This window comes from Polypterus senegalus, chromosome 1 (assembly GCF_016835505.1).
Source record: "Polypterus senegalus isolate Bchr_013 chromosome 1, ASM1683550v1, whole genome shotgun sequence".
Taxonomy (NCBI): domain Eukaryota; kingdom Metazoa; phylum Chordata; class Cladistia; order Polypteriformes; family Polypteridae; genus Polypterus; species Polypterus senegalus.
The window spans coordinates 89,102,871-89,171,257 of NC_053154.1; the positions used below are offsets into that span (position 1 = coordinate 89,102,871).

The window sequence follows — 68,387 nt, forward strand, 5'->3', positions numbered from 1 at the left end:
CATTCTTAACACAATTCTCTCAAGTGTTTTTGCACCCTTAGTGGTGGAGATTGGTAGTGCAGCTGCCTTGCAGTAAGGAGATCATGGGTTTGCGTTTTGGGTCCTCTCTACATGGAAAGTGCTATATAAATGTAAAAACTTATTGTTAAATTACCAAAGGTTGCACAGCTTTTTGCTAATGTAAAAAAAAAAAAAATAGGTGTTTCCAACATACTGGGCAGCAAGACAAGGTCATTGAAACAGTCCGTGGAGACAAGATGGATCTCGGGCTTATGAACCATGCATGACTTAATGTCTTAATGGAAGCAATGTGTTTCTGCAGGCAGGAGCAGGGTGCAGACAGGGTTTGCTAATGCAGTATTACATTTGCGAGGTGACACTGAAATTTGGGATCTTATACTGTCAAATTTCTTGATAAAGAAATTCATACAGTCTCCACTGCTAATGTCTATTTATTTTGCACTGTAGCTCTGAATTCCCATTTGTTGGATTAGCCACTGTTTTAAACAGTTCACGAGGACAATTACTATTGTTACCACTTAATGTAGAATAGTAGTCTGAGTGGACTATAAAGAGAGGTTTTTTTGTACTTTAACACTTTCTGTCCATGTAGTTTAGAAGACCTTTGTTGCTCTCCATCTATGCTTCAGTTTTTGACACTTAAATTTGAGTTTGAGTATTCTCATTAAACCAGGGTGAGTTTCTATACACTCTAATCACTTTTGTTTTAATGAGAGGTACTGTATCTAAGGCATTTTTTTAAAGTCTCATTATAATTTATTAGCTGATCCAAATTGTTTTCTCGAAATATCAACAAATTTTGATGAGTTAATTTAAATGTTGAACTGCCCTTGTTTTAATTTGTAAGTATACTGGTAAGGGCAGAAGCAAAACATAATTAAGTAGTGTTCAGAAATAATTTAAAGGTTTAATATTTAAATTTTGAATCTCCACTCCATAGTCAAAACCATACATTAGATCCAATTATTACTTATTTGTCAGGGCATTGACAAGCTGGCAAAACTCAACTGAATTTAACAAATAAGTAAAGCATCTGCTGAAAGTGACAGTTTCCACATCAGTGAGTGTATTTAAATCTCCCATCAACACTACATGATTGTAATTTATGGCTAAACCAGATAAAAGGCTGCCAAATTGAGTCATGCATATTGAATATGACCCTGGTGGTCTGTAGACTAATGCTACAGTTGTGCTGGAATCTTGTTTTAATATCTAATACAAGTGCCTCAAAGGATATAAATGTGTCTAGGTGTGTAGAGGCAGTTAGCAGTTTGTCACATATAGTTATCCCAAGGACACTTCTTTGACCAGTAACTCTTGATTTAACATGAAGGAATGCTTCTGGTAAGGCAGAAGACTCAGATTTACTAAGCTAGGTTTCATTGAGAAAACACAAATCAGGGTTTGTACTTTATATAATTTACCAATGCAGCAAGTATTTACTAAGCAGTCTTTTAAATTGCAAGAATGTTTCTGTACTGGTTTTATATTTGTTTTAATTTGAATTAAATGACTAAAACTGGTACCACTAGTGAAGGATCTGATTTTAACTCTTGGTATAATTATATTTCAGTTGCAGCTTATCAAAAGAGGTCTAAAGTGTTGCCTATGTAACTCTTTAAATCTTTGTTAAAGGAAATTTGTTTAGCTCATTGCCGGAATTTCAAAAAGTTCTGTGCATTTTATGCACAGTAAAATTCCCCGAATTTTCATTCATACACATCTTGGGAAACTAAAGGTCTCACCCTGATTTATTTATTTTTTGGCACATTTAAATGCATTTTTTGTTTGCCATTTTACATTTAAATGTCTAAATTCATGATTTATTTTCTTCTTTTTACTGAAAGTTGAAGGTAACATTTTGTTTATCTGAAGAACATTGCTTAACTAGGTGAAAACACTAGTTTGCTTAACAAGGCCATGTGAAAAGCTGTTATTATCAGCATGTCATTCCCATAAAACATATCTAATAATAAAACAATGTACAGTATGTGTAAAATCATCATAAGAAATCAGAAGATGTATCAAGTCTATTATATAGAATGTAAAAGTGTATACTTTATTTTCTGATGGAGAATTTCAATGATAAAAAAGCCACAATGCTTTCTGAGAAACCGAGTTTCAGAGAAATCAGTTGTTTCACTATGACATGCAAAGTAACAATTAGATCAAAAGCAGTTTTGAGATGTGAAAACAGTGAAACATTAGCCCAGTGCTGCCAAGCCTAATTGAGTCATAAGCTGAACAGTAAGCCATGAACTGCATCGCACATGTTATGAAAGTACTACGATGTGGTAAGGTTTCACAAAGTCACTGCAGCAGCACATCACTTCTCCGAATGTCACACTGCTGCTACTAGTGTGGTTGTCAACTTTACATTGATACATCAATAAGTAAGATAAAGTAAATATAAAGCCTCCACCAAGTACTAGTATTTCACTAAAGTGAATCTTACTTGGAAAAAGAAAATCACACAGTTTTTTGGTTTGTTTTGCTTTAATTACAATGTATATTACATGGTCTTCGTAATCCTTATGCTTCTTTTTGTTTCTAACCTAATTTAGCGGTGTTGATATATTAAGCTTAAGTATTACAAACCCTCACTTGCTGACTTTGTGCACAAACACATGCTAAGCAGAAATCAAAGGAGTGCTTGTACTGAGCAGTAGTTCTTTATACATCCATTCGTAGATTTTCTGAACCCAACCGTTGTAGTTTAACAGTTGTGTTTGGCTGTCTTGCTTGTTTTAATCATAATGAATTTTATCCAAGGCTGGTTCAGACAAGTCCATTAAACGACATGCTAATACATACCACTGCACACTCTCACAAAGGGCAAATTCAGAGTAAAAGCTGACCTAAATCACTCTTTGACACAGCCAGTCCTAGCAGTATCAGATGCAGGGCACGAATGACATCCTAGAGAGAATACTAGACCAATCCTGGGCTCAGTTGTAGAGAGTCTTTGAAGAAGTTTGGAAGTGTTAAGAAAAAAAACAATAGGACTTGGAGGACAGTGTATGCCAGCAGAAGCATGTGATGTAAATGTCACACAACCAAAGCTCTGGTGGAGTAGGAAAATTGAGTCTGTGAAGTCTACTTCACTGCAGTGTCTGTTCTGTAAGAGACCAAACCTGGAGAAGGACTAGTTCATTACAAGGTCCACTTACACACGTGTACAGTCATCATCACACAAAGCCCATTTGGATTCTCCATAACATTAACCCTAACATGCTCATCAGGATCTGAAAGTTAAACCAGACATTGCATAGAAAAACCCCAACTGACAAAAGGAGACTGCAAACTCCGCACAGATGGTGATCAAGCACAAGTTTCCTACCTCTGGACATATGTAAAAGATGCTATACCTTGTCTTAATGTTCTATCACCATCCCAACATGGAAGAATTACAATGCTGTAAATAGTATATCACTTACTTAACTAGACATATGTATGCTCATAATTCAACTGTCCTTATGCTCTGTTTATTGTGTCCATATTGTCTGCCTATCTCTTTTTTTTCCCCAGCTCTTGGAGTTTTTTTTTTTGTTTTTTCTGTCCACCCTGGCCATCGGACCTTACTCTTATTCTATATTAATGTTGACTTATGTTTATTTTTTATTGTGTCTTCTATTTTTCTATTCAGTTTGTAAAGCACTTTGAGCTACATTTTTTTTGTATGAATATGTGCTATATAAATAAATGTTGATTGATTGATTAATTGACATTAGATCTGTGAGGCAGTGGTACTAACTGTTGACCCATCAGGCTCCAGTTAAAAGGGTTATTTATACCTGGTGCTCTGTTTTGATGGTAAAATGCATTCAATTTTATAGAAGAAACTTCCATCTGCAGATATCTGGCTTCCTTGTGTTGACAAAGCTCTCTGAGATGCTCATTAACACTGTAAAGGTGTCATTAGTTCATAGAGTACTAGGAAAGTATGCCAAATTTAAATCCACAACAGAAAGGCTATCCAGTGGATTCAGAAAGTATGCAGACCTCTACGCTTTCTGTACATTTTATTTATTTAAATGATACACTGCACTACAAGATGAAGATCAGCTTTTGTCTACAGAAAGAAGAAATCTTTCATGGGGTGTACTTAACTTTTCATGTGACTGTGTGTATACTGTGACCATCGCAGTCCTCTCAATGAGGCACTTTTAGGTTGTGGATTGGCTCTTAAGACGCTGATTTCTACACTATCATTCCCAGTACTAAATGAGAGAGTTTCTACTAGAAGAATGGCATCTTATTCCCCCACTGTAGAATCTGTGCCAAATCTGAGATGGTTCTGGAATACATAGGAGTTTCCATTATTTTGTCAGCAACCAATATACTGTATGAACATGAGCCACAGACATGTTGTTAATGCCTGGGAGGCAACGAGAAGCAAAGATCCTCAAAGAACAATCTTCAAAGTCATCACACGCAAATGCACAGACTCCGGGACTGTTTCTATGTTTATTATGTTTCAGTATGAAATTTGTTTACTCTTTACATTTTTTTAAGAAAATGAAAAAAAATGTTGTGAAATAAATAATGTAAATACAGTAACTCAAAGGGGAAAAGTTCACTGTTTTGCAACATGTCTAGAATTTTGCTCATTTATTTTGATTCATTTTATTCAAATGTAATTTTGGTTCAGGTACCTAAACAGTAAATAGCCTAAATAAAGAATGATCTTTTGCATTGCCTTGCTGCTTGCTAAACGGTTTAAATAGAATTTATCAAGATGAAGTGTAATGTTTGCCAAGAGGTTCTGCAAATCTAATTATCAAATCAGAACACTACCATCTCCACACCATTTTGAAACCTGCTGTGTCCAGGTTGGGCTCATGGAGGAGTGAAGCTTATCCCATCGGTCTCCGGTCTAAAGTAAGAATAAACCCTGAACAGGGCACCAAATGCACCAAATTGAATTGTAAGTATGCAGTGTAGATATCAAAAGTGAATAAGAACAACATCTAAAAATGTAAAGATGAGTCAAGATTACCAATAACTGGGAAAGCATTTCAAAACAACAGCAAACTACCATGGCCAGCGTAATGAAGCAAAATGAAATGTTCCTTTTTTCTTGGGTTGTTCAAATGGTGTGTCCTGATAAACGTTACTAAAACAGGCAGTAAACTGGCTAAGTCTGTAGCAAAATGTGCTTATGGAGACTGAAACAGGTTGTGGTTAACTGTGGAAAATTCCCATGACTATGCTTAAGGGAAATGAAGTTACATTTTGCGTGATGTTTCTTGAGCAGGTCTGCTGTTTGATTGGAACGTCCTAAGGGTCTGGCAGGCAAGTTGGATTTTTTTTTTTTTCCTCTTTTTTTTTTTGGTAATACAGTGGTATTGTCTCTTAACCTGTTCCCTCACACACTTCCAGTGACTTGGCTTAAGTTCTCAGCCTGGTCACTTTTTACATAGAATTTGCAGGTTCTCCAAGGGTTGAGGCCCTTTTTCAACATGTCCTCAGGGTTTGATCACAGATCCCAAATGTTCAGTGAGTATTTCCTGGGACAGACTGCTGTCCCATCTGGGCTTGGGTTCGCTGTGGACGAGAGTTTTCTGTTTGTCTGTACAAATAGAGTAAAACAGCACATGGCCACTTCCAGAAACTACTTTGTGTTTGACAATTATCTCATTCATTTGGAGAAATTGCTAATACTGTGCACATTGTTCATTTTGGACAACTAAAGACATTTTCATGACTGCAAGAATACAATATTTTGAATGTATTGAATTTAGTTTTTTTTTTTTTTATTATAATTCTTTTTCCTCCACTACTGTTTTTAAAATGGAGTTTGTGCAATATGTTGTCATTAGCATCTTTGGGGAGGGCTTAATTGTAATCTTCTCCTGTATCCCATCCATTTTCTTATTATTTGATCACAGGGTTCTGAGAAGTGACAGTTAATTCCATTAACATGGGGAAACAAAGCAAGAACCAACTTTTGAAGAGATACCAGTCCATTCCAGTACTGTGTGCCAGTTTAGAATTGAAAAAGCGGGCATGTCTTTGTGGTGTGGTAGTAAAGTAGAATACCCAGAAAAAAAACAATCTATAGAGACTCCAAGAGAACATGAAGGTTTCACACAGACAGTGACAATTTCCAGGTACCAACTTGCTTTTAAACAATGCATTACTTCATTCTTTATTTCAGTTGCTTTATTAAAAAGTAATTCTTGAAAGTTGACTATTCTGTGCTTTAATAATAAGCCCCTCCGGTGTCTGTAAACATTGTTGTGAGGTGAACATCTGTGAAAGCGCAGCCTAAGTGTAAACTCAGCTTTCATTTGATTTCAGCAATAATACAGCTGTGGAACTGTGGCTATAAATCAGGGGCACGTCGGCACGGGGCTCACCCTGGAGATGGACACGAAGGGCACAAGGCAAGGCGAGAGCACTCTGCTGGTGACTATGGTTTGTTCTTGTTTTACAGTTTATGATAAACCAGATGGTCTTTCTTTTTAGTGTGTTTAAGAGAAAGGTTACTCATTTTTATTAAAAGTGAGCAGAGGGAGCTCCAGGCTATCCAAACTGATGATATGGTAAACCACCTAGAATCCCACTTAGTAAGGTACAGTTTATGATGTGTTGATTTAGATTTTTCAGTTATCCGTCCTTCTGTTTAAATAAAGCACTGTAGGACTTTTATTAATTACATTTAGTAACACTGGACTTCTGATGTCCAGCATGTCTCATCTAACATAAGACGACTTCTTACCGTTTATTTGTCTGAAATTTGAACTCAGCCAAGCAGTTAGAAGCTACAAGTATTTCAATTTGCAACATTCAGTGAAAGAAAATGTGAAACAATGGAGGTGGAGGTGAGTGATGGACTAATGGCGTTTAGGCGGAGCAATGGAAAATGTAAGTTAGATTGTTTGCTGCTTATATTGATTGTCTGCTCTGTATGGTGTTAGTCTTCATCATGACTTTTACATATGCCTCCTTCAGTTTAAAGCAAAAAAAAAAAAGTTATTTTAACATTTCAAATTTATGAAGGCACATCATTGTTTAAAGTTTATGAGAAATTAAAAAATCATGTTTTTTTTGTCAATTGGTAATAAATACATCAAGATGGCACAGGGGTTACTGCTTCTTCTTCCTAAGAATCCAGAATCGTGAGTTTCAATTCTTGGAGTGACTTGTATTTGGTGTGACTGGTAGTAGGAGACCAGTTTGGAATGGCAGGAATCATTAGGGTACCAACCCAGTAATCCCTGTTCATTTCATACAAATGAAAACAAAAGGGTGCACAGTGACACAAAAAAAAAAAAAATGACCCAAACAGGGCTCCCTGCAGTGTCTTAATTCTCATGGCTGTCGCTTGGGAGCTCATTCAGACTAGTCCAGGTCACAAATGAGATGCCACCATCTGGGGCCATCCCTTTTTATGGTGTCTTGACCAGAAGGGACAGGGCTTGCTAAGGGCATCACAGGCGGGGTTGAGAGCCTTCATTGGGCGTTTTCTCGAGGCAGTGTGGGGAAACAAGAACGTAACATGAGTAACAGTGTCCCCTTACCTCAGTGGAGGGTGGAAGAGAATCTTCGGTCACAAATGTGAATGCTATGTCCAGTGTGAGTACGCCCAACCATCCTGCCAGCATGCAGTGCTACTGAGGCAACCTCCACAACCCTGTAATGAATTGAGCACCATTAATAACTGAGGGAAGGATGAAACACAATTCAGAAATCTGATAGTGAAAGGTGCAGACCGATTCAGCAGTGTGTCAAAAACAAGATAGCACCTACACTTGCCAGAGCAAAAGTACAAAAAAAGAAATCTTGTTTATAAAATGATTTTCTAGGTCTTAATGACTGGGTGGCTGCATGCATAAGGGGTGTTACCAGGTGCAGTCTTTCCACCGCTGCATATCTCAGTGAGGCCATACTTGAATTGGATAAGATTCACAGTACAGTATGTGAAGGACAGGTACATATCTACATTTGGAATTAATAGGAAATTAAAAAAAAAAAAAAATCTCTGCAGGCAGAAACTGCCAAGGAGAAAACAGCTGTATACGGCATATAAGACTAATAACTATAAAGTGAATCCTAGGATGTATGAGAACATGAGGGCAACCATTAAGAAGGATATTAGGGAGGCTTCAAGACAGTTGGAGAGGAGTATAGCAGATAAGGTGAAAGAAGACCCTAAGAGATTCTTTCAGCATTATAGTAGTAAAAGATGAGTCAAGGAAGGAGGCCAAATACATCAGGAATAGAGGTCTTCACAAGTAAAGAAGCTGATAATCTCCCAGAGATAAATGGGACTAAAAAGGAGGTTCTGAAGGATTTGGAAATTGCAGAGGGAGAAGTGCTGCTCAGATTAAATAAGATGAAATCAAACAAATCACCAGGCCCAGATAATATTTATCCTCGTGTTCTTAAGGAGGCTAGTGAGTACATATATAAACCCTTGACACATATTTTTAGGAAGTCACTGTGCACTGGAGAGATTCCAAAGGACAGGAAAATGGCAAATATCATCCCATTATATAAAAAGGGTGACAGGGCTGATCCAAGCAACTATAGGCCAGTAAGCTTAACAAGCATCACAGGAAAATTAATGGAAGGAATAATTAAGGATAAAATTGAGCATCACATGTTAAGGACAATAGCTATTCTGAACAGTCAGCATGGGTTCAGAAGAGGGAGGTTGTGTTTTATTAAAATACTGGAATTCTATGAGGAAGTAACAAAAGGATGTGATCAAAGTGGAGCTTATGATATTATTTATCTGGACTTTCAGAAAGCATTTGACAAGGTGCCACATGAGAGGTTGGGCATCAAGTTAAAAGAAGTGGGAGTTCAGGGTGATGTTTTTAGATGGGTGCAGAATTGGCTGAGACACAGGAAGCAGAGGGTGATGGTGCGAGGAACCTCATCAGAACTGGCCGATGTTAAGAGTGGTGCTCCACAGGGGTCAGTGCTAGGGCCGCTGCTATTTTTAATATAAATAAATGATTTGGATAGGAATATAAGTAACATGCTGGTTAAGTTTGCAAATGATAGCAATATAGAGAGTACGTAATGCTGAATGTTGATTGGTGGTTTCAAATTTAGTATATACTTACAGAATACCAGCGCTTCGCAGCGGAGAAGTAGTGTGTTAAAGAAGTTATGAAAAAGAAAAGGAAACATTTTAAAAATAATGTAACATGATTGTCAATGTAATTGTTTTGTGTTATGAGTGTTGCTGTCATCAAGGATTTGATTATCATTATTTCTTTCACCATCTCATTTTCATTGTCAACCGTTGTAAAAATAACAGGTTTCATTCATCGAAGTGTTCACCACCCAAATCAGTACTCGTGAATCTAAGATGTTTAACAGGCAATTCCGGTATTAAGTTGTGGATTTGCCTGCGAATACTTAGTGGCAGCGTGTCTATGAACGTAATTTAAACTTAAGCTTTACACCTTGCTTTCCTATTGATATGTCTACAAAGGCTTGTTCAGATTCAGAGGGTTGTTCCTGTCCTACTGCATCAATAAACAGCTCGTCTTCCTCTTTATCTGAAACATCACACACTGCATTCATGGGTTTACCTTTCCCTGTCCTGCAAACTATGGCGAAGTGCTTCAATTTACCACATTTTTTACACCGTCTTCCTTTAGCTGGACATTGACTTTTTCCACCGTGTGGTCTGTTTCCACAGTAGGTGAACTTATGAATATGCGTGTATGCATCAGTCGCTTCATATTCTATTGCTGCTGTCTCAATTCTGTAATGTGTTTTTTGTTCAGCGCTCTTTGGAGCTCTTGCTTTTTGCCTGCGTACTGCATTCACAGTCAGGAGCCACTAGGAGTACATGCATCGAAGGTTCTCAGCTGTGGTTGTGCTATCTCGTGCGATCTTGCGATGTCCACGGCTTTATTTAATGTTAGCTAAGACCCGGCAATTAAAAGTTTCTCTCGCACTTTCGCTGAGTTTGTGCCAAACACTAGTCCATCCCTGACCATTTCATCTTTGTTTGCATAAGCACAGTCCTTCACCTGCGAATATTTAGCGGCAGCGTGTCTATTGGATTGCCGTTGACGGACGGCCTTATATGGGCAGGCTCTCAATTACGTGGGAGGCGTGAGGATGAGGGACGCAACTCTGCCTCACACGGCGACCGAGCTGCAGGCTATGGCCGTATATATGTACGTAAGTAGGTTCCAGTTATGACCGTAACGCGTAGAATTGAAAACCTGCCTAACTTTTGTAAGTAAGTTGTAAGGAATGAGCCTGCCAAATTTCAGCCTTCTACCTACACGGGAAGTTGGAAAATTAGTGATGAGTGAGTGAGTGAGTGAGTGAGTGAGGGAGTGAGGGCTTTGCCTTTTATTAGTATAGATGTGCGGGTGGCCAGTGGTATTGGTGCTTTAGCAGATGTAACGTTTTGATTTGACAAAGGGCTTGTTACATGCATAGGGTAGATTGAAAGTCAAATTTAAATGCTTGGCCAACATGCCATGCATCCCGCACCATAAAACATAACAGCACAGAATATGGCATGCCAAAAGCCGCCCGCTCCATGGGTACTCCCCACATTTGTGCTGCACCATTTTGTTGGTTTGCTTCACTTCTTATTTGAGTGCTGCTCTTTTTGATGTTGCTAATCTACATTTTATGTTGTTCTTGTGTTTCTTGTTTGTTTTTGTGCTTTTATTTAATTTTTAAAATTTTGTGTTTTGCTTTTTTGGTTTATACTTGTTTTTTGAACCATTTTTGTGTGTTTCGCTTTGATTTGTTCTTTTTAATTTCTTTTCACATAATGCTCTACAGATTTCTCGATCCACTTTTATTTCCATAGTTTTTATTTTTTACCAAATGCACAAAACACATGCAACTTTTTTGAAATACAATGACTTTGACCTGAGTTAGTACCTGTCTCAGTTCCTTTCTTATCTTTTTTTCCTCTCTTGATTTTGTTTTCTTGCTTGCTTTTTGGTTTTGTCCAAGATGTCTTTGTCCCATAGCATTTTATCTTGGTTACGTGCTGGCCACTCTTTGTGTTCAGCTGCTAAACACATCTATGCTTCTCTCATCCTGGACACAGCAGCCGTGTAACATCATTCAGCATGACTGGTTTGGTGGTGGGTCAGTGATGGTCTAGGGAGGCATATCCATGGAGGACTGCACAGACCTCTACAGGTTAGACAACTGCAGCTTGACTGCCATTAGGTGTCAGACCCTATGCTGGCGCAGTGGGTCCTGGGTTCCTCTTGGTGCACAACAATGCCCGTCCTCATGTGGCGAGAGTATGTAGGCAGTTCCTGTAGGATCAAGGGATTGATACCATTGACTGGCCACCACACTTTCCTGACCTAAATCCAATAGAACACCTCTGGGACATTATGTTTTGGTCCATCCAATGCCACCAGGTTGCACCTCAGACTGTCCAGGAGCTCAGTGATGCCCTGGTCCAGATCTGGGAGGAGATCCCCCACAACACCATCTGTCATCTCATTAGAAGCATGCACCGATGTTGTCAGGCATGTATACAAGAACACAGGGCCATACAAAGTGCTGCATGCAATTTTGAGTTGCTGCAATTAAATTTTGGCAAAATGGACTAGCCTGCCACATAATTTTTTCACTCTGATTTTTGGGGCGTCTTTGAATTCAGGGCTCTGTAGGTTGATCATTTTCATTTCCATCAAGCGATGTGGCATCCTTTCGCTCCTAACACATTACCCAGTCTATATCAGTATAGATATCCAGGAGGATTTTTTTTCCCCAATTGAGATCTGATGTTTTTTCTAAGTGTTCCTTTTATCTATCTATCTGTCTATCTGTCTATCTATCTGTCTATCTAATATTTTTTTCGCATTTGAAACGGAAACTACAGGAACTAATCACTTCGTTTGTGGATGCCATTTTTATATCGTCTTTACGAATTGTTATTATTTGTATGAGAGTTATTTTACTGATATTGAAAAGAAGTAAACACAAACACGCTAATCTATGCCATAGAAGTGCGCCCTGCGTTGCCCTCTCCCAGTCCTCTTCTCTGGACTCCAGCGCTGAGCTGTCCGCCAACAGGCGCATTCTGACAGAGAAGTTTTATTTATTCGTCCAAGTGACTGTTGCGGAAACTGCCACATTGTAACTTTTTTTTAAATTGGTAGTACTTGATAGTATAAGAGATGAAGAAAACAGCTTTGTGTCTTTCTACTCTTTTAAAGGCGCCGAGCTATAAACAATGTGAAGACGAGACCGCCTTCAGCGGCGAGGGGTCGTGACAACAATGTGGACGCTGGGAGATGTGGAATGTCGGGCTGTTCTGATGGGTCGACAGCTTCACAGTTTTTGGCAGCTCTTCTTGAACTGTTTGTGACACTTCAAGTGCCCCGTCGGTTCCTTGGACAGTGGAAATCTTTGTGAATGAGTGTAATCGCCGCCATCGAAATGTGACTCTCTTGGTAAATTGCGGTGCACGGCTACTTACTGTCCCTTAAGGTGAGTTCAGGTTGCTAAAACGCCGCAACATTCAAGGTTGCTTTTATGGTGAATTCTTTTAAGAAGATGGAGGGTTTACATCTAAGAAGATGTACCGACTTCTTCATGTGAAGTATTGGACTTCGGAATTGTTTGGACCTTCTGCCCGTTAAGCACGGAAGGGCAGCGTCCACATTTCTCAGAATAATTTTTCCCTTAAATCACAGGCACGTAGTGCAAGGTTGTCAAACAGGTAGTTTACCTGAAAGCACTGCAGTAGTACTCGGTGTATCTTTACTTCTTAAATGTTAATGTTTTACTGTTTAATAATTTATACTCTTCTTATATGTTGTTCAGATTCTTATATCAAAATGTTTTACTACTTAATAACTTATTATAAATACTAGATTTAGTTTTTTTCCTTTGCGCTCAGTGAGCGAAGCCACTGGGTAATCAGGTAGTGTGTATATCCATATATATAAAATATTAGGGGGCTCTACCCCTGCTTGCTTCGCTCATTAACCCCCCTACGTGCTAGTCATTTCCTGGTTCTGCTGTTTGCAAAGAATGGTGCTGTGCACTTGGATAAACACAAATATTAACTCTGTGTTTGATATCTCCATCTTTCGAAACTATTATCGCTGACAGTTCGTCACTTGTTTGTTTATTATCTATGTCAGTGTGATCCTTCGGATTCATATAGAATTCTAGGAAAACTTATTTGTGTTTTTCAGATAAATTTCAAGTAAAGTGCAATACTTTTTGTTTAATGGATTTGTATCCATTATTGGCTGTAGAATTTCTAATAAGTCCAATTGTTTTACTCTCTTGATTCTATGTTGCATCGCTTCTTCGTGATCATAAATATAAACCTGACCAAATTGTGGTTTCTTTGAAATTAAACTTGGAGTAGCTCTGTCATATCACCTACAGTATGTCCATATATTCGATCTCTTTTTGCTGTTCCGTTATTTCACTGAGTAATTTCCATTTGTTACCACTAATGCGACCCTTACTATACTGCTCTGCATGTGTATCACGCCAGTGTTTTTGAACCTCTTTCTGACATTCTACTTTGTCTTCTACTCTGTGTTTTCTTCTTCTACTGTTTGTCTTTTATTTCTGCTTCTGCTTGGACCTGTTAGGTTTTCAATTCATCTCTTGGCACAAAGTCTTGTGTCATGGGACATGAAATGATCTCTCTGAAAATGTTTCGTCTTGCCTCTCTGAAAAAGTCTTATCTCATCCCAAGAATTTTTATATATATATATATATATATATATACACACACTAGGGGGCTTTGTCCCCTGCTCGCGTCGCTGTAATGCTGTGCTCTGTATAATTACGTGTTAATAATTTTACATTGTAGAAAGTGATTAGAAGATGGATAGAGATATATATTTAGTGGGATTTGCTTAGAGTCACTTAGTTTGATAATACAACTAAAGATTCTGACATTGTATAAACTACTTGAACTTATTAAAAAAAAGAGTTTACACAATCAAAAACAGTAAGAAGATTTTGATAATTGTTGGTCACTATTTAGTAACACAGGGCCAACACAGGACTTTTTACTTTTAATAAGTCTTATATAGGAAAGAGAACTTAAAGTGAATTATGCATAAAGGTATGTTTTTATGTACAATTCACAGAAACATTTTTATTTCTTGCAAGGTCTATGCAGTACTTTTTCTGAATTATGTAAAAATAAATAGATAAAAATAAACCTAAATTAGTGTAAGTGTCACTGGGCCAGGTACAATCCACTGTAGCTACAGGGCGTAGCCACAGCGATATGGTGCAAAGCATAAAAAAAACATGCAGCAGTCCCGAGTGTCAGACCATACTTCTCTGTTCTTCTTTTTTTTTTTTTATTCTCCTTTTACGAGAAATATATATATGCTTCAGTTTCTGCATAGATCAACATGGCAGTCAGTGAAACAATGGTGCAAGCCAAATTTCCTCCTCTAGAACAAATAGTGTAAACACATTTACTTTGGCAACAATGGTATTGTGGCCAGAGGAAGCAGACACTTCTTTTATCACCATATTGTGTGTGGATGAGATACTTTGACTGCTGAAGGCCTGTGCACTGGAGCTGGGGAGTCCTCTTCAACCTGAGCCTGGAACAGGGAAGAATCCCGAGGCTTTGGAAAACATCTTGCATCACCCCAGTCCCAAAGGTATCGCGTCCTAGTGAGCTGAATGACTTCCGGCCCGTTGCTGTGACGTCACATGTGATGAAGACCATGGAGCGGCTGCTGCTTCACCACCTGAGGCCACAGGTCCACCACGCCCTCGACCCTCTGCAATTTGCATACCAGGAGAAGGTGGGAGCAGAGGATGCCATCATCTATATGCTACACTGATCTCTCTCCCACTTGGACAGAGGCAGTGGCAACGTAAGAATTATGTTTCTGGACTTCTCTAGCGCCTTCAACACCATCCAACCTCTGCTGCTTCGGCCGGAGTTATACTTCACGTGACGCATGCTGCAACGGACGCTCCTGCTACGCAAGCGTTGTAGTGTTCATACTTGCGCGCGTACTTTACGTAAATCTGGAGGAATCCACCAGGTGGTAGTGCGAGATATTATCACGGTGAGAACATGTTCGGCTTCTCTGTGTTGTGAATTGCCTAGAACACATATTAAATTCCGATGACACCTTACCGCAGTATCTCTGAAAAGGATGTTTATTGATTAAATCCATTAATCCAGGGATGTGCCCATTCCAGCAAGCATTGGGCACAAGTGAGAAACAGTCCCTTGACGAGGCCTCAGCTCATCGCAAGGTGAATACAAGCACACACATACACTAGCGTCATTTAAGCGGCACCAATCCCCAAATCTGCATATCTTTGGAAGGAAACCGGAGCACAGTGCGGAATACAAGCAGGAAATACCAGCAACATAACTCCCTGTGAGACAGCAGTGCTATCGCTCCACCACCGTGACACCCCCATGTGTGTAATTATTAACAGTATTCCTTATTTAAATGAAATTATATGTAAAATGTAACATACACATTTTAATGCATTTCATCATGAAAGTGATATCAAGTATAAATCTAAAGATTCTAAATGTGCAGAGAGTTGGAATATCATACATTTAATTTGTTCTGTGTGGTGATCTATGGCTGCTTTCCGCTGCTGTCAGGTCCAAGAAGCTTGTAGCGATTACAAACTGGGATGATGTTTACGATGGTCTGCATTAATGATAAAGTAAACTACGAGGTTAAAGTGGACAATTCGAGATTAAGGCCGAAATTTCCAGTTTAATCACAAAATACACACTTTCACCGTGTCCTTTATTTTTTTCTCAGTGGCTCAAATATAATGCTATACTGTATATTATGTTGCTAATGTTAAGTTGCAAAAATAAAAAAAATAAAAAGACGGCACAAAAGATGGTATATAAAACTTTTAAAATGTATCGTATCATTATGTTTGGGAATATGCGACCCTTGAATATAAAAGCACCACGAATGCATCTGTATGTCGGCATTTTGCTTCACCACATCGAAGCATTCATCCCGTAGGATCTGCATAGAGGCTTTCTGTCACATGTAGATTGTAACAGAGACACTGACGTCACGTTCTGACTTTTAGCACACTATGCCCCCCGACTTTTTGCTGGTACTGCAACTCGCGCATACGTCGCGTTAATTTCTGAGGACCTGCTCAGAGGACGCGTGGGAACACGTGGCAGCCATGATGCGGGCGCGTACGCGTTCTGAGCGTGAAGTATAAATCAGCTCTTAGGGACAAGCTGACAGAGATGGGAGTAGATTCATACCTGGTGGCATGGATCGTGGACTATCTTACAGACAGACCTCAATATGTGCGTCTTGGGAGCTGCAGGTCTTACATTGTGGTCCGCAACACAGGAGCGCCGCAGGGGACTGTACTTTCTCCGGTCCTGTTCAGCCTATATACATCGGACTTCCAATACGACTCAGAGTCCTGCCACATGCAAACGTTTACAGACAACATCGTAGGCTGCATCAGGAGTGGGCAGGAGGAGGAGTATAGGAAACTTATCAAGGACTTTGTTAAATGGTGTGATTCAAACCACGTACACCTGAACACCAGCACAACCAAGGAGGTGTTGGTGGATTTTAGGAGGCCCAGGCCCCTCATGGACCCCGTGATCATCAGAGGTGACTGTGTGCAGAGGGTACAGACCTATAAATACCTGGGAGTGCAAATGGATGATAAATTGGACTGGACTGCCAATACTGATGCTCTGTGCAAGAGAGGACAGAGCCGACTATACTTCCTTAGAAGACTGGCGTCCTTCAATATCTTCAATGAGATGCTACAGCTGTTCTATCAGATGGTTGTGGCGTGTGCCCTCTTATACGCGGTGTTGTGCTGGGGAGGCTGAATAAAGAAGAGGGACACCTCACGCCTGGGCAAACTTGTTAAGAAGGCAGGCTCTATTGTAGGCACGGAGCTGGACAGTTTGTGTGGCGTACCGGCGGAGCGACGGGCACTGAGCAGGCTCCTGTCAATCATGTAGATTCCACTGCATCCACTGAACAGTATCATCTCCAGGCAGAGGAGCAGCTTCAGCGACAGATTGCTGTTACTGTCCTTCTCCACTGACAGACTGAGGAGATCGTTCCTCCCCCTGCATTTTTATCACTCTTTAATATTGTTTTTTATCAGTATGCTGCTGCTGGAGTATCTAATCTATCTATCTAATCTATCTAAGCAGGTGATAAATAACCATCAACAATAACCTGGAGCAGAATTTTCTGCCTTTTCTTTAAAATGCTAGTTTATAGCCCATTACAGTAAGCAACACACAGAAATGTTATTTCCTTTAGAATACTGAATTCTAGCCCATTACATAAGCCATCCCAGTTTGGGGTTTTCATAAGAAATGTAGTAATTTACTTAATAAAATGGACAGTAAAAGGTGTACTTCAGTTTAAAGTCTAAATATTCTCGACTGTAAAAGAAATTGTCATTTTTCACCCTCTGTTAGAGGTTCATATGGGGCTAAATCCACAGTAGAGGATCAAAAATCAAATCATAATATTTGACCTTGAAATAGTCTAAAACCGTACCCCACATGCCTATGTTTGAAAGTTGTCGTTTTAACCTTCCAAGAGTGGCTCTTAGAGGGCTAGGATCACTGGTAAAGAATCCAATCCCTCAAATATTATCATATTCATGATCAGCAATCACAAATTGTATCACGGAATGTCACTCCACATTGCCTGTATTACCAAGCCACATTTTTTCAAAGTTTTGTGAAAAGCAGTAACTTTTACCTGTCATATCCAATTAGGGGGTAACCCTTAGGGTCGGTTTATGTGGCATGCACCACCTCAAGTCATTCTGATCATATTTGCTGAAGGTGCCTACTGGTTTACTCTTTATCATGAGTATAATGTCCTGCACAAAATATTGTCGAGATATTGACTAAAAAGCGAGTGTTTTTCTGGGTTTAGAGGGTCCATTGACGGTACCCCAAAAAGCTTGACATCTTGCTTAACTAGACATCTAGATGAGTTGAACAGGATGTCATATGTGGTGGTTTCCATGTATTGGTGAGTCAAGAATGTTGGAAAAATGAGTGATTTTAACTTAATGTAGGAAAGAAGGGTTTGCCTTCTGTAATGCTGTAGTTAAAACAATGATAAAGGGGAATGCCAGATTAATGTAAGTTGAGTGAGGGCTCTCTGTGTCACATTCCAGCTGGGACCCTAGATGATGTATATAAAGATGTCTATTCAATTGATAAATGAGGTTCATAAATCTACAAAAGTCTACATTAAACACATTCACTTTGTTGTGATCACGGTTTGGTGTTAGACTTTCACAAATAACTCAAATAACAGAAGATAGCTAGATGGACAATAACCAACCACACAAATCCTACAATTACGAAAGCTTAGTTGAATTTTTTTCTCCTTACAGAAAAAGGCACATAACCTAAGTACCTACACTGGCTTACCTCCCTCCTGACAGAGTTTCTGTGTGTGTGCGCGCGCACTTTCTTACTGGTTATAGGAAGAAACTTAATAACAGCCATCACTTATCCTTAACAAGGCTACTACTTTTTAGTTACAGTTGCACCAATACTACAGTACGTTAGCTGGCTTTGTCAAAACTACTAAGTTGCAATTAATAGTTCTCAGAATCAAGGCAGGTGTAGTTATAGTTTTGGTGTATGCTATTTTTGTTCCTTTCTTGGTTGACTTTCTCAAGACAGATGGAATAATCTTCAGTGTGCTTTTTTTCTTTATTTTGAGAGCTTCTCTCCTCCTTCACCTTCTGGTTGTGGGTGGTTCTGCAGATTCTTTTGAGGTTCAGATACACTGTGTTGGTCCTGTTGTTGCTAGCAAATGTGACGTCTTCTACGGTAACCACTTACACCATCCTCCCTTTAATCGGAGTTCTTTAGTATGGTGTTGCCACCCCAAATATTGGAATGTCACTATCTGCTACCTCCAACCACGTAACAAAATCACTGTTTACTCCTTTTTTGTTAAGAAAACTTTGTCTTAACTGAAACACTCAAAAAAAAAAAAAAAAAAGAGAGACCCAGACTTTGCATTGTATAATTTATATACAACACAGAACACAATCCAGAAATAATAACTACAGAGTGGCCCAGATCTAATTATGCAGATCCAGATCGTCTGGATGACTTTGATTTATGCGGGGACGATTCCAGTTCGGCACGAAGACGATTCTTCATGTCGTCAGTTCGTACACTTCTCGATGGTCCGGGATTTTTTGGGTGATTTTCTATTTAATAAACTTAAATTTTATATATATGTATATGTGTATATGTATATATATATATGTGTATATATATGTGTATATGTATATAATAAAGTTCTCCAATTACTACTGGTAAGCTCACCTTTATTACCTTTACCGTTCCGAGATAATTTTTCACTCTGTTAGGGGCCTCCTTTGGGCTTGATTTCGTCCTCCCAATACGTCTATTGGCTTTGTTTTTTTTTTTCCCTTTGCACATAAGTGTTTTACTAGACTTTTCTTTTACACTTCTTTTGCTGTTTCAATGTATCTTTCACATTCTGTTTAGCATTATGCCATCGGTTCTTTCTGTCTCCTCAGTTTAGCGTTTTGCTAAACCTTTCTAGTTTTCCATCTTCTCTCTTTATGTTTTAGTGTTTTTTTTTTTTTTCTGTCTCACATCCATGTTCTCCACAGGCTTTTTCCCCATGTGCCTCTGCTCTCTTTTTTTTTTTTATCATTTGTCATTTTATATGTGAATATAACTGACACCCTTTCCAGGGATTGTTCCTGCTTTGTGCCCGATGCTTGCCAGGACAGGCTCCAGATTCCTCACAGCCCTGCTTTGGATAAGAAGGTTCAGAAGATGGATGGATGTGACTATATCGCATATGCAATTAGTGTAAATCAGGGTTTACTTTACAGGAATTCCCTTCATGTTTTCACTTACTGGCGTTTCTTTTGCCTTGCAGATTGCTCCATGAAACCCTTAAAAAATACTGTGGCCCTCCCATGACTGATTGCCCAGATTAAAGCTGTCCATCATCGTTGGACAACCTTAAATTATTTCTTTACTTTGGTTCATTTTATGAGGCATCATCAAGTTTATATGGAAATTCTTGAGAATTCTGGAACTCCTCCAAAACCAGGTAAAGGACATTTCACAATGGGTGAAGGGATGAGTGAACTTCAGGAATTTCCAGTGTGAATTAAATCTGTATATAATGCACTATCTTTAATAATCTGTCAAATGCATATGTTTTATGTTAATTGCTGACTCTAAGCCCACCACATTTCTTTTCATATAGCACTCCAAGCATTTGAAAGATTTACAAATAAAACATTAAAAAGTGCAAAATCTAAGCACATCTGCCTACTGTACATAAACATATAGAAATTATTAAATATAAACTCAGGTCAGCATAAAGTCCCTTGTTAACTTGTGGGGTCACTACAGAGTAGACCCTGAACTCAAAAATGACCAAGAGGAAATAAGATGGGACGTTTATTTTACTTGTTAAAAATATAAGGGATGATATAAATTCACAAAAGGAAAATAAACCAAAGAAAGCAATAATACAACTGTTGTGCTGGGCCACCAGACAGATTATCCCCCGCCTATCATATAGGGTACCTAAAGCACTGTCCCACTTTCCAGACCACACAAACATTGTTCTTTCTCCCTTCTCTGATCCATCTCGAACCCTTCACATCTCTCCTCCCTGCTTCTTCTCTACACCCAATTCCAAGCTTCCTGCTCTTGTAGAGGGAAGGAGTTGTTATGCCCCCTGTTGGCCCTGCTACTCCTGAGGCACACACTTGAATTGCATCCTGCATTCCTGCACCCAGCCTCCTTTTATAAGAGCCAGACACCCTACAAGTACTTTCTGACCAAATGGAAAGCAGGAGCCCAAAGACAAGGCACATTGTCCCCCTGCTGCCATCTGTCAGCTTAGAGGACTGCATGAATATTCTTGTCAACTGTGCTCAGCCTCCCTCCATTATTATATCATTCCCAGAGAAGAAGTTTCTTTACTTCCAGCATACTTACTTGCGTTCATTACTTCCAGCTCTGAGGTCTCTGCCACATAATAACCATGCCTGACTTTACACCCTTTAAAATAATAAGTAAGATTGAGCCAGCTAACAGCATAAGTACAGAATATGAAATATGAGGAAACTAAACTTTGGGCATCACAGTCCTTTATACTTGCCCTGTGTGAGTGACTGTCAGAGAGTATGAGGATTCTCCCAGTGCATGACTGATGTCCATCCATGGCCGGCTCCTGTCTTGCTCCCAATAGATGTGAGCATGAATTTTTTTATTATTATTTTTTTAATTTTATTGATTTTATTGCAATCATTCCGTACAAATCAATCAATTTTTACAAAAAGTAGGATTGAGAACAAGTCGACCCCCACCCCTGCGAGAGAGCCAGGCCAACGGAGTAAAACTCAAGGCTTGTAAACATACCTAAATTGATGAGTTTGATAACCCAATAGAGATGAATGGAGAAGAAAAAGAAATGCAGAAATAATTGCTTCCTCTGTGCTTTTAAGAGCTTATTCAAAAATATTACTGATTAGAGCCTGCTATCTGTACAGATCCTCTAACTGAGTATTTGATTTTTTCCAGTTTCAAATACTGTAGTATAAAACATCCCACTGACTTAAAAGAGGACAGTTTGGATTCTTCCAGTTTAGCAGAATAAGTCTGCGTGCCAAAAGTGTAGTGAATGCAATCCCAGTTTGTTTTTCCTTCTCCACTTTAAACCCATCTGGAAGAACCCCAAACACAGCTGTTAATGGGTTAGGAGGGATTTTGACACCAAGGCTGTCTGAAAGGTAATTAAAATTTTTGGTCCAGAATGACGTTAATTTGGTGCAGGCCCAGAACATGTGACCCAGTGAGGTTGGGACTTGATTGCAGCGTTCGCAGGTTGGATCATGCCCTGGAAACCTTTTGGAGAGTTTTAGTCGAGACAGATGTGCTCGATATATAATTTTTAGTTGCATAATTGTATGCTTTGCACATATGGAGCTCGAGTGAATTCTCTACATTGCTATTTTCCACTCCTTTTCTGATATATTGATTGAAAGATCTTTTTCCTAGTGTCCTCTTGGATCTTTGAAAGGGAGGGACTGTAAAATAATTTTATATATTGCAGAGATGGTGTCTGAGTCCTTGAAATTGAGCAATATTTTTTCCAGCTTGGACGAGGGTGCAAGATGAGGAAAATCGGGCAGGTTCTGTTTAACAAAGTTCCTGATTTGAAGATAGTGAAAGAAATGTGTAGCTGGAAAGTTAAATTTGGAATGTAATTGTTCATAGGATGCAAAGACATTGTCTATATAAAGATCTCTAAGCAAGTTAGTCACAAATTTTTTCCAGATATTAAAAATTGCATATGTTTGCAAAGGTTGAAAGAGGTGGTTCTCTTGCAGAGGTGCCACTGATAAAAGGTTCTCCATCTTATAATGCTTTCACTATTCTGAGTGAGTGAAGCACAATTGTGTTAGTAAATTGCAGATAACTTGCATTTATTGGGGTACAGAGCAAGGAATATAAAGAAGTACTGCAGGATTTTACTTCTTATTACGGACCAGGCATGTTCATCTATTTGTGTCCAGGTTTTTATAGCTTGTATGTTTGCTGCCCAGTAATAAAACTGAAAGTTGGGTAGAGCCATGCCACCTTCTGCCTTAGGTCTTTGTAGGGTCGCTCTTTGGATACGTTGATGTTTTGAGTTCCAAATAAATTAGGTTATTGTTGAATCTAATTGCTTAAAAATGATTTATTGATGTATATTGGAATGTTTTGAAATAAAAAACAGCGTTAATTCTTCCAGCTAGAGTGAGATAAAGGGTTGACCGTCTATGCAAGTCTTGCTTAATGCTTTCCATGCAGACGGTGAAATTTTGTTCATGAAGAGCTTTGTGTTTACTTGTGATGTTTACCCCGAGGTATTTAAACTGTTCTGCAATGATAAAAGGTAGGGGATCTAATCTAATATTATTTGCTTGAGAGTTCACTGGAAAGAGTTCACTTTTATTCAGATTAATTCTAAAACCAGAGATCTTTTGAAATTCTGTAAGTGCTGTTAAGACTGCAGGCACAGAATTTTGTGGGTCTAATATATACAGTACCCTATCATCTGCATATAGAGAAATTTTCTGTTCCAGTCCTTCTCTGATAATCCCCTTTATCTGATCAGCATTTCGACAGTGAACTGCCAGTGGTTCAATGGCAATTGCAAACAGCATCGGTGACAAGTGGCATCCTTGTCTGGTACCTCGTTCTAGTTTAAAGTAGTCTGAGCAAATGTTGTTGATACAAATTGAAGCTTCTGGATTGGTATACAGTAGTTTGATCCATGCACAAATGTGAGTGTGAATTTGAAAAATTTAGTTTAGACAATAGATGGGAGCTTTATCTCAAAACTTAGAGTTTAAGTAAGGAAGCATCAGGCTCAATCTTAAGTGTATTTACCAAATTAAAAGATGTAGGAAAGCTGCTGATCAAGCGGTAGGAATTCAGGAGTATAAAAAGGATTGCCATTACTGAAAAAGAGCAAATGATGTGCTGTAGCAGACGTACAAAATGAAAACGGTATTGATATTCGAACAGCAAAAGGCTTTGAATCATGTAGACATTGGGCAAGAGTAATTTGCAAAGTAGCAGCAAATAGAAGAAAATTGTAAAATCCCAAATTTTTGTTGTTGTGCTGCACCACCTGAAATTCATGAAAGTGTTCAAAAGGAAAAAATGTGTGTGCAAGATTTTTATTTTTTATGTTAAGAAAGCACGTTGTTGATCATTGATGATCTGCACTCACCATGTACAGGTAGTTTATAGTTTGTCATTTATTTCCTGACATATGTGCTTAAATGAATTTGGCACAGTGCTGGCTGTTGCTCATGTGTGCTGTCAACATAAAGTTGCTTGTTAGAGAACATAACTGTTGCCAGGAGCACTCCACATTATGGGCTTTTAGGAGCCACACCAGCATGATAGGCAGGCACTCACGTTCGTATTTCTGGAGAACATTTTCCTGCAGACAGGGAAATAAATGCTTTGCTCAAAAGGTGAGACCATAAACTTTGTAAGTGCCCAATATCCTTATACAAGAAGTTACTGCTACATTTTCTAAACTTCTCAATATACATTAATGAAATGTACACACATTTAGGAAATTATGTACTGTATATGCTTAATGCAGTTTGCATCTGCATTATGCCCTTAAGGAGAACATCTTCTTTAAAATAATGTCTTACTGTAGCTCATCGTTTTGGAAAACTGGGTACTGCTTTATTCACAACAGTACAGAATTGGATCTCAGAAGTTTACTGAAGTATTTTTTTAAATAATATGTATCATTTATGCTGTATTATTTAAACACCCTGCTAGTTTAAAAATCACCTTAGTTCCCTGTGTTTGCATCAGTTTGAGGAAGTGTTCTTGAATGAAACAGACTTCACACACCTCATAACAACGTTGCTTTGTTTTAGGTCTATAAAACTGAAACAGCTCTACTAGACATGGCCAGGGAAGTACAGTGTCTGCTTTATAAAGTCTTTTGCCATTTTACCTGAGCCTTCAACTGCATCCAACAATGCACAGGCATCTCGGAAACATAAAGGGACTGCGCATGAGATTTAAGATGGAGGCTTTTACAGTTCACACTCGTTTCATGGCCAATGCACTGGGCCATTATACTGTGATATACTGGAATGCATGGCCATTATGTTACTAATTAAAACACTTCACACTCCTAGATCATGACCTACAAACACCACATGCTTTCTATACGCTGTGCTTTTTGAATATATTAAATCAATTGTAGTTTATAATGATCCACCTTAAAAAAAAAAAAAGTAATAAAGTAGAATTATTACTAAGTACTGTATTTTTAAATAGTTATTATTTGCATTTAAAAATTCTTTAAAAGGGGCAATTCCCTACATAATCTACTCGAGCACAATAATTGTATTTTTTTTTTTTACTTAACATAATTGGTAGCTTACTTTCTCTGTTTTACACAAAGGCGCCTCTTTCAGTGGTTCATCGTCTGCTTGTAATCTAAAAAGCATATCACCTGTTGTAACCTCTTGGTAGGTTTGATCTGCTAACTTATTTTTCAATATCTAAGTGCCACATAGCCAGTTAAATTAAAATATTCTGCTCACTTACAGGTATATTGGTATATTGTGTCATCTTTTTTTAGCAGCATTATCTTATGGTCATTTCCACTTGACAGAACCAATCAGTGACTGTTAAACAGATATGAGCCTTGACTAAAATACCGTATTTCAGCATTATTGGACAAAGAATCAAATACCTATCTATCCATTCAAGCCCACCTCATTCACCTTGGGGGGTCAGGTAGGCTGGAGTCGGTCCTCACAGCGTTTGGTAAAAGTTTGGGCTGAACACCAGTTACATTACCCGATGATTACTGCAAATGCAGAGAACGTTCTTAAAGGATAAGTTTGGTATTTTCAAGTCAGACATTATTTCTTCACAGACATATACTGTATGCATTTGCCACACAAAATTGTGTTCTGAAGTTAAGCATTTTCTATAAATTAAAAAAAAAAACTACATAGTCTATAAATAAAAAAAAATAAAAAAAAAAAAACCTCCATAGCCAGTCCTGGTGTTTTTATACATGGTACAAGATCACCACCAGAAAATAAAACGCTAAAAACATACTAAGATAATCATTTTCATGTTATAGCATATTCCTGATGCTACTTCCCTGAAGGTAAGAATATGTTTTCTATTCATTATTGTTATTGCATTGGCATTCATGGGTGGAGATCCTACTTAAATGCAGAAGTAAATCGACACGATGCCAAGTACGAGGCACAAATAGTTCAGTGTGATTCTGTCTTTCGAGATTAAACCAAGCCCTGGGGGTGAAAGGCAGCTGCAGAAAAAGACCAGCAGTAAGCTGGCGCACACAGCTGGTCGTCTTTTAAAAAGAATGAATATCTTAATATTGGTGGGGTTTTTTTTGTCCAAAAAGGGCATTTATACACAATTTTACAATGTTTGTGCAATCACAAGATGTGGATCAATACTTGAAAAATGGACATATTGTGTAGGTTTTCAGGTATTTGTTTCCCAAGTGTCCCCTGCCCTATAAAGTCCCATTATAAAGCACCAGGACTGGCCATGTATTTTTATTAAACTTACAAAAAACACCCAACTGTAGAACACACTTTTTGCGTTTAATTTTAAGAAGAAAAAAAGTGAAGGCAGTTTCACTAATCCTAAATCAAATTTTAATAATGAGGCCAGTGCAATGCATGTCCTGTTGGATGCTGGACCTTTTAGATGATGGTTTGGAAGAGCCAGTTGTCTATGAGGGCTACGTCTGCAGGAGATGCCAGCTAATCCAGCACCTCGAGCTCAGGGTCGCTGAACTGGAAGAGGAGCTGGCTGGCCTGCGTTGTAGTAGAGAATTAGTGGACTTGGCACAGGTGTTCTTTAGAGAGATATTGCACACCACCAAGGTGGCACAGGAGGAGATTCCAGACCAGACAGGTAGAAATAGGTGGGACACGGTCACAAGGCATAAGGTAAGGATGCACACTGCCCGGGTGCATCAACCCCAGAATTAGAAGAGTTAAACTGTTATCATGTCCCTGCGGCGCTGGACGGTGTCTCTGATGATGCTGAGGTGGTAGGCAGGGATGACGAGCCCCAACGGGCCACCTCAAAACCAGTTCCCAGAAAGAGAGCGGTAGTGATAGTTGGACTCAAATCATTAGTGGGATCAAAGCGCAGGTGTGCTCCAGAGACAGAGTCTTGCACGGTGTGTTACCTTCCAGGTGCACAGGTGGGGGACCTCCCTGGAAGGGTGGATAGGCTCTTGTCCAGAGCGGGGGTGGATCCAGTTGTCATTGTCCATGTTGGAACAAATGGCATACATAAGGGTTGTCTGTCAGTTCTACGGTCCAAATTCAAAGAGTTAGGTGCCAAGCTGAGGAGCAGAACTGACGAGGTAGTCTTCTCTGAAGTTCTGTCAGTCCAGGTAAGATTGAGGAGATTAGAAGACTTAACATGTGGCTCAAATCTTGGTGTGGGATAGAAGGGTATAGGTTTATGGGGCATTGGGACTCCTTTTGGAACAGATGGTACCTGTTCCGCCATGACGGGTTACATCTGAACCGGAGGGGCACCAGTGTATTGGGGGGGCATATGACTAGGCTAGTTGAGGACTGTTTAAACTAGGGAATGGGGTGCAGGGAGTTTAGGATACTGTCCTATTCTGTGATATCATCTACCGTTAAATTCTGCTACATCTAAAATTTTTATTTGTATACTGTATTGAGGATTTGTTCTGTTCTGTGTATTGTATTGTATTGACCCCCTTCTTTTTGACACCCACTGCATGCCCAGCCTACCTGGAAAGGAGTCTCTCCTTGAACTGCCTTTCCTGAGGTTTCTTCCATTTTTTCCCTACAAGGGTGTTTTTGGGAGTTTTTCCTTGTCTTCTTAGAGAGTCAAGGCTGGGGGGCTGTCAAGAGGCAGAGCCTGTTAAAGCCCATTGCGGCACTTCTTGTGTGATTTTGGGCTATACAAAAAATAAACTGTATTGTATTGGATTGTAGGACAAGCCAGTTTTAGATTTATGCATGGAGGAACAAATAATGGTGCAGAAATAAAAATACATAGTAATGTAAATCTGGAGTTGGTGCTGTATGTAGCAGAGCATAATTATGATATTATAGCAATAATGGAAACTTGGCTAAATAACAAAGATGGGGATGAGTGTAACATAGAGGGGTACACATTTTTAGGAAGGATAGACAAATAGCAACCCTTCCTTTTCTGTTTTAAGTCCTCTTCAGTTGGACAATGAGCCCCATCTTAGTGAGGACATGTGGCTTCGTCTGAAAAGTATTAGTGTAAGAGGTCTAATTTCAGAAGTGTGTTATAGACCACCCAATTCAGACAGTAATTTCAACACACATCTGTTTATTAATATCAAAAAGGAAAGTTTACAGGGAGATATTATAGTCATGGCGAAATTTAATTACCCAAATATTAACAATCCATAACCTTGCAGATGGAGGAGCACAAGAGCAGGAGTTTCTAGAAGTAATCAGTGACTGTTTTTTAACACAGTATGTTAAAGCACCAACACGGGGGATCATCTTCTTCCTTCTTTCTGTACTCTGCATCTTGTTCCGTTACACCCATCACTTACATGTCCTCTCTCATCATATCTATAAACCTCCTGTTATTCCTCTTTTGCTCATGAGAACATGAGGGCAACCATTAAGAAGGATATCAGGGAGTCTAAAAGACAGTTGGAGAGGAATATAGCATTTAATGTGAAAGAAGACCCCAAGAGATTCTTGTATTTTAGTAGCAAAAGAACAGTTAAGGAGGAGGTCAAGTTCATCAGGAATAGTAAAGGGGAATTAAAAGATACAGACAATGAAATAGCAGATGCCCTAAACTTACATTTTTCTGAGGTGTTTACAAGTGAGCAAGTGGATAACCTGCCAGAGGTAAACGCAACTACTAAGGAGGTACTGAGGGATTTGGAAATTGTAGAGGGAGAAGTGCTGCTCAGATTAAATAAGATGAAATCAAACAAATCAAAAGGACTAGATAATATTTATCCTCGTATTCTTAAGGAGGCTAGTGAGTACATATATAAACCAATGACACATATTTTTAGGAAGTCACTGTGCACTGGAGAGATTCCAAAGGACTGGAAAATGGCAAATATCATCCCATTATATAAAAAGGGTGACGGGTCATATCCAAGCAACTATAGGCCAGTAAGCTTAACAAGCATCACAAGAAAATTAATGGAAGGAATTATTAAGGATAAGATTGAACAACACATGGCAAGGACAGGAGTTATTCTGAACAGTCAGCATGGGTTCAGAAGAGGGAGGTCGTGTTTTACTAACATGCTGGAATTCTATGAGGAGGCAACAAAAGGATGTGATCAAAGTGGAGCTTATGATATTATTTATCTGGACTTTCAGAAAGCATTTGATAAGGTGCCACATGAGAGGTTGGGCATCAAGTTAAAAGAAGTGGGAGTTCAGGGTGATGTTTTTAGATGGGTGCAGAATTGGCTCAGACACAGGAAGCAGAGGGTGATGGTATGAGGAACCTCATCAGAACTGGCCGATGTTAAGAGTGGTGTTCCACAGGGGTCAGTGCTAGGGCCGCTGCTATTTTTAATCATTTTTGTAAATGATTTAGATAGGAATATAAGTAACAAGCTGGTTAAGTTTGCAGATGATACCAACATAGGTAGATTAGCAGATAACTAGGAATCCGATATATCATTACAGAAGGACTTGGATAGCATACAGGCTTGGGCAGATTTGTGGCAATTGAAATTTAATGTCAGTAAATGCAAAGTACAGGGTGGCCCACGAAAAAGTAGCCCGCCTTCCTGCCAGAGTGGCGCGCCGATTGACTACCCTCATCACGAAAGCTGTGTAGACGTAGTGCAAACATGTGAGTACGAGCTGAGTGACGTATTCCATTCCACAAAGAAATCATTTTCAGCACTTTCTGTAAAGAGTGAGTAAAGATTTTTGCATTTGAAGTGCTTTCTTTATGGAAGGGCGCCTTTTTTCACCAGGGAGGCGGGCTACTTTTTCGTAGGCCACCCTGTATTACACATAGGAAGTAAAACTCTTAGGTTTGAATACACAATGGGCGGTCGGAAAATCGAGAGTACATCTTATGAGAAGGATTTAGGAGTCCTAGTGGACTCCAAGCTATCAACTTCCATTCAGTGTTCAGAAGCCATTAAGAAGGCTAACAGAATGTTAGGTTATATAGCACGATCTGTGGAGTACAAGTCCAAGGAGGTTATGCTCAACCTTTATAATGCACTGGTGAGGCCTCATCTGGAGTACTGTGTGCAGTTTTGGTCTCCAGGCTACAAAAAGGACATAGCAGCACTAGAAAAGGTCCAGAGAAGAGCGACTAGGCTGATTCCAGGTCTACAGGGGTTGAATTATGAGGAAAGATTAAAAGAGCTGAGCCTTTACAGTTTAAGCAAAAGAAGATTAAGAGGTGACATGATTGAAGTGTTTAAAATTCTGAAGGGAATTAGTACAGTGGATCGTGACTGGTATTTTAAAATGAGCTCATCAAGAACAGTTGGAAACTGTTAAGGGTAAATTTCGCACAAACATTAGGAAGTTTTTCTTTACACAAAGAACGATAGACACTTGGAATAAGAGACCAAGTAGTGTGGTAGACAGTAAGATGTTAGGGACTTTCAAAACTCGACTTGATGTTTTTTTTTTTGGAAGAAATTAGTGAAATAGGACTGACAAGCTTTGTTGGGCTGAATGGCCTGTTCTCGTCTAGAGTGTTCTAATGGTAAAATGCATATATAACATGCTTGTGAAGCAATAACTTTTGACTTGAAAAATACTGAACATATCCTTTAAAAGGTAAATGTGATATTCTCTGCTATACCAACACATTTCAAAGTAGAAATAAAAGAAACCTAAATATTATCAGAAAAAACTCCCTTCCATTTAGGTACACATGTAAGGTCTATAAATGACTACTACATTGTACCCAATTCTGTATTAATGTCTAATATTAACACTTCAAAGAACGTAAATTACATATTTAATAAATTATCTTGAAGTTCTTTATAGAATAAATCATTTCTGGGAAGCCTTCTTGACCAGTGCATTCATAATTTGTGATAGAAGATAAAACCATTTGGCAGCAGTATCAGTGTCACTATGCCACGTCTCAGTAAAGCAACAGAGATCAGACATTGTAGTTAGTACATCATTTACCAGAACTGTCATATTTCTTACAAAGTGCAGAGTTTTAAACTGATACAACTTACTGAGAATGTCTTTCTGCTTATTTTTTATATGACAGACATTACTGATTGATTTTAGATGTGAATGAAATGCTGAGGGGTGGTGTGGTCCTTAGTGAAGCTGCCTCAGTTGAAATGTTGTCAGTATGGAGTTTGTGTAGTCTACCGGTCCTGCCTATGCTCGATGCTAGTGGAGCAGAAACAGCTGAGATGAAGCATATTTAATGTCTAATTTGTTGTCTGCAATTTAAAATCACAGCACTGTAGCCTCGATGAATAGAGTGGAGACCTCCTGTCCGAAAAATTACACTTTATTTACAATTCTTTCTGTTCTTTCAAATGCACACCTGGTCAAGACTGCATCACCAGTAAATTAGTCTCAACATAGGATATTCTGGATTCACGTGGATATCCTTCTCTTCTTGTACTGATGGGCTTATACACCTTAGAATTCTAACATTCCAACTATGTAACTGGAAATGAGAAGCACTTTAATGTCCTTGTCAGGAGGCATACTGATGCTTACTGATTACGTAGATGCTGACAGTTTCTGTTTTCACATCTTAGAATGATCAGAATTTTTCTGCTATCATTTTTGTATATAATACTGATGCTGTGGATTTTGACCATGCCAAAACTATTGGTGGGGCCTGAAATTGAATAAACATAACTTAAATTATGCCCATAAACTCGGTCAGTCCAAAGGTTAATATGCCTTATGGTCACTTTAAGAAATGCCCAAGAACACAAAAAACGACAAACGAGTGGCAACCAATCAGTCCATCAAGCCTGTTTTTTTTTAATAGCTGTGCTGTCCCAATATCTTGTCCAAATTCTTCTCAAAGGTTGTCAAGGATTCTGCTTCAACTAAATGTCTCAGTAGTTTTTTTCCAGACTCCCACAGCCCTTTGTGTACAGAAGTACTTCCTGGCTTCAGTTTTAAATGCACTGGAGTAAGTGATTCACCCTTAAACTGAAAGAAACTTGCTGGATTTATTTTATCAATGCCTCTGAGGATTTTAAATAACTGGATTTGGTCCCCATGCAGTCTCCTCTGCTTGAGACCAAACTGGTTTAATTCTCTGAGTTTGTCACAGTAGGACATGTCCTTAAGTCCTGGGGTGCTCTTGGTTGTTCTCCTCAACACAGCTTCAAGTTATGCTATGTCTTTCTTGTAGCATGGTGACCAGAACTGCACACAGTACTACAGATGCAGTCTGTCTTACTGCTGCATTATATAGTTTGAGAGTAACGACCCTTGAGTTAAATTCAATAGTTTTTATGTTATAACCTTATTGATTTTAATTAAAAGCAAATAACAATCCACACAATCAAATCAAACTTAAAACCGAAATTCAACCCCCACACAAAAAGAAAGTGAGGAGAGCCAGTCAAAAAAGCAAATCTTTGAAGCAGCAAGAAAGGAAGCGTATCCTTTTCCTTGATGTAAAGTATTCTAAATTGTTATTGGTTAGATTCTGCCATATTTTTAAAAAGTTTTCAACAGACCCTGTGATTTTTTTCAGATAGTATTGGACATCACTTACCCAGTGACGTCAAGTTGGTGGGTTGGGATTTTTCCATTTGAGCAAGAAAAGTCTATGTGCTAGTAGTGAGGTAAAGGCAATTAGAGTTTGTTTGTCATTCTCTCCTTTAAGCCCATCTGGGAGTCCACCAAACACAGCTGTTAATGGGTTAGGAGGGATTGTGACACCAAGGCCGTCTGAAAGGCATTCACAGTTTTTTGTCCAGACAGGAACTAGATTGCAAAATTCACAGGATGAATCTTGCCCAGGAAACATTTTGGACAGTTCTAATCAAGATAAATACACTTGACAGAAAAATTTTAAGTTGAATAATTGAGTGCTTTGTACATATGCAGCTAAGAGTGTATTCTGTGCGTGGCTGCCTTCCATTCCTTTTCTGATATATTAAGTGAAAGATCTTTACCTTATTGTACCCTGGGATCTTTGAATGGAACAGAGTTTAAAATATTTTTAAAATATTAGTGGTGTAGTGGAAGCTAGGTTAAGAAGTGAGGTGATGATTAGTGAGCAGCAGTATGGTTTCATGCCAAGAAAGAGCACCACAGATGCAATATTTGCTCTGAGGGTGTTGATGGGGAAGTATAGAGAAGGCCAGAAGGAGTTGCATTGTGTCTTTGTGGACCTGGAGAAAGCATATGACAGGGTGCCTCGAGAGGAGTTGTGGTATTGTATGATGAAGTCGAGAGTGGCAGAGAAGTATGTAAGAGTTGTACAGGGTATGTACGAGGGAAGTGTGACTGTGGTGAGGTCTGCGGTAGGAGTGACGGATGCATTCAAGGAAGAAGTGGGATTACATCAGGGATTGGCTCTGGGCCCTTTCTTATTTGCAATGGTGATGGACAGGTTGACAGACGAGATTAGACAGAACTCCCTGTGGAATATGATGTTTGCTGATGACATTGTGATCTGTGGCGATAGTAGGGAGCAGGTTGAGGAGACCCTGGAGAGGTGGAGATATGCTCTAGAGAGGTCAGCTGGGGCTGGAGGTGGCAGAGTTAAAGATGCTAAGATTTGCATTGGGTGTGACGAGGATGGATAGGTTTAGAAATGAGTACATTAGAGGGTCAGCTCAAGTTGGACAGTTGGGAGACAAAGTCAGAGAGGTGAGATTGCGTTGGTTTGGACATGTGCAGAGGAGAGATGCTGAGTATATTGGGAGAAGGATGCCAAGGATAGAGCTGCCAGGGAAGAGAAAAAAAGGAAGGCCTAAGAGAAAGTTTATGGATGTGGTGAGAGAGGACATGCAGGTGATGGATGTCACAGAACAAGATGAGGAGCACAGAAAGATATGGAAGAAGATGATCTGCTGTGGCGACCCCTAACGGGAGCAGCCGAAAGAAGAAGAAGATGATTTGCTATCAGGTTCTTCTTGACTGATCAATATTTCTTCTGGAATAGAAAAGTGGAAGGTGAGGAAAATTGGGCAGGTTCAGTTTAGCAAAGTTTCTAGCTTGAAAGTTTTGTGGAAAAATCATGTTGATGAGAAGTTAAATTTTTAGCTTAATTGCTTGTAGGATGCAAAAACATTATCTATGTACAAGTCTCTAAATGTTTTAATTCCAGATATTTTTAAGCATTAAATGCTGTGTGTGTTTGAGAAAAAAGTGGTTGTCGTGTAGAGATGCAAAAGATAAAAACTTCTCTGTCTTAAAGTGTTTCATACATTGATGCCATATTCTGAGTGGATGAAGGGCAATTGGATTGTTAGTGTAATGAAGATAATTTGTATTTGCTGGGACACAGAACAAGCAATAAAGAGAAGTACTGCAAGATTTTATTTCTGTTGCAGACCAGGCTTGTGTATATTCACTGATTTGTGTCGATGTCCAGGTCTTTTTGGCTTGTATATTTGCTACACAGTAATAAAGTTGAAAGTTAGGTAGTGCCAGGTCCCCTTCTGCTTTAGGTCATTGTTTGAATGCATGGATGTTTTGAATTCCAAATAAATGAGGTTACAATTGAATCTAATTTCTTAAAAAAAGAATTGTTAATTTATATGGGGATGTCTGAATGAGAAAAATAAGCTTGGGAAGGATGTTATGTTAATAGTGTTGATTGTCCCTGCTAATGTGAGATGGAGGGCCGTCCATCTGTTCACACCTTGTTTAATTTTTTCAATGCAGACGACAGCATTTTGTTGATAAAGAGCTTTATATTTACTTGTGCTATTTAGCCCTAGATATTTAAACTAATCTGCTAGGATAAAAGGGAAGATGTCCAGTCTAGTATTGTGTGCTAGAGAGTTCACTGAAGAAAGCACGCTTTTATTTAAATTAATTTTGAGTCCAGATATCTTTTGAAAATCTGGTAGTGATTTTAGGACTGCTGGCACAGACGTTTGTGGGTCCGATCATATACAGTCATGTGAAAACATTAGGACACCCTTTGAAAGCATGTGGTTTTTTGTAACATTTTTAATAAATGGTTATTTCATCTCCGTTTCAACAATACAGAGAGATTAAAGTAATCCAACTAAACAAAGAAAACTGAAGAAAAGTCTTTTCAAGATCTTCTGTAAATGTCATTCTACAAAAATGCCTATTCTAACTGAGGAAAAAGATAGGACACCCTTGCCCCTAATAGCGAGTGTTACCTCCTTTGGCTGAAATAACTGCAGTGAGACGGTTCTTGTAGCCATCTACCAGTCTTCGACATCGGTCTGAGGAAATTTTACCCCACTCCTCAATGCAGAACTTTTTCAGCTGTGAGATGTTTGAGGGGTTTCTTGCACGTACAGCCCTTTTCAAGTCACCCCACAGCATCTCAATGGGATTCAAATCTGGACTTTGACTTGGCCATTCCAGGACTCTCCATTTCTTCTTTTCAGCCAATCTTTGGTTGATTTACTAGTATGTTTTGGGTCATTGTCATGTTGCATGGTCCAGTTCCGCTTCAGCTTTAATTTTCTAACTGATGGTCTCACATGTTCTTCAAGCACCTTCTGATACACAGTAGAATTCATCGTGGATTCTATGATGGTGAGCTGACCAGGTCCTGCTGCAGCAAAGCAGCCCCAAACCATGACACTTCCACCTCCATGCTTCACAGTTGGTATGAGGTTCTTTTCTTGGAATGCTGTGTTTGGTTTACGCCAAACATGTCCTCTGCTGTTGTGTCCAAATAATTCAATTTTGGACTCATCTGTCCAAAGAACATTATTCCAGAAGTCCTGGTCTTTGTCAACTTTATCTCTGGCAAATGTCAGTCTGGCCTCGATGTTTCTCTTGGAAAGCAAAGGTTTCCTCCTTGCACACCTCCCATGCAAGTTAAACTTGTACAGTCTCTTTCTGATTGTAGAGGCATGTACTTCTACATCAACAGTAGCCAGAGCCTGCTGTAGTTCTCGAGATGACACTTTAGGGTTTTTGGAGACCTCTTTTAGCATCTTGCGGTCTGCTCTTGGGGTGAACTTGCTGGGGCGACCAGTCCTGGGCATGTTGGCAGTTGTTTTGAAAGCCCTCCACTTGTAGACTATCTTCCGGACAGTGGAATGGCTGATTTCAAAATCTTTTGAGATCTTTTTAAATCCCTTCCCAGACTCATAGGCTGCTACAATCTTTTTTCTGAAGTCCTCTGACAGCTCTTTTGTTCTCACCATGGTGCTCACTCTCACTTCAACAGTCAGGAGCACACCAAACTAAATGTCTGAGGTTTAAATAGGGCAAGCCTCATTCAACATGCAGAGTAACGATCTACTAATTATGTGCACCTGGTGTGATATACCTGTGTGAGATCTGAGCCAATTTAAGAGGGAATACATGTGAGGGTGTCCTATCTTTTTCCTCAGTTAGAATAGGCATTTTTGTAGAATGACATTTACAGAAGATCTTGAAAAGACTTTTCTTCAGTTTTCTTTGTTTAGTTGGATTACTTTAATCTCTCTGTATTGTTGAAACGGAGATGAAATAACCATTTATTAAAAATGTTACAAAAAACCACATGCTTTCAAAGGGTGTCCTAATGTTTTCACATGACTGTAGGGATATTTTCTGTTCAAACCCTTCTCTGAGAATCCCCTTTATCTCTGATGCATTTCGAATGTAAACAGCCAGTGGCTCAATGACGAATGCAAAAAGCATTGGTGATAGGGGGCATCCTTAGTGAGTACTGTGTTCTATTTCGAAGTAGTCTGAAATTTGTTGTTAACAAAGAGTAGTTTAATCCATGCACATATGATTGGGCAAACCCATATTTGCGCAATGTGGTGAATAGGTAGTCCCATTCAACCAAGTCAAATGGTTTTTCTGCATCCAAACATCGTAAGATCTCTGGAGTGTTAGATTTAATGGGTGAATATATTATATTAAACAAATGTCAAAGATTAGAAACTAAATGTCTACCTTTCATAAATCTGGTTTGGTCTTGTGATATTACCGAAGAAGTTTTACTATGTTGTGATCACTGCTGCTTGAAGTATCTAACTTCTGTTCTTATTATTGTGTCTGCCTTGTGGTAAACACTGAAGTCTTATTCTGTTACATTAGCTCTGGTGCATTAGCTACAGTATGTGTAAAGCTGTTGCTCTGGATATGAATATGTTAGATAGACAAATTGAATCATACACAGATATGTCTATGTGTAAAAACAGACCATCTCACAGTTCTGAGCAGCAACGCACATTTTCTATAATGAGTATGCACTTCTGTTCAGGTGCCATCAACTAACTCGCTTACAGTAACTTTAACAGCAGTGAAACATTTGGCTGAAATCTCTTAATGTGGAATATTTTCATGGAGAACTTAATTTTCTTTTCTTTCATTCTGAAGCTGAGTTAGACTAAATGAAATGTTATAAGCTGAAATGGCAACTTCATCATAGGGAGTAAGGTAACTTCATGTCACACACAAGTTTGTGACAGCATTGCCCTGTCACAGACCATTATTACAGCTCCAGTTAGTTAAGAGCATGGAAGATGGAGGACCACCATTTTGAGGAGCAAACAAGCTGAATAAAAAGGATGCTGCCCAGCAATGACCTTTTGAATTCATATTTCAACATATTCTTTTACAAACCCAATAATGTATAATTTATAATTCCATTTTCACACCCATATTTTGCTTTAGGAGCTTTCAGGAGGTATAAAGGGTGAATTAGGGTATTAGGGGTTCCTGGACTCCTCAGGACCACCTGTATTTCACATCCTGAACATTTAGGATGGGTAATCATCATAGTTACCAGGTAAACTATAAATATTACAGAAGACACAATTTCAGAATCAGTATTCATGTCATTGGCCAGGGACAGTAAGGTGTGCAAGGAATTTGTCCTGATTGTATTGGTGCAACAAACAAGGACAACACAGAATATAAAATACAAATATTAAAATATAAAATGATAAAATATGATGCAGCATACTAAAAAATAAAGAGATAATGGGGTTAAAATGTCCAGGCAGGCTAATGTACTGTACAAGTATAAGTAGATACTGAACAGAAGCTCCGACCTGAATAGTAAGAATAACTGAACATGGAAAAGAACTGTTTAGGTGACGTGTTGTTTTAGCTTTCAGTGCATGAGGATGTTTGCTGGAGGGAAGTCTTTAGAACAGCTGATGTCCTGCGTGAGTCAGATCAGCAATGATCTTTGCAGCCACTCTTCCTTACTCTGGACTCATACAGGATTTGGATGTTGGGTAGGTTTCAGCCTATGATCCTTTCACAGGCTTTGATCATGCATTGCAAATTGACCTTAGTGTGAACAGAGGCACCTAACAAGACAAGTATAGAGGAGGAAAAAAAGGAACTCGATGATGGCTGTGTAGAATTGGACCAATTTTGCTTGAGGGAGATTGAATTTCCTCAGCTGACGCAAAAATAATAATAATAATAATCTAATAATACATGTGATGTTATTTTCCCACTTAAGGTTTTGCGACAGCACAGTGCCCAGAAAACTAAATTATTCTGCCATTCTAATGACTGAGCCATTTATAGCAAGTGATAGTAGAGAAGGTGAAATCTATGATCATCTCCTGAATTTTTGATTTATTTTTTTTTTTTTAAATGTTAAGGTCCAAATTATTATGGCTGCACTACAATATCAGAAGTTCTACCTTTTGTGTGACGCCTATTAGTGTTATATCATCTGCCAATTTAAGAAGTTTGACAGACGAATCGCCAGAGATAATCATTTGTATAAAGTGAGAAGAGTAGTGGGAAAGGACACATACGTACATCCCCGCGGTGCACCTGTGCTAAGGGTTAATGGGTCAGACGTGTGTGTGCCCAAGCGCAAGTACTGTTTCCTATCGGTAAGAAAGTCTGCAATCCAATGGCAGATTGGAATGAGCAGGTTGAACTTGGGGGCATATTTCTTATCTAGGAGCTCTAGGATGATTGTATTGAAACCAAGAGCTCTGGCTTATCAATACGTTGGTAAATAAAGCTCAGACCTAAATTCACTGCGTCATCCACAGACCGGTTGAAGTTGTATGTAAACTGAAATGGGTCCAGGAAGTCTTTTGTAGCACAGAGGTTAAAGGTACTGGTCTGGCTTGTGACATTTGATATTTTTGCTACTGAAAAGATGCTGGAAATCTTAAAGCAGGCAGGAACAGTGCACAGGTTCAGAGATTGAATGAAAATGTCTGCAAATACTGTAGACAACTGGTCTGCACAGTGTTTTAAGTGTGGAAGAGGAAATAAGGTCCTGGCCTGCAGCTCTTTTAAAATTTTGCTTTTTGAATAAGCTGCAGACATCTTTGCAGTGGTAACAGGAAGGAGAAGCTGAGAAGAAGAGAAGTGTTGAGTAGTAACAGTGAGACCATCAGGTAGATTTATGTCCCATTGTCTTTAAAAGCAACCATAAAGCTGTTTAACTGATTAGCTAGACTGGGATCATCAAAATTGCTTGATGTTTGCATCTTGTAGTTAGTGACATGTTTAAGGCCTCTCCAGACTGAAGTGCTGTCGTTTGCAGACAATTGTTCCTGCAGCTTATTTGAGTATTTTCTTTTCACACCTTTGATCCCTTTCTCCAAGATATATTCGGCTTTCCTGAATTCCTAACGATTGGCAGATCTGAAAGCACACTCTTTGTCCTGGCGCAGTCATCTGAGCTCTGGAGTGAACCAAGCAGACAAACTTAAAGGTTACTTCATTGTAGTTAGTAAGGAGAGCAGAAGCAATTCAATAAAAATGGTTAATACCCAAAATTACCAAAGGTCGGTAGCTGTAATTTGCAAATGGGATCCAGTAAAAGCTTGAAATGATTCCACAGATAAAATATCTTAATTCACACAAAAAAGAGAAAATTGATATAGCAAAAGAATAGTTGTTGTTTAAGAGAAATTCTTTTTAAAGCTTATAAATCTTGTTTAATTTCTTTAAGTCTGTTTAAAGTTGAACCATTTCTAAACGGTCAGAAAACTGTATGCCTGTCCTATTTCTATGCTGTAAATGGGTCGGTCAGCCTCTGCTACCTTAGTTATAGCAAGAACGTTCATCTCATATTAACTTACAGGGGGCAAAAGGCTATGCCATTGTCAATGGCTACGAATGAAAATTATATTCATTTCAAATTAAGGAAACAATAATATGAGTTTAACTCAGAGCTTTAACTTTCTAAAATTCGCTGTTACAGTACCTGTGACAAAAATGACCATATAAACCGATAATAAAATCCCTCAAAGATCTGTTTATGTATTAGGAAATTCTGGGTGCCGTCTTCCATATCCACTGCAATAAAATGATTCACTGGTTCCATCCTGGGAAGTACAGGAAAATAAAAGGTTTAAAAATGTACCACCCATAATAAAGTAAGATTGATGAATGGGCCAAAATGGACAAATAGCAGAAAATAACCTTACTGCTCCACTGGGTGGATTTTAGGACTCTTGTGTACCCAAACCAGGCTGTCCCACCTCTCCTTTACCATCAAGGCATTTTTCGTTCTCTCGTCTCGGGCCTCCTCACGCTTCTTCTGCCTCGTCTTGACTTCTCACTCTATTTAAAGTTGGTCCTGATGGCTTGATGCAGAATTCATTAGGATGTGTTACATACCTAACCTGGCCTCATCCTTTGTGGCTGTGCACTGTATGTCCATTATGTGAACAGGACCTTGTTTTCAAATTAAACAGGAAAATCAGAATAACTTGGCTCAATATAATCAATCAAAATAATTTAATACAAGTTAAACATCAGAATATCCCAGCATCAAAATGACCGTCTTGCCCCAACCTATGGGATATATGTGGTATTCTAGAACATTCTCCAGCAGATGATGAGGTCTGTTTATGGACTCCATGCTGATCCATTCTCTTCAGTGCCCCTCCACCTCGAGTTGTGCGAGTTGCTCTGAGTATTCAAGACCACCTTATCAGAATCGGATTCAGTGTGTTTGTCTAAAGCAGAGACTCGACTAGTTAGTTTGGTTTCCAGCTTTAAGGAAGTGCAGTATGTAGATGTCTGTCGTATGAATATTCTCCACCCTGTGGTTTTTGTTTTTTCCCCTTTTGTGGTGCACCGTGTCAGCTCACTGCTCACTCCACACAACGTGTCGCTGGACGACGTCAACTGAGTAAGTACCTCTGCCGCTACACAACCCACTCTCGGCTTTTTGATTTCTGTCTAATTTCTTCAGTTGAAACTTGTTTAAAAGCTAGCGAACTGTGGCAATATAAAACCTGCTCTGGGATTTCATTGTCTTTAATGACCAAGTTGTTAATTTGTTGTCAGTTAGCAAAAGTTAGAAGGTGTTTTATTACAGCATCACTTTTTATTCCAGGAAGAGTATTATTAATAAAATTCCTTTGTACTGGCATCCGATAGCCATTTACAGCACAGATGATGTGTGTTCAGAAGGGGTATGAAGCAGAACTTTAAAGACACAAGTTCAGATAATAGTAACATTGAATGTATTTTAGGAGTTAAATGCTTAATTTAATATTGTGCACTTTTTTATTTTCAAGCAGTGCAGCATTGACTGTAGTATTCAGTAGCTTTCCTGTGTCTGTTTTTAGATATTTTTACTGTTGGCCATGAAAAATCAACCAAGGACAAAATAAGCAGACAGTAATCAAATACTGGAAAATATTAAATTAAAGTGTTACATTAATTTACTGATGCACTGAGCAGATACCAATTTGATCAGATATATGAAATATAAATAACTGAAAGGATCCTTTGTAGTGTTGGGATTGTTCTAATGCATTTTCAGTCAAAGATTTGAAAATTAGTGCACAAAAATAGCTGTCAGTTAAGAGAGTCCATTGTTGTATTTTTAAAGTTGGACAATTGTAAACAAAACTGGCATCAGAAGTCAGACAGTCACGGCAGGAGCCTCGGTTCCCAGAAACGTCCTTTCATCCAACGGGGCTTTAAGGCTGCGTGGACACACAGCAGCCCTGGGGCTGTTCAGGATGCTTGGACACGTTTCACACAATTTTTCTGTTTTATTTTTTTTTTTTTATATTTTCTTAAACGGTACACTTACTCATGTTCAAATCAGGAGTAAATTAAGACATGCCAAATGGCTGATATAAAAAAAAAAAAAAATGCTGTTATCGGAAAAATGATTGATTGGCTACCAAGCCCCCTTCCAGAGCATCCATCTTGCACTTTTCTTGTTTTTGTGTCTAAGGCAAGAGGGGGCAGAGCGATTTTGTTAGAGGTTGGGGGCAGTAAGGCATGTTACATCACATGCAGGGAATATGGGACTGCGTATTGTTGGATAGTGATGAGCGCCATAATTCACCAAAATGTTTTTTGCTGTGAATATGCTGTGCACTCTGGTGACCTTGTTCACTAAATATTTTCCTACTGAACATTTTTTTCCAAACACCCCATGATGCTTTGCACGGCCAGCAAATCCGCACAGAGCTGTAGCAGAACTTTCACACACGCTTACTGCAATGCCGAGTGTTCATAATGTGATTTTTAAGTAAATGTGAACAAGGAACTATTCACACTGCATGACAGAGTTGCCAGTTGTATATGTGCTCAAACGATGTAAGCACGTTTGGGCTGATTGACATGCTACAACATGGGTGCTTAGAATATATATTGTACGTACATGGCCCTGATGGACAGTTTTACCCATTCAAAATACATGGTAGTCACAGGTGTCTCAAAATGTTGACCGAAAAAGAGGTTCACTTGTGCCTACTGCTGTACTGTCCTCAGAATATACAAAGAAAGGAAAAAGGCATACCTGGAAACTGTGATGGTTGAGTTGCAGCCAATCTGTTTTTTTGCTTTTTTTTTTTTTATACAGAGGGACCTGTATTTTCATAATCAATGTAATTTACTATTGTGTCTTTTGATATCAGGTTCTTGCATTAAACATTTCCTAAGATGCTTTTGTAACTGGGCATTTAGTTCTGTTTGTTGCTTTATGCTATTTTGTTCTTTTGGATTGGCTCCAGCAGACCTCCGTGACCCTGTGTTAGGATATAGCGGGTAGGATGATGGATGGATGGATAAATCAAAAATGTGGAAATGACCATGACGACAGCATTATCTAATGTTTAACCTTCTGTGATTGATGCACAATTTTATATAGGATTCAGAAAATTGGCTTATTGCTGATGTGGCCATCACTGCGTCACAAGAATACAAGGAACAAAAAAAATGCCATTTTAGCTACTGAAATCACCCTCTGCCCCATGTCCACTGAAGCATCTGACACTGTTGGGTCCCGAGGTTGAGAAGCACTGCTGAATTTCTATCCCACGTGCATTTAACACTAGAATCCCTGAAGCCTATGAAAAAAGTCATAATCCCGGGCCACCTTAATTTCCTTTGCAACTCTCCATCAGCGTCTTTAGTTTTGCAAATGTGTCGATCAGCACAAGCAGCAAGCAGCCTGCTAAAGGCAGGGCTCAACTTGGGCAAAAAGTTCTCCCAGCTCAAGCCAAGGCTCCTTGTCTGCATGTGCGGCTCCTGTAGTTGTATAGGGTAAATAATACAGTATGTCGTTATTTGGAATGCATGCATTTCATGCGTGTTCATTGGCTACAAAGATCTGGGTAAGTGTAGGATGAAAGGAAATGTGAGCCAAGAAATGCTGAACACATACCTAAAGCAGAAACATCTTCCATGTTATACTAATGATGACGTAAAGTATATAATGTGTGAAGACTTTAGTCCAAATATCAAATAAACATGTTTGCTTTTATTCAAGAATATAACCAAAGTAAAAAAAAAAATTACATTCAATTTACATGTGACTGTCAATAAGTTACAAACCCAAGCTCAAGTGTCAATTGATAGGAAGTTGATACGTGTTCTCAAATGACACAGAGGTAAGAACTGCTGCCTTATAACCAAAAGGTTCCAGGTTCACATCTGGGCATGCTGCATTTTGAGTAGTGAGCTCCTATTATTATTACTATAAAATAATAAAATCATACATTTGATTTGAGTCTTCAACTCCATTAAGGCCGGGTTTATACAGTGCATCCAGAAAGTATTCACATTGCATCACTTTTTCCACATTTTGTTATGTTACAGCCTTATTCCAAAATGGATTAAATTCATTTTTTTCCTCAGAATTCTACACACAGCACCCCATAATGACAACATGAAAAAGTTTCCTTGAGGTTTTTGCAAATTTATTAAAAATAAAAAAAACTGAGAAATCACGTGTACATAAGTATTCACAGTCTTTGCTCAATTACAGCCTCAAGTCTTTTTTAATAATGATGCCGCAAGCTTGGCACACCTATCCTTGGCCAGTGTTGCCCATTCCTCTTTGCAGCACCTCTCAAGCTCCATCAGGTTGGATGGGAAGTGTCGGTGCACAGCCATTTTAAGATCTCTCCAGAGATGTTCAATCGGATTCAAGTCTGGGCTCTGGCTGGGCCACTCAAGGACATTCACAGAGATGTCCTGAAGCCACTCCTTTGATATCTTGGCTGTGTGCTTAGGGTTGTTGTCCTGCTGAAAGATGAACCGTCGCCATAGTCTGAGGTCAAGAGCGCTCTAGAGCAGGTTTTCATCCAGGATGTCTCTGTACATTGCTGCAGTCATCTTTCCCTTTATCCTGACTAGTCTCCCAGTTCCTGCTGCTGAAAAACATCCCCACAGCATGATGCTGCCACCACCATGCTTCACTGCAGGGATGGTATTGGCCTGGTGATGAGCGGTGCCTGGGTTCCTCCAAATGCGACGCCTGGCATTCACACCAAAGAGTTCAATCTTTGTCTCATCAGACCAGAAAATTTTCTTTCTCATGGTCTGAGAGTCCTTCAGGTGCCTTTTGGCAAACTCCAGGCGGGCTGCCATGTGCCTTTTACTAAGGAGTGGCTTCCGTCTGGCCACTCTACCATACAGGCCTGATTGGTGGATTGCTGCAGAGATGGTTGTCCATCTGGAAGGTTCTCCTTTCTCCACAGAGGACCTCTGACAGAGTGACCATCGGGTTCTTGGTCACCTCCCTGACTAAGGCCCTTCTCCCCCGATCACTCAGTTTAGATCTCCAGCCAGCTCTAGTCCTGGTTGTTTGTGGATGATGGAGGCCACTGTGCTCATTGGGACCTTCAAAGCAGCAGAAATTTTTCTGTAACCTTCCCCAGATTTGTGCCTCGAGACAATCCTGTCTCGGAGGTCTGCAGACAATTCCTTTGACTTCATGCTTGGTTTGTGCTCTGACATGAACTGTCAACTGTGGGACCTTATATAGACAGGTGCGTGCCTTTCCAAATCATGTCCAATCAACTGAATTTACCACAGGTGGACTCCAATTAAGCTGCAGAAACATCTCAAGGATGATCAGGGGAAACAGGATACACCTGAGCTCAATTTTGAGCTTCATGACAAAGGCTGTGAATACTTATGTACATGTGCTTTCTCAATTTTTTTATTTTTAATAAATTTGAAAAAATCTCAAGTAAACTTTTTTCACGTTGTCATTATGGGGTGTTGTGTGTAGAATTCTGAGGAAAAAAATGAATTTAATCCATTTTGGAATAAGGCTGTAACATAACAAAATGTGGAAAAAGTGATGCGCTGTGAATACTTTCCAGATGCACTGTACTTCGCTAGATGTGATGCGTGCACCTGTGGCCGTAAGTGTTGTACTGTTTAAACTTGCGCATGTTTTTCACATAAATCTAGAAAGTTCCACCAGGTGGCAGTACAAGATATCATCACGGTGAGAAAACAATGTCTGGGTTGGCAGTATTGTGAATTGCCTGAAACATCCATTAAATTCCCCGGACACTTTGCCACAGTATCTCTGAAAAGGATGATGTTTAATGATTATATCTATCAAGCCAGGGATGCGCCCATTCCAGCAAACATCAGACTCGAGGCAGAAACAATTTCCGGACAGGGCATCAGCTCATTGCAAGATGATTACAAGCACACACATACCATAGCGTCATTTTAGCGTCACCAAATCCCCAAACTTGCATATCTTTGGAATGAAACTGGAGCACACTGTGGAAACCCACTAGGAAAACATGTACAGTAAACTCCTGGCAGGGAACACCTGGGAGGTGACTCCAAACTGTGAGGCAGCAGCGCTACTGCACTGCCCCTGCCTGTGTAATTATTAACAGTATTATTTCAATGAAGTTAATTTATCTGTAAAATGAAACACACTTTAACATATTTCATCATGACAGTGATAGCAAATATAAACATAAGGATTCTAAATGTGCAGAGAGCCAGAATATCATAAATTGAATGTATTCAGTATGGCAATTGCTGCCTGCCGCTGAGTTGGGTTGCAAGAGGCATGTAGCGATTAAATACCGGGTCAGTATATTCTACTTTAATGACAAAATAAACTACAAGATCAAAGTTGAATTTTCCACTGAGCATTGCACCTCAACATGACAGAGTCTGAGAAGCAGGTTTACGTGAATGCACTTGAGAGACAAAGTGCTGGTTGAATGAGGTTCAGACGCAGGAGGACATAAAGAAAAGGTGCTGAATGCACATGGTGGACAAGAGACAGCAAATTTATTATGTACCTAGTCTTTAATTATTTCATTAAATCAATTCTAGTTCTAATAATTTATCTTTGAGGCATTTAAGGTTTCCCATCTAGAGAAAAAACACAGTAGTGTAATTTTTTTAAGGGTTATTTTTGATTTTTATGCAAATTATTTGAAACGTAGCAGATGATTCAATGTTTACTTTATCACACAGGCAGGACATAACTGAAGTGCTGTAAAATGCTGCATGATACTCCCAAGAAATGGAAGGTCTCAGATGTGAACAACATTCATATAAAACAAGAGTCTGAAGAAGAAGGGTACTGCACAGTAAAGGCTGAAAGTCAGAGTAAAGAGGAGCCCCTGCCAGAGGATTATACAGTCCAAGCTCACCAATCTGACCCGGAAGTAAAAAATGAAAAAAATAAAAAGAGAATCAGAAGGAAACATCCACTACTTAGTGCAGGATGGCCTAATCTGAAAGATGATTCCTCCGGAGCCATCAAGCAGGAAGATTCTGCTCATCACTCAGGTGCGTGTATGTCATGTGTGGTTACTAATATTTAGTGAAGTACCTGCACAGGAAATTCATCTGAAACTAAACAAAACTTTTTAATAAAGAGGACAGAACTAAGAAATGTCAAGTTTCGATTGTCGTGGTCATTTCCTCTGCCACGCATGCTCATGCAGCTGAATCAGCAGCCACCATTTTAGATCCTGCACTTCAGCTTGTAATACCTGGTTTCGCAAGAAAAAAAAAATCTACAAGCTCCACAAACTTGGATGTTCTGGGAATTGTCCTGATGGAGTCTGCACATTCTCCAGTGTCTGTGTGGGCTTTCTTTGGGTACTTTGAGATCTTCATCCCAGTGATGTGCGTGTGTGTTTGGTTACTTGCCAAATCAGTGACAGCAGCCCAAAAAACGATTGAAAAACTTCCTTCTTTGCACTTTGCCTTCAAAATGTTTTTGTGCATTTTAAACATTTGGGTCACTTCTTGGCAGAGAAGTAATTGGTAATGAACATTCATAGGTGGTTAAAGAATAAATACATACATACAAAAGTTATATAGTATATCCACCTCTTTGGTACCATGAAAGATAACATCTGTGGAAAATGTTGGGGAGTGATAGTGCACTCACTGAAGAACTGGCTGCAAGTGCAGGATTCAGACCAGCACTAGAGGGGGAAACCTGCTCTTGAATCTCTATGTACAGCTAATAAAGTTGACAGAGGAAAATGAGGAGTACAAACACATCTAGCCTGTGAGTTGGTTCAAACAATTTTACAAAGTAACGCAATACAAACGGTCATTGTAGTGCTTTCTGGGCATACCGTGATAGTAAGTGTGCTCTGTGATGGACTGACACCCCATTCACGGCTGCATCTTGTCTTGCCCCAACGTAGTTGAGAGGGGGTTTGGCTGCCTAAGACTCTGAATTGACAAAGTGGGGCTAGAAAGTTAAAATAAGGATGAAATGTATTTTTCTTCATTTGCTTCATTGCATTTCATTTAATAAAAGGTGGAATGTCATTTTTTAAATCATTAGGATACATAAATGTGAATATCATTTTTTCTTCCCTGTTAATTTTTAGTTATGTAAAATGTATTCAAACTGTTTTCTGCCTTGTGTTATTTTTTAGTGGAAGAAAAATGCCGCAAGAAAAAAAGAGAAGAAAGACATTGTAAAGTTATTTGTACAAGAAAAAGACATACCTGTCTGGAATGTGGATATAAATTCAGTCATTTGGGAAATCTTAAAAGACATGAACGAATTCACAATGGACAGAAACCATACCCATGTGAAGACTGTGGAAAAACATTCAGAACCTCGGGCAGTTTGAAACGTCACCTGCTCATTCACACAGGGGAGAAACCATACAGCTGTGACAGGTGTGAGAACAAATTCAGAACATCAGGGCATCTCAAAAGTCATAAGAGGGTTCATAGTGGAGAAAGGCCCTATTCATGTGGGACGTGTGGGAAAAAGTTTAGAAATCCAGGAAATCTCAAGTCCCACTCCCGAATACATACAGGAGAGAAGCCATACTGGTGTGACCGGTGTAAGAAAGGCTTTCGAAAGTCTGAAGACTTAAAAGTACATGAACGAATTCACACAGGAGAAAAGCCTTACCAATGTGTCGAGTGCAAGAAGAAGTTTATCACTTCAGGGGATCTGAAGAAGCACAGAAGAACTCACACAGGAGAAGCACCATACCACTGCAAAGAATGCGAGAAAACGTTTAAAAACTCTGGGCACCTTAAAAGACACTTGAGGATTCACAGTGGTGACACCCCCTACTCTTGTAGCTGTGGTAAAAGGTTCAGAACCTCAAGCAATCTGAACAGACATGAGAAAACTCATAAAAGAATTGCATCAAAAAAGAGTTGCTGCAAAAAGAAAGGCACGGTGCATTTTATAAACAGTAAATATTCACAGACAATCTAACGATACACTGCAGGGCACACTAACACATAACTCCTATGAACCCCAGGCTAATTTAGGGTCTCCAACTAATCTCGTACTGGGAGAAAACAGAGCAGGGGTCCTCACGTTTGGGGCTGGAGGATCACAATAAGATTATTGCTTCTGTCCAACTTCCTAGTCATTGCTGCTGAGGCTTGTACTGGTCACTCAACATTTTTATTCCTCATTTTAGTTAATTTGCTTGGAATCCTAAATCGCTTCTTTTAGTCTTCAAGAGCTGCATTTGCTGTTTCTCACTTGTTCCTTCTTAACCAGCTGCCAGTCAGCAGTGAGATGCAAATGACAAAGGCAGTTCACCATTTAACTTGGCCAACTTAGACCTAGTGTATGCATGCAGATCATGAAGTAAGAATTCTGAAACAATTTTATGTGAATACATCTACATTTAATCAGATTTGCACTTTTAGATTTAACTTTTGGGGGAGTTTTCAGCTTAAATGGCGCTACACCCATGAAACTGGCTAAAAACTTTTGCAGATAAAGTCTGCGTTGTGTTTGGTTTCTATAATATATTTAAAACAAAGCACAACTTCTTTAATGATATTAATAATAAACTTTAACATATGTTTGTAAAATTTTAAAGGATTAGGGAATCTATATATATAGTCGACCAAGTCACTCAACCATGGGGTACGCATGATGGAGCCCCATCCTCCAAGTCTAAGCCTCCTCCTGCACCCACCCTCGCTCTCGAGGCATGCACACTGCCTGCTTATGTGCCCGCCTGCAACACCTCACCAAACGCACGTTTACACGCTGCATACAGCGATTCCCATCCCCGACAAACATGCTTCTTCTTAGATGGTCCTGCATAAACAGGGAAAACCTTTGTCTACAAAACCCTGATTCATACCATCAGTGCTAGGGGGGGACATTCCTACAACCGTAGCATCTACAGGAATGGCTGCAACATTGTTACTGGGTGGGCGTACTGTAAATTCCGTTTTTAAAATACTGTTGAAGCTGACTACTACTTCCACATGCAACATCAAACCTACCTCGCCACATGCTCAACATCTTCTGCAATCCAAATTGATAATATGGGACGAGGTGCCAATGACACATGCATACGCATTCCAGGCAGTTGACAGGTTATTACGTGACCTCACGGGTGACATGCAGCCATTTGGAGGGAAAACAATACTATTGGGTGGAGATTTCTGATAAATACTCCCCGTCATTATGCGTGGCTCCTGAGCACTTACTGTCGCCAGTTGCATTAACAAACAACCTTTGTGGTGTCACATGCATGTACTTACACAGATGACAGATATGAGAGCTCTTCCTCACAAACAACATTTCGCAAAATGGCTCCTTGATGTTGGAGACGGGAAAAACGTAATAGCTGTAACATTACCTTCACATTGTTTTCCTTTTAATTCTGATCCCATTCAACAACTATATGGCGACATCGACTTCTCAACTGTCACTCCAGAACAACTCAGTATGCGAGCTATATTAATCGTCACCAATGAAGGAAGACTCGCTACACCTTAATGAACAGGTGCTGAAACTTATCCCTAATGATGAAGTGACTTTCACCAGCGTTGGCTCCATCGTCACAGACGATCCCGCAGATCAACTTTCATTCCCTGAAGAATTTCTTAACCATTTTACTCCCACTGGCATACCTCTGCATAAACTCAAAATTAAAATTGGTTCAGTCGTCATGCTTCTCAGAAACCTCATGTCAGTTAAAGGTCTCTGTAATGGCACTAGACTTTCTGTTACCAGCATTCACCGCAATGTACTGGATTGTAAAACATTCGCAGCTGCTACCTCACAAACTGTCCTTATTCCCCGGATTTCCCTGACCGCATCAGATTCAAATTTGCCTTTTTCTTTTACACGCAGACAATTTCCTGTTAGAGTGGCCTTTGCAATGACAATTAATAAGGCACAGGGCCAAACTTTCAAAAAGATATGCCTGTATCTGCCAAAACCAGTTTTCAGTCACAGACAATTGTATGTTGCTCTCTCCAGAGTTCCATCTTTTCATACACTCACAGTCGTATCCTCAAACCCACCCCATTTGGACAACTGTGTCTTTCAGGAGGTGTTCACCCATCAATAAATAATCATGCGGCGCATACTACACTGCGGGTTGGCTAGTGCTTTATAAATATTCTTAAAATGAATGTATTTTTCCTAATCAAAAAACCACAAGAAAAGTAAACTAACTTTGACTTATTATTTTTCTTTCAATAATATTATTGATACTTAATGGTAATGGACAGTTTTTTTTTAAGAGGGAAATTCTCTCACATTTCAAATTTACCATTGCACAAAGATGCTGTTGATCTTTTACTTATTTCAATTGATATTCATTTTATAGCATATTGTTTTTAACATAGTAAAGACTTTTTAAATGGAAAATAATTACTGCTTAAAGAAACACAGCGATAAGGATCACTACTGATCAGAAGGTGACAAAATAGTAGAAAGAAGAACTCCATTCTCACATTAGGTAATAAAAAAAAAAATCTGATCAGTTGAGAAATGAGTGTATCTTACAACAAAAACAAAAGAGACTGGTAACAGTGAACTGAACATTCATCCATTTCTCCATTACAGAGTGTATTACTGTAAGCTGGGTTAAGACTTGCCAAGTCTGTTACTAGGTTTGACACACACACAGCGACCATACTGACACAATTATACACAACTGCCAGTAACTCTGTAGTACTGCACATAGGATCCCTTCCAAATAAGTATGTAAGAGTGACGCCTCAAGCCTGTTACTTGTCAGTATTTCACATAGGGACTCGATATCACCAGCACTAGCAAATGTACGGGTGTCCCCAAGACACATGAAACCCTTTTGATTATATGCCACTCACCAACCAAAGGGGTCTTGCTTCTGTCACACTTATACTTCTATGAAGGTGTGACCTCTCAGCCTAGATAAACACTGCAGGTCAGAGAAAATGGCAATGTCCCCCGCACCAGGTGTCCTAATACTTACTTTGTTACTTCAGTCACTTCAAATGTAAAGACAAAGTATAAAAATATGAAAGCAATCAGATATTTAATAGAGGTAATAATAATAGAAATAGAGGTATAACACAAAATAAAATTGATAAAGTCTGGATATACTGAAAATCCGCAATGTTAAGAATGAATATTGGACGGCTTTTTTTTTTTAATTTATCAATCGATGTGATTCATAAATTTATGTTTGCCAACATGTTCTCTCTCTCTTTCTGGTGTGACTTTGTCTCTGATGTCACTTCCTGTGACAGTCTTCTCCCTAGTCCTTCTGAAAGGAAAACAAACTTACTTCCAAGAAACAGCCGAGTTAGCCATGGGATTTTACTCCTTATTGTCAACCTATCATGACCGGTTCAGTGCTATCAGCGTTACATCCTCCTTTGTACAACGGTGTTGAGGTGCTGCATACTTAAAACCATTGCATTATGTAGCATCTGTGGTGGGCTGGCGCCCTGCCCTGGGTTTGTTTCCTGCCTTGCGCCCTGTGTTGGCTGGGATTGGCTCCAGCAGACCCCCGTGACATATAAACAGTCCCATGAAAGTCCAGAGAATGATTTTAATCTTGACCTGCAACAAGTGCTTAGCTGATCCCCAATACTTGACTGCAGCTTTGCTCACACAAGTCCTCAACTGATCCATTCAGCAGTAAATTAATTACATTAATGCAAGAGGTACTGTATTTGTGTGAGATGCTCCTGGAGCAGAGGCTTATGATTCCCTGTTACACAAAAAGGGGGATCTCTGTTTATGATAAGCTCATACATTGGTCATGGTTAACACTGAGCAGCATTACTAATCACTGTCATCAGTATTAATCAATTATTGATAATATACATTGTTGGCAACGTTTTTTATTAGTATTATGTATGTCACAAGTAATGTTTATCACATTTTGCGATAGGCCAGAGATGGAGGGTGTGAATATTGTGGTGGATCAAAGAACTCAAAACTGTGGAGTAACTTCCAACTTCACATCTGGCAAGAAATACAAGTCTAGCGAGATCTGTAACTTGGCAGCATTTTCAATGTCATTTTCTTTGAGTCCTTCTGGCAGCTCAAAATCCTCACCTGACCAAGTCCGAGTCATTAAAATTAAGCAAAACATCTTTTTCAATGTATTTCTTTTGATGGTAGCCACATCTCATATGAAGAAAAAGGAGACTTGTAGTAAAAGGCATTCAGTTATCATTGACGTCAGCCTTCTTTCCCTTTATGTTGTGAACAGCCTTTAAAGCAGGGGGCTCAAACTCAATTTACCTGGGGGCCGCAGGAGGCAAAGTCAGGATGAGGCTGGGCCGCATAAGGGATTTCACAAAAAAAAGTCCTCAAATGTCATTATTAACAGTTTTAATTATTCCTTCTGAACATGAAGTGTCCTGAACATGAATAGAACATTGAGTGAAGATCATGAACAGTTCTTCTGAACATGGCATCTTTTGCCTACTCCTTGCTGCCAGAGACTTGACAGCGCTTCTCACAAATCTGAACCACATTTGGCTTTAGAGAGGAAGCAGTTGAGACCCTCAGTATGGCTTGAAGATGATCATCATTAAGTCTAGACCTGTACTTTGACTTATTGAAGTTCAAGGTGGAGAATAACTTTTCACACAAATATGTGCTCCCAAAAAGGCACATGGTGCTTGAACATTCGGAAAGCTCAGGGAAGCTGGGGGGCAATTCTCTCAAAAATTGCACATGCATGTCTGCTTTTCCACTTATCTCCCTGAACTTGGCTTTGATATCAGAGTTGCATTGCAGGTCAATGAGCTCCATTTGAAGCACAGGAGGGGCATCTTGCACATCAAAGGAAAAGGGGTCCACAAAAATTTGGAAAGTGGCTCTGTGCGTTTTGAAGTCTGCAAATCTGTGATCAAATTCCTTCTCTACCTTAAAAATAGCATCAACATATTTCTCACCACTGAATGGTATGCCTGCATCCACAAGTTCCTTGCATGTTGGGAAATGGCAAAGGTTTGTCTGAGAGAGCTGGGATTTTCATAACACAAGTTTTGTGGAGAATGCTCTCACGTTGTCATAGGCAGTGCTGACGAGCTGCCCCTGGCCTTGTAACATCTTGTTTAGTACATTCAGCTTTTGTGTGATGTCAACAAGAAAAGCTAAGTCCATGAGCCATTTGTGATCACTCAACTCAGAAACAGCCTTCCCATCCTTCTCCATGAAGGCTTTCACTTCTTCTCTCAACTCAAAAAATCTTTTCAGGACATTTTCCCTGCTGAGCCAACGTACTTCAGTGAAATAGAGCACATCTCCATATTCTGACCTCATTTCCTCTAAAAAAGCACGGAACCTCCTGTGCGTTAAGCCCCTGGATCTAATTTGGTTGACGCATTTCACAACAACAGACATCACATTGTCACACGGCAGGCATTTGCTGCAAAGGGCCTGCTGATGGATAATGCAGTGAAGAGCAATGGCCTCCTCTACACCCTCCTCTTCAAGTTTTTTTTGAACAAGTGCCACCAGTCCATTTTTTCTCCCTGTCATCGATGGCGCTCCGTTGGTTATTATTCCAACAAACCTCTTCCATGGCAAACCTGCATTCTCAATGGCATCACACAGATGATGAAATATCTCATTAGCGGTGGTCTGGCCATGCATTGGAATTATTGTGAGCAGCTCCTCCGTCAATCAAAATTGCAATCAACACCACGGACATAAATTGTGAGCTGAGCAGTGTCTGTTATGTCTGTGCTCTCGTCAAGAGCAACTGAGTATGCATGAAAACATTTGGCTTTCTCACACAGTTGATGATAAATGTCACTTGACAGGTCAGAAATGCGCTCTGCCACAGTGTTGGCAGAAAGGCTGATTTTGCTAAACTGACCTTTCTTTTCTGGACAAATAATACTTGCAGCCTGTAACATGCATTTTTTAACAAACTCTCCTTCTGTGAATGGTTTCCCTGCCTTAGCAATCATCTCACTAACCATGTAACTAGCTTGGACTGATGCAACATTCTCTTTGGTTGCTTTCTTGAAGAAATCTTGTTGCCTCATTAGACATGCTTTAAGACTGGCAACCCGCTTGGCTCTCTCATCCCCTTGATATTTTGCACATTCCTCAGCATGTTTAGCGGAATAATGGCGTTTCAAGTTGTATTCCTTGTGCACTGCAACTTTCTCTGTGCAAATAAGACATGTGGGCATGGCTCTACCTAACTTCCAGTTTTATTACTGGGCGGCAAATATACAGTCGATGAGAACCTGGACACAAATAGAAGAACATACACAGGCATGGACCGCAATAGAAGTAAAATCCTGCAGTACTTCTTTGTATTCCTTGCTTTGTGCTCCAATAAACACACGTTATCGGCAATACACTAATAACCCAATTGTGCTCCACTCACTTAGAATCTGGAACCAATGTAGAAAGCATTTTAAGACGGAGAAGCTTCTTTCTGTGGCACCCCTGCAAAAGAACCACCTCTTTCAACCCTCACAAACATATGCAGTTTTTAATATCTGGAAAAAATTTGGAATTAACTTGCTTAGAGACCTTTATATAGACAACGTCTTTGCATCCTATGAACAATTACGTTCCAAATTTAACATTCCAGCTACAAATTTCTTTCACTATCTTCAAATCAGGAACTTTGTTAAACAGAACCTTCCAGATTTTCCTCATCTTGCACCCTCATCCACGCTGGAAAAATTATTGCTCAATTTCAAGGAGTTAGACTCCATCTCTACAATATATAAAATCCTTTTACAATCCCTTCCTTTCAAAGATCCAAGAGGACACTGGGAAAAAGATCTCTCAATTAATATATCAGAAAAGGAGTGGAAAGTAGCAATGCAGAGAATTCACTCAAGCTCCATATGCGCAAAGCATACAATTATACAACTCAAAATTATATATCGAGCACATCTGTCTCGACTAAAACTCTCAAAATGTTTCCAGGACATGATCCAACCTGCGAACGTTGCAACCAAGCCCCAGCCTCACTAGGTCACATGTTCTGGGCCTGCTCCAAATTAACATTATTCTGGACAAAATTTTTAATTACCTCTCAGACAGTCTTGGACTCACAATCCCTCCTAACCCATTAACAGCTGTGTTTGGGGTTCTTCCAGAGGGTCTTAAAGTGGAGAAAGACAAACAAACTGTGATTGCATTCACTACACTGTTGTACGCAGACTTATTCTGATAAACTGGAAGAACCCAAACTCTCCTCTTTTAAGTCAGTGGGAAACTGATGTGTTATATTATTTAAAATTGGAAAAATCAAATACTCAGTTAGAGGATCTGTGCAGACTTTTTCAAAACATGGCAGGATCTAATCAGTAATATTTTGAAATGATTTCATAAAGCACATAGAATTTGTTGATTTAGGTATTTTTAAAAGCCTTAAATTTTACACCGTTTGGCTTGCTCTCTCTCTCAAGGGTGGGGATCGATCTGTTCTTAGCATAATTCTTTTTTTTTTTTTTTTTGTAAAAACTTGATTGCTATGTATTGATTGTAATAAAATTAATAAATAAATAAATAAAAAAAAAAAAAAAAGACATGTGGGGATGCCCCTGTGCTCAACAAAGAAATACTGCGTCTCCCACTTTTCCTGAAATTGTCTGTGCTCGTCATCAATCTTTCTCTTCACTGCAGGCTTTGATGAAGTCATGATGAAGGTATGACAAAATCTAATTCTGTACTAAACTTCTCTCCCTTGTGTCTGTTCTAATTCTAATTGGCTTAGCAGCTAATTGTGCACACAGAACGTCTTCCAATTATAACTGTTATGATGGCATAACGTCATTTCCGCAATCAGCAGCTCCCGCCCGCCATCCCTTGCATTATCCCTTGAATCGCAATAAAAATCGCGATCCATTCATTGCTTTTGCGAAGGCCGGCGTTGGTGCGGGCCACAAAATATTGTACCAAGGGCCGCGAGTTTGAGACCCCTGCTTTAAAGGGTTAAATTAACAAGATTTTCTGTTTTTGGCAAATATAATTTTAGAACATATTGTAAGGTTATTATGAAGGAGAGCATTGTGTCAGGAACAGTTTAATTATGGGTTTTAAAACAAATAATCAAAATAATTGACCAAGTAAAAGACAAAGCAAAATAGCTCTTAGATGCAGCCCTAGTTAAGATATTTGTAAAATGTTTTCTGTAGACCAGAGTACAATCTTTAGTCTTATACTCAAAATACCAAAATGAAGGGAAGCATACTGTATATAGTATGCATATATATGCATGGTTAGACCATGAAAGGAGGTTGTAGGACTACACCACATAAGAAAGTCTGAAAACCAAGTACTGGTCTTCCAAACCTCAAATGAGAGAATAAGAAAGTGCAGCAGAACAAAGGCCTCTGACAGGCTAGTGAGGAATCAGACCCTCTTGTGGTATAATTCTGCTACATGCGCGAATCCAGCTTCCCAACGAAACAAACATCTAACTTGCCCAACTGGGCCAGCGACAGGTTTTACAAGTATATTCCACATCCTTGGATAAATAAAAGTTAGTCACTATCTTGTACTGCCCAGTGCAAACTTTTTTTTTTTTTACAGACAAAACAGGCACTGTGTTTATATCAACTGGCAGGGGGAGAGTGTGTAAACTCCTCTCATTTTACGGCCTGCGTGACAAACATGTTTACAAGTCTGGCTGTAGTGCATTTACCATTTATCGTATTTTAAACTGTCCATGAACTTAGTAATTAAAGAATTAATTAAATGGATTATGTAAGGCTTTTTTTAACACTTGCAACATAAAAATAATGCCAGTGACTAGTATACTATATGTTTACATTCTGTATTACAAACATTAAACACTTCATTTAACAAATTATCTAATTTTGCATTTATTAATAAAGAAATTTGTTTTACTACCACATGCATAATTTAACAAGTACAAAACAGGTATACATCTATGGAGTACAACAGAAAACATGTTATTAGCTACAAAAATTTAAAGCCATAAATAGAATGAAGAGAGTGCTGCTGGTGGCCAGTCAGATTCAGAACAAGTAAAAGTACATTATTATGAAATAACAGTGGAACATTAACAGAAGTTTTACAGGTACAAAATAAGAAAATCCTGTGTAACCTCACTAGACCTGTTGTCAGGGGCTGTGGCTTAGCTGGTCTGTTTTTAACTCCGAAGTGCCACATACATTTTCCTCTTCAGGACTCTTTTCCAGGGCAGACATCCATCGTCCAATCCTAATTTAAGCTCAATGAACCTGGCAGCCACCTAGGTTATCTCCCATAGGTGAATATCCCTGCTGTGCCCAAGACGAGAAACAAGTTCTTGAGGAATTCGGGTATGGATTCCAACTGAAGCAATTACAAAAATACAAGGATTATAACAATTACAAACATATTTTGGTGGTTTTGTAAAATGTGTATTTATCTACAATTTAGAAACATGTAGTGAGCAAACACTATACACAATTACAACAGGATTTTAAGAATATTTCCAGAATTGAATACATTTTTTCACAACTTGTACAACAAACAAGTACTTCTAGTTTCATCAAGGTGCCATTTCCTGTTGATTCTGATTAAATCTGAATCATGTTTGTTTTTTTGCTCTTCTTAATAAGTTGACAGTGAAGCACCTGCTTCTACTGAAACTCTTTCACATCTCTCAAAGTAAGAAATAACCCACATAAATGCACTGTATTATATAGCAAAATAAAACAGTAAATGTCAAATGTGTAACAACATAATATTGCTACCTTATAAATTAATATATACAAAACCAGCAGGTAAATAAACATTTAAAACAATACAACTATAAGAAATATGCAGAGATTCTTAATTGAAGAAATCTTTTATCACAGTGGTGTTATTAGGAAGACATACTGGGGTAGGGGTTTGGGTTATAAGGCAGCAGTTCTTACCTCTACACCACTCAAAAATACATATCAACTTCCTGTCAATTGACATTTCAGAGTGGGGTTTTAACTCACTGAAAGCAACATGAAAATGTAATTTTTTTCTTTGGTTATATTCTTGAATAAAAGTGCACGTGTTTATTTGATATTTGGACTATAGTCTTCACACATTATACACTTCACATCATTATTAGTATAACATGGAAAACGTTAGTTTTAGCTATGTGTTCAGCAGTTCCCATCATCCTACACTTACACAGATCATTATAGACACAGAACACACATGAAATGTATGCATTCCAAATAATGATATATTATTTGCCCAATACAACTCCAGGCACCTCACTGCCAGATAAGGAGATAACTGACCTTAGCACATTGGGGGGCAGGAGGATGGGAAAGAAGACTGCTTGCTGCTTGTGCTGACTGACACATTTGCAAAACAAAAGACGCTGATGGAGAGGTGCAAAGGAAATTAAGGCTGGGATTACGAATTTTTTCATAGGCCTCAATGATTCTAGTGTTAAAGGCCCTATATATGGGCCAAAACAAAACTGAGATTAGCCAGGAATGTGGCAAATGAAGCTGAAGGTAAATAAAAATACAAAGTCTTACAAAAAGGAAATAAAAAAAAAATCACCATAACTATGGACAGTTTATGGCTGGAAAGTACATCAAATATCAAGGAGTTCTAAGGACAAGTGTGAAGATTGTAGTTTGATTAAAGTCTGTACCAATCAATGGTTTTCTCTAATGCAATACAGTATTTGTATATATTACTGTTGCAAGATCTCAATCATATGATATATACACTTATACTTTTAAGTGAAGTGCGTCACACTGATGTCTTTGGTATATCATATACAGTAATCCCTCCTCGATCGCGGTGGTTGCGTTCCAGACCCCCCCCGCGATAGGTGAAAATCCGCGGAGTAGAAACCATATGTTTGTATGGTTATTTTTATATATTTTAAGCCCTTATAAACTCTACCACACTGTTAAGATTATTAGAGCCCTCTAGACATGAAATAACACCCTTTAGTCAAAAGTTTAAACTGTGCTCCATTACAAGACTGAGATGACAGTTCTTTCTCACAATTAAAAGAATGCATATATCTTCTCTTCAAAGGAGCGCCGTCAGGAGCAGAGAATGTCAGAGAGAGCGCTCGCTAAGAAAAGCAAACAATCAAAAAATCAATACGTGCTTTTAAGTATGCAGAAACATACTCGATAAAGCAGCATTTTGTAGAGGAGCGTCCGTATCTTCTAGGCAAACAGCCCCTCTGCTCACACCCCCTCCGTCAGTCGCAGAGAGATTGAGAAAGATAGAGACAAGCAAACAATCGAGCACCGCGCAGGAAGCATATCTTATATCATTGAGGAGGTTTAGTTAATATGTAATACATGCTCTGATTGGGTAGCTTCTAAGCCATCCGCCAATAGCGTCCCTTGTATGAAATCAACTGGGCAAACTAACTGAGGAAGCATGTACCATAAATTAAAAGACCCATTGTCTGTAGAAATCCGCGAACCAGCGAAAAATCCATGATATATATTTAGATATGCTTACATTTAAAATCCGTGATGGAGTGAAGCCGCGAAAGTCGAAGCGCCATATAGCGAGGGATTACTGTAACCCAAAACCAGCCCTGCAGAATTCAAAGTTCTAAACAGAGCCATGATTACCCTGTAAACTACCTTACATCAAAGCTTCTGTCTCTCAAAACATATTTGTTATTAAAAGACAAAGAGAATAGGGAATTTTGGTGCATATCTCTTTGTGGTAACCTGCCTGCCAGGCATGACCACTTTAAAGAAAAAAAAAGGACTAAGAATAGTGTAAAGACAACATACACATAATAAAAAGAGAATCATCTACCTGTTTAAATTGTTGAAGTGTGTGGGTGTGCTTTCGCAAGAATTTTTACTTTGGCAGTGACTGGTCGGGTGCGCCTCCAGCTCAGGCCTGCTGGAGGACGCTGCATATGCAGTCAATCAAGTTGAGCGTCTCTTTAGCCACCTGCCATTAACAAAGAGAAAGGTGTGGAGCTTGTAGTTTAATTAGCGCATGCATTAGATTGAAAAGGGGATGCCAGGTTAAAGTCCCAAGAAAGTTACAGGAAAAGTAACTTTATTTCAGAGGGTTATCGGCTTGTCTGAAGGGAGTGCGTCAGGGTGTGCTCATGCTTGCGCCCACACACAAGATTGCTAGTGTAAGTGTTTAATTTGAACCCGGGTCTGATGTGCACTTAGCATGTGCTGAGTCCCATGTTCTTCTGAACTTGTGTTAGGTCATATTTAACAATAATCACTTTTGTATTGTTATGCAAAAGCTGTTTTCTGTTGGCGAACCAAGAAGGAAAAATACTGTTCAGAATGGAATGGACGTGCAGAGGCCCTTGTACTTTAACATCTAAAAGTCACATACTCCTAAGCTAACAGGACTGTCAATCAACATAGTGGACCGGGTTAATTGTGGTTATTTAAAGTATCAACATTTTGTAATGTTCTGTTAGCAACTGGGTGTAACCAATCATGTTAAGTGTTTTCTGATTATGTAATGAATTTCTTGGAATTGTGATTTAATAAATGAAGTATAAATATAGTGCAGAGGGTTCTCCTTTCATTTGTAACATTTGCTAATAAGGTGCTTTTGTCACTCCTGCAAGCTTTGCCTCTTGGAAGACTTAGATAATAAAGAATAATGATTGATGCCTTTCTCCTGCCTGCGTTTATTGCCTATATGGGATGCAGAGTTGGGGTGCTGTAAATGTCATCCACACTAGCGCATTAAATACATGCCTTGCAGGGTTTGAGCCTATTACCTGTGCAGAACTTCATGCCGTCAGCCGCTTTAGGTGGAAGAGGGCAGTGTGTTGCAGGATTGGCTATAAGATTTGTTCCCCAAGAATAAAAGGCACTTCCTGTCTCTAGGGGTCGTCTTTGGACTCAACTGGGTGAAGAGTGTTATCCTACTGTATACCAAACACAGCGGCTTGTGCCTTATTTTCTTTTTGTATAGATATCTCCTAATTGTAACATTGTTTTGGTGGAGGTATCTTATAGTTTGGGTCTGTGGTGCATGTTTGTTTCTCTTATGCACTGTTTTTTTTCTTGTACATATTTTTGTGGATTCATGGGACTATGTTTTGTGTAGTTTCTTCCTGAGCACATTTTCTTAATTTAGGAAGACTACAGTTTCTGTGTATATACATTTTTGTATTTCATTATTTTTCATTTTGGGACTGGCAAATTCACTGTAAAGATCATTCACTATTTTTGATTATACCATTTTTTTTTTGGAAAATACCACCTTTTGTGTCTGATCCTGGTCGGACTTTAACTACATGACATCCACTGTGTAGTCTGGTGCCAGCTTTTCCACTACAAGGGATGTCATATTCTTCCAATTTAAAAGTATTACAAAAGTTAAGTCACAAAAAAAGTGGAACATGTGTGGACCATCAAGTTAGGAGCAGCATCTTATCAATCCCATCAAGGAGGAAAGAAGTGAAGGATTAGGACTACAGCAAAAACCAAAGGATATACGTGCACAAACTTAAATGTTTCATATCAGACCAATTATCGATGTAGGGAGATTCCTCGTTGATACTCTCCCAACAGAGATGACAGAGTTAGAGATCAATATTTAGAAATACTGCTTACTTGGACAGGAATATAATTAAGGTACTAGCTCTGTATCTCGCATACTCTATATGTGTGTGTGTGTGTGCACGCATGTGTACATGTTAGTTCTGTAGCTCAAAGCATTACTATAGTCTGTAAATATCAGCATCAATCTGACATATTAACTTGTGATCATCTGGAAATATTTTATTTGTCCTGTTCAATTACTGCTTTAACCGCTGTGTGGTGCATTAGGCTAATGACTTCCATTCAGTGCACAACCATCTGCATAAAAGAGGTTGTAGCAGTCACTGTGCCACTAAGATTCACACAATCATAGGAACAGTGATTTATTGATTTTTTCAGTTGGGACCCCAGGAACGCACTCAGCCTTGGCCTGACTCGCACTTACTCACTCACAGAGACATGGTTACACAGCAGATTAAAGCAATGATAAAGTGCTACACTAAATGAAATGGAGCTACAAATAATTAAAGTAAACACTTCCTTCTCCCACATAGCAACGGAAAATAATAACACAACAACAAACACCTAACAATAAACAATCCCTCCCCCCGATTCCCAGCTGGAGGTCTCACATGTAGCAAAGCCCGTAAACGACAACAAGCACAACCAACACTAACAACAAAGTCCAGAGAATAGTCCAAATATAGTGGCAATATATGAAGATTGGAGAGTGGAAAATCCTGTGAACAGTTCGCCAAGATTAACATTAAGTTTGTCCTACTACTTCCTGAAGCAGTGCAGAATGTGGTGGATGGGAGCGCACCATTAGATGAAGTTGCTACCATACCAAATATCTAATTAGGAACATGAATCCAAGACAAACCACGGGTAATCCCAACAGGTGAAAACAGTAACGGAATAGTCAGACAAACAACAGCGTTCCCTCCAGCATCTTGCCGGTTCCTCCATATAAAGAGCCTGCCTTCCTCCCAGCAGCCCCTGTGTCCTCCACTGATGTCCAATAGAGCAACCTCCTTTGGGGCAGTTGGGAGGAAGGCGGGCTCTTTTAATGGAGGAACCGGCAAGACAGTGCTAAAGACACACACAATTTGAATCTGTAGTAAATCAACACATCTGATTTAAGTGTTGAAGGGGAGGATTTCAGTTAAAGAAGACATGCCATTTTTTTGTGAGATAGTAAAGTGCTTTTCCAATTGAATGCCTTAACAGGTGCATTAGTGATACCTACTGTACTGGAAGCTAAGATAAGCAAAAATGTACATATAATAATTTGAGCATGAAGTAGATTCACAAGATTAATCTTGAGACTTTAAGAATCAGAAAAATCAATATTTTAGATCTCATATATGTAAATGCACCATAATAACCACACTTCTGTTTGTGAATGAGCAGGTTATTAATATTATCCAGTTTTTAACATTAAAGGGTAATACACTGTACTGTACTTTGCTATAACACGCTAATTTCAACAGCACACACAATTATATTAAAAAAAGCCACTTCCCTTTTTGAATACAGGCACTTTCTTGTACCTTTATCCAGTGCCTATATCTGGAAATTGGGTTAATAGTGCCATGTTGGTTGGCTTAAACAATAGAATTTCAAGTTTAAAGAGCTAAAAATTCAGTGGTTGTAATTACTCTTCCTGGGTAATCTAAAGTATAATGTGTCAGTTTTGGCATTTTGATTGTTTGTATATACACCCCATTGGTATTTCTATATTTACTTCTGTTTAGATACCACACACAATATTTATATACAGTATATATATATATATATATATAAAGTGTTTGCTGCAGAGCTTTAATGGGTGTGAAGACTACTCTCTGGTGTGGCTGGTTTTTTTTTAACATGTTTTTACATATTTCACTATCACTAGAACTAAAATCCATCATGCATCACTGCATTTCTAAATAACTGTCACTACTTCAGAATAAATTGCTTTGTCCTTCATGCAGTTACCATTCTCACAGTCCATATTCAGCTTGACCTCCATTCCTAGTGGGTGTTCACTGAATATGAGAAAACTTTGAGATGACAGAGGTGCATGTGCACAGACACAAAATTATACTGCGCTTATTATAAGAATGGGTTTGTGAAATAATTTGTTATTACTGACTGGTGGTGAAATGTTTTAAAAAGGACTCAGATATGGTGACTATTAGGTGGGATTCTGTAAATAACAGATAATCAGCATAAGACTTCTGTGGCTAAGTCTAGATGGGGATTTACCTATACCACGTACAGTGCATCTGGAAAGTACTCACAGCGCATGACTTTTTCCACATTTTGTTCTGTTACAGCCTTATTCCAAAATAGATTAAATTCATTTTTGTTCCTCAGAATTCGACACCCAACACCCCATAATGACAACGTAAAAAAAGTTTACTTGAGGGTTTTGCAAATTTATTAAAAATAAAAAAAATGAGAAAGCACATGTACATGTACATTCACAGCCTTTGCCATGAAGCTCAAAATTGAGCTGAGGTGCATCCTGTTTCCCCTGATCATCCTTGAGATGTTTCTGCAGCTTAACTGGAGTCCACCTGTGGTAAATTCAGTTGATTGGACATGATTTGGAAAGGTACACACCTGTCTATATAAGGTTCCACAGTTGACGGTTCAAGTCAGAGAACAAACCAAGCATGAAGTCAAAGGAATTTTCTGTAGACCTCCGAGACAGGATTGTCTCCAGGCAAAAATCTGGGGAAGGTTACAGAAAAATTTCTGCTGCTTTGAAGGTCCCAATGAGCACAGTGGCCTCCATCATCCGTAAGTGGAAGAAGTTTGAAACCACCAAGACTCTTCCTAGAGCTGGCTGGCCATCTAAACTGAGTGATTGGGGGATAAGGGCCTTAGTCAGGGAGGTGACCAAGAACCCGATGGTCACTCTGTCAGAGCTCCAGAGGTCTTCTGTGGAGAGAGGAGAACCTTCCAGAAGGACAACCATCTCTGCAGCAATCCACGAATCTGGCCTGTATGGTAGAGTGGCCAGACGGAAGCCACTCCTTAGTAAAAGGCACATGGCAGCCCGCCTGGAGTTTACCAAAAGGCACCTGAAGGACTCTCAGACCATGAGGAACAAAATTTTCTGGTCTGATGAGACAAAAATTGAACTTTTTGGTGTGAATGCCAGGCGTCACGTTGAAGAAACCAGGCACTGCTCATCACCATACCAATGCCATCCCTACAGTGAAGCATGGTGGTGGCAGCATCATGCTGTGGGGATGTTTTTCAGAGGCAGGAACTGGGAGACCAGTCAGGATAAAGGGAAAGATGACTGCAGCAATGTACAGAGACATCCTGGATGAAAACCTGCTCCAGAGCGCTCTTGACCTCAGACTGGGGTGACGGTTCATCTTTCAGCAGGACAACGACCCTAAACACACAGCCAAGATATCAAAGGAATGGCTTCAGGACAACTCTGTGAATGTCCTTGAGTGGCCCAGCCAGAACCCAGACTTGAATCCGATTGAACATCTCTGGAGAGATCTTAAAATGGCTGTGCACCGACACTTCCCATCCAACCTGATGGAGCTTGAGAGGTGCTGCAAAGAAGAATGGGAAAAACTGGCCAAGGATAGGTGTGTCAAGCTTGTGGCATCATATTCAAAAAGACTTGAGGCTGTAATTGCTGCCAAAGGTGCATTGACAAAGTATTGAGCAAAGGCTGTGAATACTTATGTACATGTGATTTCTCAGTTCTTTTATTTTTAATAAATTGGCAAAAACCTCAAGTAAACTTTTTTCACGTTGTCATTATGAGGTGTTGTGTGTAGAATTCTGAGAAAAAAAAAATAATTTAATCCATTTTGGAATAAGGATGTAACATACCAAAATGTGGAAAAAGTGATGCGCTGTGAATACTTTCCGGATGCACTGTATACATGTGTGTTTTTTTGTTTGAGCACTTACTGCAACACACATAGGGGATGGATGGATGGATAGATAGATAGAAAATACAGGGTGGAGATTGCAAGGCAGGTATAACAGTCAATAACATTGTATAACTAGCAAAATACCCGCACTTCGCAGTGGCGAAGTACTGCCTTAAAATTTTTATTAAAAAGAAAATTAAACCTTTTTAAACTGAGGGAAAATATACCAATAATTATTTGTTATGGATCTCTTTGTATACTACATTGTGATTTCGGCCCTCCGATTGTAATATGACCAAGCTGTGCGCTGAGCTTACTCTTGAGCATGCAATCTTGTTTCAAATCTCACACCTTGGATTGCTGCTGTCATAATCGGTTTGAGTTTCATGGTTTGTTTCAATTACGACAGTATTTGTAGGACTTGTGTTGAAGAGACATTCGGCATCTGTCAAGCGTTGTAAATATACAACCGGTTTCATCGATAACTTCACATCCAGCTTTTGAGAGTTTAAACATTCATAAACATCAAAGTGTCCACTACTGAAATCATCACCTGTCAATCTAAGATGTTTAAGAGGCATTGGCGGTTGTCGAAAGGTGTAAAATATTTGGCCATTTCGGTACACTTGAAAGCGACAAGCGAACAATTCAGTGGCAGCCATCAACTCACATGCAGATGCATAGGTGAAGGGCTTAAGCATTTCACTCTTACAGTGCTCCTGTGTAGTATAATTATCTCTTGTACTGTCATCAGTCCACACCTTGAACCTGTCCCAGTCATTCAATACATAAGACAATGTTCCTCCGGATATCAAGAGTGAAAACCTGATATGGCCGTGCAATATGTAACAAAGAGAATGGAAAAGGCAGGTGCCATCTCCGAGCATGGAAACCACTCAGTAAGTGACAGTTCTTTGATCGATGGTGATCACCTCGATAGACACGTTAATGGGGGTACGGTTGGAATGATAAAGGAAATGGGTACCTGAACAATGTAAAGTAAGTCTAAAATACCTACACAATAACTATAATCGTAATAAATGAACAGTAAAACAGCGGAGAAGCCGTGGATTAATAAAAGGCTGTAGTTATCAGCAGGGAGACGTGAATCCCGTGGCGTAGCAAGGAAGGGAATGTAGAGACTGGAGCGACGGACGGCCTTATATAGGCAGGCAGCCAACAACGTGGGTGGCGTTGGGATGGGGGACCCAACGCTGCCTCACACGGTGACCGAGCTGCAGGCTATGGACGTATATATGTACGTAAGGAGGAATCAGTTAACGTTGGGAACCTGCGTACAAAATTTCTTGAAGATGGGCCCATAAGTAACAAAGACCATTGAAAAGTTCAATATGGCGGCCGACAGTGGCATCATACCACCGAAATAAGTACGTACATTGGTTTCGGTTAGCGCAGAGAAGCCACCTACCAAATTTCGTGAAGATGGGGCCATAAATAAGAAAGTTCAACATGGCAGATGTTGTCGACCGTTATGACCATTACGTGTAGAATTTCGAAATGAAATCTGCTTAACTTTTGTAAGTAAGCTGTAAGGAATGAGCTTGCCAAATTTCAGCCTTCTACCTACACGGGAAGTTGGAGAATTAATGACGTTGGAAAGTTCAATATAGCGGCCGACAGTGGCGTCATACCATCCAAATAAGTACGTACATCGGTTTCGGTTAGCGCAGGGAAGCCACCTACCAAATTTCGTGAAGATGGGGCCATAAATAAGAAAGTTCAACATGGCAGACGTTGTCGACCGTTATCAATCGTTATAACCGTTACGTGTAGAATTTCGAAATGAAACCTGCTTAACTCTTGTAAGTAAGCTGTAAGGAATAAGCCTGCCAAATTTCAGCCTTCTACCTACACGGGAAGTTGGAGAATTAGTGATGAGTTAGTGAGTGAGTGAGTGAGTGAGGGCTTTGCCTTTTATTAGTATAGATGTTAACGTTTACCCCCCCACCCGGATTGAATTGAAGAGTCGCATAGTGTGGGGAAGGAACGATCTCCTCAGTCTGCCAGTGGAGCAGGACTGTGATGCATACCTCTTCTTTATGCTGCCTCCCCAGCACACTGCGTAGAAGAGGATGCTTGCCACAACGCATCAGATAGAACATCTGCAGCATCTTATTGCAGATGTTGAAGGACACCAGCGTTCTATGGAAGATAGTTAGATCAGTCCTCTCTTGCACAGAGCATCAGTATTGGCAGTCCAGTCCAATTTATCATCCAGCTGCACTCTCAGGTATTTACAGGTCTGTACTCTCTGCACACAGTCAGCTCTGATGATCACGGGGTCCATGAGGGGTCTGGGCCTCCTAA

The 68,387-nt window shown here is 39.3% G+C and overlaps 2 protein-coding genes across 3 annotated transcripts in view; one reads left to right on the forward strand and one right to left on the reverse strand.

Annotated features, from left to right (window-relative positions):
- Nucleotides 1-12,341: 12,341 nt before the first annotated feature.
- On the forward strand, nucleotides 12,342-49,464 carry LOC120529174 (zinc finger protein 239-like). Of its 2 annotated transcripts, XM_039753131.1 has the most exons (4): nucleotides 12,342-12,474; nucleotides 19,926-20,102; nucleotides 46,438-46,755; nucleotides 47,868-49,464. In XM_039753131.1, exons 3-4 carry the CDS (start codon nucleotides 46,464-46,466, stop codon nucleotides 48,671-48,673), a joined length of 1,098 nt encoding a protein of 365 aa, XP_039609065.1. In that variant the 5' UTR covers nucleotides 12,342-12,474; nucleotides 19,926-20,102; nucleotides 46,438-46,463; the 3' UTR covers nucleotides 48,674-49,464. The 2 variants fall into 2 exon arrangements, with proteins under 2 accessions (XP_039609065.1, XP_039609064.1); XM_039753130.1 differs by lacking the exons at nucleotides 12,342-12,474; nucleotides 19,926-20,102 and adding an exon at nucleotides 40,808-40,858.
- An 8,461-nt stretch (nucleotides 49,465-57,925) lies between these two features.
- Nucleotides 57,926-68,387, reverse strand: part of LOC120525736 (Golgi-specific brefeldin A-resistance guanine nucleotide exchange factor 1-like) — a 235,662-nt gene continuing 225,200 nt past the window's right edge. The window contains exon 37 of the mRNA XM_039748336.1: nucleotides 57,926-58,003. Within this exon, the coding sequence (XP_039604270.1) occupies nucleotides 57,926-58,003 (78 nt within the window). The remainder of the gene's footprint in view (nucleotides 58,004-68,387) is intronic.

What these genes read in the sequence shown, in the direction of transcription:
- LOC120529174 (XM_039753131.1), top strand. Translation starts at nt 46,464, where the DNA reads ATGCTGCATGATACTCCCAAGAAATGGAAGGTCTCAGATGTGAACAAC. An exon ending in AGATTCTGCTCATCACTCAG is followed by an intron (nt 46,756 to 47,867) that starts GTGCGTGTATGT and finishes GTTATTTTTTAG; the next exon opens with TGGAAGAAAAATGCCGCAAG.